This window comes from Durio zibethinus, chromosome 2 (assembly GCF_047325235.1).
Source record: "Durio zibethinus cultivar Kanyao isolate XHJ-2024 chromosome 2, ASM4732523v1, whole genome shotgun sequence".
Taxonomy (NCBI): Eukaryota; Viridiplantae; Streptophyta; class Magnoliopsida; order Malvales; family Malvaceae; genus Durio; species Durio zibethinus.
Window position 1 is genome coordinate 30,281,563 of NC_143163.1, and position 72,089 is coordinate 30,353,651.

At 28.4% G+C, this 72,089-nt stretch overlaps 2 protein-coding genes, 1 long non-coding RNA gene and 3 pseudogenes across 4 annotated transcripts; 2 read left to right on the top strand and 4 right to left on the bottom strand.

Annotated features, from left to right (window-relative positions):
• Positions 1-7,150: 7,150 nt before the first annotated feature.
• LOC149520120 (uncharacterized) lies at positions 7,151-11,094 on the bottom strand. The gene is made up of 4 exons (XR_016331763.1): positions 10,678-11,094; positions 8,054-10,574; positions 7,632-7,722; positions 7,151-7,434 (listed from the first exon to the last, which is right to left on the bottom strand). It is a non-coding gene; the product is annotated as an uncharacterized LOC149520120 (long non-coding RNA).
• A 4-nt stretch (positions 11,095-11,098) lies between these two features.
• Positions 11,099-11,983, bottom strand: LOC149520121 (uncharacterized; annotated as a pseudogene).
• A 3,185-nt stretch (positions 11,984-15,168) lies between these two features.
• On the top strand, positions 15,169-17,539 carry LOC111317393 (pentatricopeptide repeat-containing protein At1g59720, chloroplastic/mitochondrial pseudogene; annotated as a pseudogene).
• A 1,477-nt stretch (positions 17,540-19,016) lies between these two features.
• On the bottom strand, positions 19,017-21,892 carry LOC111317394 (uncharacterized; annotated as a pseudogene). Its single transcript, XR_016327235.1, has 3 exons — positions 21,038-21,892; positions 20,490-20,780; positions 19,017-19,504 (listed from the first exon to the last, which is right to left on the bottom strand). The product of XR_016327235.1 is annotated as an uncharacterized LOC111317394 (transcript).
• A 29,618-nt stretch (positions 21,893-51,510) lies between these two features.
• LOC111317396 (LEAF RUST 10 DISEASE-RESISTANCE LOCUS RECEPTOR-LIKE PROTEIN KINASE-like 1.5) lies at positions 51,511-54,633 on the top strand. The gene has a single exon (XM_022919820.2). It carries the CDS (start codon positions 52,463-52,465, stop codon positions 54,362-54,364), a length of 1,902 nt encoding a protein of 633 aa, XP_022775555.1. The 5' UTR covers positions 51,511-52,462; the 3' UTR covers positions 54,365-54,633.
• Positions 54,634-59,827: 5,194 nt separating this feature from the next.
• On the bottom strand, positions 59,828-64,851 carry LOC111317810 (uncharacterized). Its single transcript, XM_022920254.2, has 14 exons — positions 64,572-64,851; positions 64,308-64,460; positions 64,095-64,193; positions 63,529-63,630; positions 63,135-63,278; positions 62,668-62,762; positions 62,453-62,582; positions 62,269-62,373; positions 61,171-61,277; positions 61,044-61,095; positions 60,498-60,587; positions 60,326-60,410; positions 60,182-60,246; positions 59,828-60,088 (listed from the first exon to the last, which is right to left on the bottom strand). Exons 1-14 carry the CDS (start codon positions 64,659-64,661, stop codon positions 60,002-60,004), a joined length of 1,404 nt encoding a protein of 467 aa, XP_022775989.2. The 5' UTR covers positions 64,662-64,851; the 3' UTR covers positions 59,828-60,001.
• Between the last annotated feature and the right edge of the window lie 7,238 nt (positions 64,852-72,089).

The window sequence follows — 72,089 nt, forward strand, 5'->3', positions numbered from 1 at the left end:
AAAATAAATAATTAACATTTACTTGTTAATCATTTCACATATATGTTTTAAAATTTTTAAAAAAAAAAAAACAACTCTACCGTTAGAGTAAGATTCTTCTCATTTCTCATTTAGAAGATTCAAATATGAATTGAAATCAAATTGTAAGATTTATGTACAAGGTGTAATGATGGTTCATTGAAGATTTATATATAATGTGAGAGGTGCGATGATGTGAGTGGTGGATTTAAAAACTATTTGAGATTGTTCATTTAAGAACTATTGATAAATTTATTAATTTTATCTATGGAAAAGATGATTAGGAAAAAATTTTAAGTCAAATTTCTTTATTTTATTTTCGTTTTTGAAGATGTTCATAAACTTCTACATAATACACTAAGCCGTGGACATGTCAATATATTCATGTGTACATAATAATAACCACTCATATTTTATATATAAATGCTGCATATGTATGGAATTATTTTGGTGCCACGTTTTATGTTGCTGTTTTTTTTTTTTTTAATTTTTTCCAAAATAAATGCTACATGAACGAATACTACTAGCGCCACGTGATGTGTTTTTTTTTCTTTGAATTTTTTCTCTAAAAATTCTAAAACATAACTTACAACACAAAAAAATTTGTCAAAAACCCCTTTATCTACTATTATTACCACCCCTACTGCCCTAATCATACAACTCAAAATACTAACACTACTACCATTGTGAACTTCTTGTAGCCAGCACAAAAAAACTTCACTAAAATAAAAAGAAAAATCCAAAACCCATTCCTGCCTTTAGCCTCCACCTCCAAACAACCATCACCTAATACACAAAACAAGCAAACAACCATACTATTGATGTCGAGCTTCAAGTTAATGGGCCAAATTGTAAAACCATAAGAAAAGAACTATGATGTCATCATCATGTGGAAATTAGATTCCTTCCATGTCTTTCGATGTAAAAGAGATCGATTTATCTTTTCAATTTTTTTTTTCTTAGCTAATGACCCTATGGTCATAACCATTCTCTGGTCAAACTTCTTTTTAACTGACATACAGCTTCCCCCAATAATCATGTTAATTATGCCTGTAATGGGCTTGTTATTTACTGCTCAACCTTTTTTTTCTTCTTACTCATTCCTCTAGTTCTAACCACCCCCGTTGCCTTGCTCTAGATTCTTTTCTATCCCTTTTCTCTAATCCTCTATTTTATACTCCATTCTACCCTGGCTTTGTCTTGCTCAGTGCATAAATATGCTCACCTGACCTCTCTTGGTAAGACATTTTATTTTATTCTTTAAGTTGACACTGTCTTTTGTATTATAATTGATATTTTTATAGAAGTCACATCTCTTGGTTAGGTCTCTTCTTGTATTCTACCGCAATGGCTCAACCATCTAAGCTCTTAGTCTTTTTTTATTTGCATCAGAATTCTTTCATGATAGATATTCAATGTAATGTAGTTCCTTTCTCTGCTCAAGTTTCTAGCCATGTGTCATCTCCATTTTAAAAAATGATTGTATAATTTTTTACCTTTTTTTTTTTGTCGATAAGGGGGCCTCTCTCACATCGACTATCGATGAGAGAGGATAAGCCTTTCTCACCTTGGTTGTTTTTCATAGTAGCTTCAATATTTGTATATTTTTTAACCATAAACAGGACATTTATTAGTGTTTTTGGTGCCTCTAGCAACAAGGTAAACTTTAGCTTGTACTCTCTATCATTAAACCCACTGGTTAGGATAGCTACAATAGTCATTTGCTCTAGATCTTTCACTTGTAAAGTTTTTACGTTAAAATGTGTAACATAGTCTTTTAAAGACTCATTTTCTGAATTAATAGATTGACATCAGAATTAGAGTAGTTTTCTTAGTTCCTCTACTACTGACAAATAGGAGAGGAAAAAGTAGCAAGCTCTTTGAATGTGGTGATCGACTTTGGTTTGAAGCTATAGTACTAAGACTAAGCTACCCCTTTAAAGGTTATGGCTAGTCTTTTACACATCAAGGCTTCATCTGCACCCTACATCATCATATTAGTTATATAGAGTTTCAAATGATCAAATGGATTAAAGGTACCATCATATGTCTTAAAGGTCAACATTTTAAATTTTTTTAAAGTTATGGTCTTGTCATTCTTTTTGGTGAAAGGCGAGGTCTCTAAAAACTTCACCTTGTCTTCAAAAGTGATAGCTTTTCCTTTCAGTTCTTTTTTCATGGCTTGCATTTTGGCCTTTAGGTCTCCATTCAATTGAAGTTCTAGGTCAGTTTGTTTCGATTTTTGTGTGGTTGCATAGGTAGAGTTGTGGCTAGGATAGTTATGATGGATGGCTAGGGTAACATGTTCTTCTTACCTTGAGGGTGAAAAGGCCTCCATTTTTTCATAGCTGGGCTATCTTTCTACTAGCTATTTGTTAAGGGTGATCAAGTCTGGTACCTTTGAAGCTTAGGGTGGCATTATGGTTTGTAACTTCTACTTTAAGATTTAGATCTATTATGCCAAGGCTTGGAATTGTCTCATGGTTGGTCCCACTTGTACGAACACAGATTAGTCCCTATGTTGGCTACTATAAGTTTCAATCCCAGTCGAGATGGCTATTTCTCATTCCTCATTAGCTCTTTTTCTAGGTGGTATGGTGTCTAGCTCGACTAGAGAATAAATACCCCTACCTGGCACACTAAATGTTAATGCCAAACTTTGGGCTGGGGGTCAAAATCTTGAAATCACAAGAAAGTAAAGAGGGCCATTAGTGAATGCTCCATACACTTGCATTCCAATGCTCAAATTAGAGGTCAAGACTAAAAAGATTGGAAGGAGATGAAAATAAAGATGTAAGAAAAGAATAAAGGATTGGATTTATAGTACTTAGATGGCTCTATTTATAGGTAGAATGTGAAAGATTTGTGAGACAAAATGGTAACATAATCGATCTGATGTGGAACTATACATTCAAGTCAGCCTGACATGTCAAGTTGGCTCAAAAGTTAAAAATACCCCTAGTTGTCTGCTGACAATCTCTAATGAAAGAGATAACCAATATGTCCTTTAAACCTAAAAATACCCCTAACACATAAAATAAACAAGCAACACAATACCAATAAAAAAAACTTTAAGAAAACCACCAAAAAAATAAGAAAAAGAAAATAAGATTTCGTGTTAGGGGTGTTTTAAAAGGTTTTGGAATTGGGTTTTTAAAGGAAAAAGAAACTTAGGAAAAAGAAAGAACATATTAGAAGATGTGGTTTTGGAATGGTGGAGAATGAGTATTTTGGGTTTTGAATTCGCGACTTAGGGTCTAGATCTAAGAAAATCTAAGGATTTTTTAGGGAAATAAACTTGATAGAAGGAAATAGGAGTTTTGGGATGAAATAGTCATTGATAAGTAGTGGCCAGTGACGGTGGTAAGGGTTTACGACAATGTTGATGGTGGGTGACAATGGAAGCGACCTATTTATGTAATTTGAAATAGAGGATGGAAGAATCAGAGAGGGAATGAGAAATTTAAAGAAAAGGGGAAAGGTGAAAATGAAAGGAAGGGGTTTTTAAGATTTTATTGTGTAACCAAAACTACATAGTTTTGGTAAAGAGAATACATAAATTTGGAGTTTTTTTTTTATTTTTTTAAACTTTTTTTCATTTTTGTTATATATATTCAAGAAATATTTCATAAAAAACAAGAAAACATATTTTTTAAAGATTTTATTTTTTTGATTTACTATACCATTTTTTTTTTGTTTTTTTTTTTACTTTTTTTTTACATTTTCCATTTTTTCTTTTTTAAAAAATATTTAATAAAATATTTATAAATTTTAATTTTTTGGTTTGAGTCACTTGTTATTGAATGTATACCATATATTTTTTAATTTTTATATATATTTAATAAATATTTTTTAAATTTAAATTATTTTTGTAAAATCCACTTGATATTAAGAATGCACAACAAACAAGTCATTTGATTTATTTTTTTACCTTTTTTTTCTTTGTATATTTAATAAATTTTTATGTTATAAAAAAATTTAATACAGGGCCCATTTAATATTTATATATAAATTGTGCATATATGTGACTATTATAATTTTACCACATGTCTCCTTTTTTGGCCCTTTTTTCTTTTTTCATTAGGTCAAATGTGACTTTATCTTTAAAATAAATTTATTTCCTCTTATTTCATAACTATTTTTTTCTATAACACCCATTTTTTATTACTTTTTGGTATGATTCTTTTTTTTTTTTTTTTGCTTAATGTCTATTTACTTTAAAATTATTTTTTTATTTTTTTATTTTTTTATAACTTTTTTTTTTTTGGTTTTTATCAATCGGACTAACATTTTTCATTACTTTTTGTGTGATCATTTTTTTTTAAACTTGAGTGCAGTGTTTCCTTTTTTTAATTTTTTATATTTAATAAAATTGTTTAGCCTTTGGTGGATTTACTTGATACCAAATTTAAGAATTTTCTTTTTTTGCTTTTGCTTTTTTTGTTTTTTGTTTAAAATTTTTTCTTTTTCATTTGATAAATAGTTTGAAAATTTTTTATTTTTTGAAAAATGTTGGGCCATTTGATATTATTACTAAAAATGTATTTTTTTAATTTAATAATTTTCAAAAAATAGATATTAACGGAGATATTGACATCACATCCAAATTTGATTTTTTTTATTTTTAGTCTTTTTTTCCCTAAAAAATCCGTGGTAGAAATTTTTTAAAAAATAAATATCATTAATGATATTATGTGCTAACTCAACTTTCTTTTTGTTTTCAATATTTCTTATTTTCTTATATTTAGATTTTCTTTTCCTTTTTTATATTTAATAAATATTTTTTTATAATTTTTTGTCATAGGTTGGTCAATTTTATATTATTGATTAAAAACATTTTTATACCTTTTTTAATTAAATAATTTTGTTAAAAAATATTAATGGAGATATCAACATGACCTCTAAATTTGATTTTTTTTTTTTAGCTTTTTTTAGTTTATGGTATTAGGAAAAGGATATTAAAATAGGATATTTTAATCAATAATATTAATTGACTCTAAAAAAATTTAAAATGTAAACAAAAAAAATTATTAATTATAGAATGGGAAAAAAGTAAATTAATATAAAAATATAAATCGATGATATAAATTTTGTAGAGAAAGCTAACAATTGCAAATGTTGCATGACGATTAGACTTTTTTTTGTTTTTCTGTCATATTTCTACTTTTTTTTAGTTGTTTTATTTTTTTTAATTGGATAATTTTTTTAAAAAGTAATATAAGTGTGCAAATGGCACTTGTTTGGCCTTTTTAGCCTTCTTTTTTTTTTTCTTTAATTAGATAATTGATAATAAATGTAATTTGTAAATTAATTATTTTATGAAATGATGGTTTGCATATTTAAATAATATGTATTTAATGAATTTTAATTTGTTTAAATTCAATAAGTGTTTTTTTTTTTTATTTTGAATCGAAAGCTAGTTTATAGTATTCTGTTTTACCTTCATTATATATTAAAATTTATTTTTAATAATTTTTCTAATTTTATATTTATATATATGTATTATATTAATAAAATTATTATTTAATATCTTAATTTAATAAAAATATTATATTTTTATAAAATTAAGATGTAATCTATCTATTCATCCATCTATTATAATAAATACGAATCATTTTAATTTTTTATTTTTTATATCAACATAAATTATAATGTATAATTTTTGTCTAAAATATAATATGAATGCATAAATTTTATTATTTTATATGACGTAAACATATAGATTGATAAATTGATCCGTGACAAAACACAGGATATTTTTCTAATATGCATAAACATTTACTTTTAAGGATCAATGAAAAACGCTTGACATCAATTCTTTTCAACTTTGCATGTATTTTTTTTTTCATGTTTGGTAGGCTTTACCTTCGTTCTCAAACATAGAAACACGTATAAAACCACATGGTAGCAACGGCCAAGAGCGACCACTTTTTGGTGTGCAAGAAAGTTAGAGATAATAATGAAAAATTTAAGGGTTAAGGAAAAGGATTCGATGATTCCGCTATGGGGCAAGCTCCATGTGGTAGGACCGACCAATCAGTTAAAAGATTAGATTATTTAATTTTAAGGTTATGTATGTTGTACTGGCTCCCGATCTTGTGGCTCAAATTTGTTAATGAAGCCGCTAAAAGCACAAGTTTCTCAGTCTTTTTATCATCTTTTCCAAACCATTTCAGAACTTTTTTTTTTCCTTTTTTTCTACCATCGGAAGTATTGCTATTAAAGTCATTTTCACACAAACTTAAAGTTGGAAAATAGAGGCATTTGTCCCTTCCGTTGTAAATTCTGAACATGATTTGTGATGCCAGCTAAAAATTAAGATGATTAAAGTTACTTGCTATTGATTTTAATTTAGCAGAAAATATTGTATAAACCAAAATAACTAATTATTTTGTGGATTTATATATGCTCAACTAAAATCATTTTAATGCTTGAACCAATAAACTATTAGGGAGGTACTTATTGATTCTTTAGAACTTCATCAAGCATTTTGTGTTAACTTTATCACATGCAACACAAGCTGGTTGGATGAGAATATGATTAAATATGTTTATGATATTGTTGGTCTACAATTCTTTTAGTATTTGCTTGTTGCTTCTATGTTGGAATACTAAAATAATAATGATTTTTTTTCATATCATATTGTTCTTTTAAATGCATTAACTAAATCACCTTCATACCAAGATAAAGGTAAGACATGAGCCCTTTGATCCCACCACACTTGGCCACTGATCAATCACCTTTCTTACCTTGACTTATGCTGCAAACCACCACGTAGACAAATTATCAGCTACTTGACTCCAAATATAAATGCACTTCATAAAATAGTTAAATAAAACTTTTATAAAAGTCTTTCCATAACCCGATTTTAGGTCCATTTCAGGGGCAATTCCAATAAATGTCGATTCAAGTTTTGATTTTCGAGGGCTCGAAGGGATAAAAGTAGTATACTGACAATCATTGAAAATGGGCTCAGACAGTCATGCTCATAATTTTGCTCAACGTGGAATGGATTCCATATAGCATTTGTAACAAAACAAAAGCTAATACTTCAGAAATTTAAAGAAAATACATTTTTAGCTTCGAAAGCCAAAGCAACAAAAATTTTCCTATACAATGGTAACCAAAAAAAGTTCCCGTAAAGCCAAAATTGAGAGGCAAAGAGGAGAAAAGCAACCTACTTTTAAGATCAGAATGGTGTTTGAATCGGAGACGATCATGGCGAGGTGGATGTCAAGGCTGGTATTAATGAAAATAATATTGTAGACAGTGGAACCACCAAAACCGGAGGTAGAATCTGGCATTTCCATTTCCTTTTAAACTTTGCGGCGACTCAGAACTCAAAAAAAGGTTTCAAAGCTCCCAAGAATGATGTCAGCAAACTAACTGGTTAACAATCCCGTTGTATTGCATTTCCTGCAAAAGACAGTTTCAGTTCTATCAGGAATTGATTACAATTTTGATTGGATATTTCACAAAAATTGGAATTTACACAGTTCAAAGGGATTGGGTGGTGGGTCATTTTCATGCATGAACGAATCCCATATCTCCATAAAAGCATAGATATTTTTTACCTTCCCATCCTACGACTTACAAACTTAAGCATATTTTACCTTGATTAACAGCAACAACCTCCTTATTGCTTAGCGATTCAAATGTCACATTATCCATCGACCTAACATCGCATCCAATCAACAGTGGAGCCTGCAAAATGGCATACACAAAAAGGAAATATGAATGTCAATCATAATACATAGTGTGGGCATAAGTGTATGGAAGTTTGGAATAGTGTACTTTAGCTAATGCCCATATGCTGAAATGGCATCGATATTCTCCTGTTATCATGCCACCATTTCCTACTTCAAGCATGTCGAGATCTAATTCAAAGCATTTAATTTTTTGGCAAAATCAGAAAAATATCATTTCACTGTTTTCAGAATTGATCAGTCCAAGCAGTTAGGTGATATAATTAACTAATATTGTAAACTTGTAATAGTTCATTGTTTATGAAAGTTCTTACAGTCATAGTTCATACCATTCCCAGCTCCAGATGGTGCAAAATCTTAAAAAACCTATAGTAAAATATTGCAATTGTCCGAAGATTAGCATACCTCTCCCATTTACTTTAGAAAACACTTTGTAAAATAATGCGAAACATTATGTAGCATAAAGAAACTATCAAATTAAACATCAACCTCATAAAAATATTTAACTAAGGTGCAAGTATTGAAACATACAAAATAACAAAAGCTGTAATATGAATTGATTTAATAAAAGCCAAGAAGTATAAATCAAAACAGACCAAACAACTTTAGTCTAATAGCTAACCTTAGCACCACTCCACAAAAATAAAATATAACATAGAAGGGTATATAGCCCAGCTATGTTCAATGTAGAAATGTCCTGCATAATTAAAAAGGAGTCCTAAAACAAATTATGTACAGCATATACTTTCTTCACAGTGGCAGGAATCTAGACACAGAACAGTTTATCCAAATTATTGGTTTTTCTTATGAATGAAACTTGTTAAGTAACTATTTAACAACTCATTTGATCCATGCCAACTATTCCACAGAGAAGAACATGGTACAACACAGATACCAGCCTTAAACAATTAATATAAACACTGAAACTAAAATTATAGCTAGCCAATGGACCAAGAGATTCAAACGGCTAGTTCAAATCAGATATAAAACCAAAGACCGAGCATTTATAGCGGACATCATGTATTTGAGTAGCAACTTAAATGTCAGAGGAGCAGACTCCTCAAAGTCACATAGCAAAAGTAATTATACTATCAAAACATATATTAAATTATTCATTCTTGTCCTAGCGAATAACAAACAAAGTTTTTATATTACTAATTAGACTCAAATCCAAACCTTTAAACATGTTTGTATATATGAAACTTTGATGAACAAATTATTACTAAAAAAAAAAAGCATTTCCTTTTAAGTACTCTCTTTTTTTTTTTTTTTTTTTATCAAAATAAAGACTTTGATGGGTCCATTGAAGAAGTGGGGAGGAAGTTGTAAAGCGGATTTATCATAACTATGTTTCAAAGCTGACAGTTTATGCAATGAGTTTGTTTTAATCATCTTAAATCTTTGGTAAATGGAAAGTTTTTGACCCATTTTCTTTGAATTAAAGAGAACATATCATTGTTGATTTTAAAAGCAAGCTCTGACTCTAGCCACTGATAAAGAGTTTTGTGGTCCTTTTATGCTCTCTGCTTCGGCCTGAACTTGTGAGAGAACAAAAAAAAAAACAAAATTTAATGGCAGAGAGAAAGAGAAACTCAGAAACAGAGTAGGCAGGGCATTTATGTTGGTGAAATTCTTGGAAAAATATTAGCTAAATACTGTTTAAACTATAATTGTATTACATAATCTATATTCTGAGAGACATTTACTTACCATAAATCATATTTGTAAAATAAATTATTCTAAATCCACCTTCAAGCTCTTATAATGGTAAATGCTCAGTGAACCTCATGAATGGTAAGAAATTATTGATTTTTTTTTTTAAATCGCAATTGATTGCCACATTGAAATTTAAAATTTAGATTTATTAATATTATTTTTAAAAAATAATTATATAAATAAATTAAATTAAATCTTAAATTCAAAAAATTACTAATTTCACCTATTATTATTACATGCATCGCTTTTTTTCAGAATTACATGTGTAATGTGCATAATTCAACAGCTTTTGTTAAAAAAATGGCAAATTAAGTGATCCCAAGATTCACATCAGTCAACAATCTTTCATTGAACTTATTCATAACATCTTTCATTCCACAAAAGCTAGATAGGGAGGAGGGGAAATAAAAATAATAACTGCTTCTCAAAGGTTCCGCTGTCAGTTATGTCACCTCCTCCTATAGCAGACTTCAATTCCTCGTTCCCACAGGACATGAAAGTAGTGGCTCAAAATTTTTGGTGGATAAAAAATGACATAAGCACAGAAGAAAATCTAAGGTTGCTAACATCAGACCACCTTTCCTGTGTAAAGCTGGTCTGCCAATCTGGAAATGAATTTATATCAGGAGCCATGGCACCAGGAACTCCTCGGTCAATAGATCCAAATTTATGCTCTCCCTATAATAAAATTTGCCAATATTATGTGTAATAGATGTCGCTAAAGAAACAAAAAAAGCCGCTCCCTGAAAAGTAAGGGACTCAGATTAGAATTGTCTTCCATCCACCCTAGAACTCTGAAAGAAGGGCAACATACTGTGCCATAGCCACCTCTGGATTCATGTTTCCCAGTCTTTGCCAAGCATTCTTTGCACAATGCAAGCAGTGCCATCCATCACTCATACATAGCAGCCATTAACCCCGTTATACAACTAAAATTGTGAAAAAAAAAAGAAGAAAGAAGAAGTTCCCAGATTACCTAAGCAAGAACCAAAATTGTGAAGAAGTTCAAATATTATGAGTGCAAAAGGAGCCAATATGTTATCTGTTGCAGATGACTGGCTATGTGGCTACCATCTTCCATAAAAGAAGAATCAAAATCACTCATGATATCCAATTTGCTACCTGGTACGCTAACTGCCAAAGCATTTAAGTTGGAAAATCAAGATCATAAACCAAAACCCATATTAAAACAAAAAAGAATCAGACTATAACGGAATATTTGATGTGGCCTTACAACCTGCTATAGATATGTAGTATGGAGGGAGCTCTCCAAGTGCAGTTCCAATACCCATAAGATGGCTTTAGATTGAAAAGATTAGAACGAAAACCTATACGAATTAGAAAGTAGACCTGGTTCTTATGGGGTATGAGCTCTAGATATGAAGTATGGAGAACCTAGTTCTTCACGAAAATCAAACACAACAACCAGAGATATGAAAATAGGGAAAAGAAAAACACACCAAGCAAGCAATCAGAGAATAAAAGAAAACAAATTTATCTAAAGCATGAAAGCTCAGAATCAAGAAATCAAAAGGTAAAACTAGTAAGTTATAACATAAGACAAAATTAAATGTAAAATGTAAAAGACAACATCGACCCATGTATACAGCATTGACTTTTTAAAGTATTTTCAAGAAAAATTAATAAAAAAACAAATTACCAGGAATTTCCTGTCGCGGTGAAGGAAAGGCCATCGTGTAACAAAGAATAGAACGACCTAACATGGAAACCGTGCAAACAATCCCAGCAACGTAAAGTACCATGAGCAAACCAAGAACCTAAGGCATCAACATGAACCCTATAAAAAAAGTAACTGATCCACACAGCATCAACGAAACCCGTATCCCTAACATTAGCCAAGCGAATCCCCTGCGACATCGTCGTAGTCGTCATCGATGTCGGTGGGGGATGAGGCCTCCTCGTCGGCAATGGAGGTTGTTCGATGAAAGGCATCAGTGTCGGCGACAATTGTAGAAGATTCAGAACCAGCGTTGACAGCTTGTAGAAAACCGTTGATTGCTAAATCTGAAGTTAATGACTTTGTTGTTGTCTTCTTATCATTTTTTTTTATCTGAGACAAAATTCGATTGAAAATTCAAAGATGAAAAATTTCTAAACCCTATAATCCGAAGAAAAAATTAGGACTTTTATTCTCAAGCTCCATCATTTGCTGTTGTTTCAAGCTCTCGATCCTCTTTTTTACCCAAAAACTTTTAGACCTAAATATTGAAATCAAAAGAACAAAAAATTTGAAAGAGTTAGATGAAGATTAAATAAAAAATAAAATAAAATAAGAAATTTAAAATACAATCTATAATAAGTGAAAAAATTAAAAAGAGAACACAAAGAAAGAATTAGAAAGAAAACGCAAAGAGAGAAATAGCCGGGAAAGAAAGACTGCAAAGTTGTTTGCTTGGAAAGTTTCTTCCATTCCTCTGAAGGTTGTTACCATTTTTTGATTCCCCAATTTATCCTTATAGTTTTTCTTATGACATTAAATACGTGTCTGTGAAAATTAAAAGAGGAAACGCAGTCAGGGGACTATTTTTATAATATATGATAGATATTAATTTTTAATTAGTTGGATGTAGACTGTAATTAGATATTGAATAATGATAATGAATAGAGTGATTAATGAATTAAGAAAAATATATTTAAAACTTTTTTTGGAAATGTTTAGAGAAAATTAACCTTCAAATTTTTTTAATTTTTAATTTTAAGTATGTTTACGAGTTCAAATTTCAATTTTACTCATAAATTGAAATTTTATAAACTCGCTTAAATAAAAATCTAAGAGTGCTTGAACGGTGAAGGTTATAAACTAATTTTATTATTAATAAGAAAGTAATGTATTATAAAGATAATTTTGCAATAAAAAATTATAAAACATTTTGTTACAATAAATAAAATTATAATTACAATAAAATTTCTCAATCACAAGTTAAATTTTAATCAAATTTTGACCCAAGCAGTTTGAATTGTTCACAAAGAGCCCCTTCTAGCTAGGGTCGGCAGCTTAATCTAATCCCGATGGATTTTGACTTGACCCGATCTCATAAGTTGTGTTTTTATTTTTTTGAAAAAAGGGTTTCTAGTTGAATAATGTTAAAAAAAATCGAGATCAAATTGGATTCAAATTTTAAGCAAACTCGACCTGATTCGATATTATATAAAAATTATTTATTTAATTATATATTTATATATTTATATTTTAAAAAATAATATTTTATGAATTTCGAATCGAATTGAATCAATTATGATTTATACAATATTGAATTGAATTAAGTTTGAATATGAAAAAAAAAAAAAAAAGCTTCAGGTTGAGTCAGGTTTGGAGCAAGCAAAAACCCTACCCTGCCTTGACTAGTTGCCATTCCTGCCTCTAGCGAAAAAAAAAAAAAAAAAAACAAAAGTATAGTTCAATAAGAAGGTCTCTTTACAATATCTTTTTGTTGAATCAAATGGGCACTTAATCCATGAAGAGATATCCAGTATTTTCTGACAATGACACAAATATAAAAGCCAATATAAACATGTCCAAATTGAAGATTGAACTGTCAAAATCAAAACCCACCACTCAAATTATAAAATGAGGAAAACATGCGTTATAGTATAATAAAGATGTAAATAAATGTAGTAGAATATCCTTGGACACAAAGTTGACATTAGATGTCCTATTTAATTATGAATCATAAACCCATTGGTCATAACCAGGGTTTTAAATTGCAATCGCGGACATGTTTTTAGTTGCGTTATATTTATTAGGGTTGTAAATATAATGAATATCATCGTGGTCAGTTATCGTAGTCATGAATTTTTTTTTTTTTTTAAATTGCACAACTTGTTATAAAACATTGTAATTATAATTATAATTATAAAAATTTTTTCATGATTTTTAAAGTAATTAATGACACTTTATCTTATTTTATTTATATAAAAAATTATTTATAATTTTGTTGATATTATAGTAAAATATTCACATTTAGAAATTTAACAACATACAAATATTAAAACAATAAAATCATTAATAAAATCCCAATAAAAATAGAAATAAAAAATTAAATTAATATATTAATCATTTAATATTTTATTTTTTATCTAAATTATAATATAATATACCTCTCAAATTTACATTAAACTCTTTGATATCAAATTTTTCAGTCAAAATTAATTCTAAAAATTTTTTAATTTTAACTAATTATTTTTCCCAAAATTTTACCCATAAATTTATTATTAAAAAAATAATTTTTGTTTGGTCAAGAATTGACCGAACTTAATGCCCACCAAACTCTCACTACATTCAAATATTTAGGTATCCTGATAAGTGCTAATCCCAGAAAGATTGCAATTTTGATCCTAATCATAAACAAGGTGCAATCTAAGCTTACGATGTGAAAATGAAAATATTTGTCTTTTGGAGGAAGAGTGACTTTAATCCACTTGATTTTGTCGAGCCTGCTAATTTATTACATATTAGTGTTTAAAGCCTCAACAAAAGTACTCAAAAAAATCGACCGAATATCTTTCAAATCTTTCCACTCAAACTTCTTTTATTTTTTTCTCAAACCCTTGTTTTCTACCATTTTCACAAATCATCCACCAGCCATGGCAACCAATCAGCATCTAAGTTTCCATCCTTATCCAACTTTCTATCTAATGACTCATCTAATTTCTTCTTCAAGCTTCCACCCTCATCCAACTTTTCACTCAATGACTCATTTGATATCTTCTTTGATCCAACCAACACAGTCCCAAACCCATGCCCACAGAGTGCTCATAGATGGGTTTTTAAAATTTTAAAGTTTCAAACAAAATTTCTTTAAAATCTAAATTTTTCTAAGTCTTACACAACACAAATTTGCAGACATTTAAACAGAGAAGAAAAGGTAAATTTAAGCGATTTGTTATTACTTGATTTCAATAAAATTTTCTTGATTTTTGATTGAACCTTTTTTTTACTAAGTCATTATAAATCTAGAATTTCTTTTTTGTGTTTAAGGCTTTTATTTTGTTAAAATTTAAAAATTTAATGCTTGATGATTAAAAAATATTCTTTATGGAAAAAAAAATGAAAATAACGTCAATTGCATCTCGCTATTGTCACTATTAGCCGCAATGGCCTTTTTTGGGGTCGTAATAAACTGCTAAAATGTGAATTTTCTTCACATCTAATATCGATTGAATAACAATAGCGGTGAGTACCGATTCCGCTAAATAGCGGCTGCTATACCACTATTATAGTGGCCATTATTTGAATCTATAGTCATAACCACATAATGTTCATATGAGTTCTTTTTAGTCATAAATTTTGAAAATTGGTCACGTAACAATATATTACTATTTGGCAATGACATTTCGACATTTTAAATATTAAGTTTAGAAAGAACATTTTAAAAATAGTAATAGATTAAGTTAAATCGAGTTAAATTCGATTGATTCTTTAAAGTTTTATTTAATAAATTATTCAAAATGATATTGAAATATTAAACATTATTTTTATATTAACACTTTAAAACTTTTAAGTATATTTTATAATTAATTTAAATAAAAATTTATATTCATTAATAAATTAATATTCGGACTATATTTGGACTTATATATATATATGTATATATATAAAACTTGTGAACTTCATTTTCTTCGACATTCAATATTATCAGTCAATCAAGCCTTGCACATGGGGCAGCCCATAGGGCCAACGAATTGATTGGGTTATCACCATGGCTGACATGGATCAACTCCAGCTTAGCAAGCCCAACATATGAAATATAACCATTCGACCATTCACCAATCTTTGTGCCGGTCTTCGTTTAAAACAACCATTCAAATGTTAGTATCCAACCGAACTCACCTGTTCTAACACCAAACCATGGCGCTAGCAATCGCGCCAGGCCCACTCCTCAACTTCTTCCTTCTAAATCCATCGACATCCAAAACGGCCCTTCATCCGACCACCACTGCCACTTCCTCTTCTCTTCGAAACAATGTCCGGACATGTCTCAGCTCAAACAAATACACGCCCAAACCCTCCGTTCCACCTTACCTCACCACCCGAAAACCTTACTTTATACTCTCAAATCCCCCATCTCTCTTCCTTGACTTCAGCTACGCTCTTCAACTTTTCTATCGAATTGAAAATCCCAATTCCTTTATGTGGAACACTAAGAGCTTGTGCCCGTAACGTTAACAACAAAGAACAAGCCGTAAGACTTTATTTGGAGATGCTAAAGCAAGCTCTGGTTTTTCCTGACAAGCATACTTTTCCATTTGTTTTGAAAGGTTACGCTTACTTTTTTGCTTTGTCTGAAGGGAAACAAGTTCATGCCCATGCTTTGAAACATAGGTTTGATACCAATGTATAAGTAAATAACAGTTGGGTTAATCTCTATGCACGTTGCGGGTGTTTGGACTTAACTGAAAAATTGTTTGTTAAAATGTCTGCAAGAAGCTTGGTTTCTTGGAGTGTTTTGTTTGAAGGTTTTTATCTTCAGTTTGGTAAGTTTAATAATCCTTTAAACATGTTCCGTGAAATGCGGAACACGTTTGATCCTGATGGGTATACACTACAAAGTTTTATAAGTAATTGTGCTGGTTTTGGGGCTTTGTCTTTGGGCACGTGGGCTCACGCTTATATGTTTTAAAAGTGTGATTTTGATTTCTCAAGTGATGTTTTTTTTATCAACACTTCTTTGGTGGATATGTATTGCAAAAGTGGGTCTTCAAAATTAGCTGCTCAGGGTTTTGAGGGGATGCCAAAGCGGGATTTAACTTCATGGAATTATATGATCCTAGGATTTGCAATGCACGGCCAACCTGAGGCAGCAATTGGATGTTTCAATAAAATGATTAGGACGGAGAGGGTCAGACTGAAATCTATTACATTTGTTGGTGTTTTGAGTGCTTGTAATCATAAAGGAATGGTTTCTGAGGGTCGTCGGTCTTTTTGTATGATGATTAATGATTACAAGATTAAACCTGTGTTAGAGCATTATGGGTGTTTGGTTAATCTTCTGGCCCGTGCAGGGTTTATTCATGAGGCTCTTGACCTTTTATCAATGACGCCTATGAGACCTGATGCTGTTATCTGGAGACGTCTTCTTGATGCTTGTTCTAAGAAGAATGGAAGTGTTTAGCTAAGTGAAGATTTGGCCAGGCAAGTAGTTGAATCAGAAGGAGACATTGGCAGTGGTGATTATGTGATGTTATCAAGAGTTCACGCATCAGCTAGTAGGTGGGGTGATGTTGGATTGGTAAGGAATTAATGACTGATAATGGCGTAACAAAAGATCCTGGTTGTAGGTCAATTGAGATAGATGGTGTTACAAATGAACTATTCGCTGCTGACACATCTCATCCTCAAACTAAAGAAATATACCAGATGCTAAATGTGATTGATGAAAAACTAGTGTCAGTAGGGTATTCACCTGGCTATTCACAAGCACCTACGATTGACGACCTAGATGAGACTAGACAACATTCTATTATGCTGCACAATAAAAGACTTGCCATTGCTTTGGGCCTTTTGAAGTTGCAACCTGGCATGCCAATACGAATTTTTAAAAATCTTCGGGTATGCAATGACTTTCATGAGGTGACGAAATTGATCTCCAGAATTTTCGATGTTGAGATTATTGTAAGAGACCATGCCAGATTTCATCACTTTAAAGATGGCTCCTTCTCATGCTCGGATTATTGGTGATGATTGTTTGAAGTTTTATAGCAAGAAATATGTAAATTCCAGAAATGTTCATGACATCAATGTTAGTATATCTATTGAAGCTAGGATACAGTTAAGACGGTTGTGTTGTGCTGTTGTAACATGTAACCGAAGTCATGGGCAATTAGCATAATAGGATGCAGTTCTGAGACAGCCACAAGGATAGCAGAGTAATTTTCAGCTAAGAAAATGCATCATACACGCTTTCTCATGTGCCTCCCCCACGTCTAGTTGTAAGTTGTAATGTAACCTCACATATAATAGATCTCATTCCATTTGAATGGCCAGGTTGGTAGCGGGAACGAGGAGATGGTTTATCTGGTTGTAATTTGGCAGTGCCTCAAGGTCAATCTAATGAGTCTAATCTTTATCATTAAGTAAATAGATAGTGGCTTACGACAACCACTTGCATTGATCAATTCTAGCTCTATTGTTTGAACCACTTGGTCCTGATGGTATTGGCGAATCTAGACTTTCCAGTTCCCACTCTAGCCTGACTTGCGTCCAAAGCCGTATATTCAAGTAAAAATCATTTGCAGTTGCACTGCTCTCCTTTAAGTCTCCATTTGGTTTCAACTGCACCTCTGCAGTTGTCAAAAAAGTTTGCGTCCACCGGTGGTAAAGCAGTATTTGGATGTCAAAGCAGTATTACGTTTGGTTGCTTTTTTTTCACTGATGATTTTAGTTCCAGTGAGCAGATGTAGGTTTTCATCTTTTTTTTTTTTTTTTTTATCCTTCATTTTATATTACAAAGACAAAAATATCCTCATTGTTTAACATTTTCATTTTTTATTTAAAAATTATAAAATAAAATTTTAAATTTATTATAATAAATAATTTTATTTATTTTATAATAAATTTATAAATAAATAAAATTTTAATTAATTTTATAAATATTAAATAATTTAAAATTTTTATTAATATAATTTTTAACCCAATGTCTTTAATGGTTTTTTTTTTTTTTCGTTATAGTTCATCTCATTATTACAGTTGTTTTTGCATCAAAATATATATCTCATCATTAATTTTAATCTCATTATTACAATATTATTGTTATTGTAATCAATCTTACTTTCATCATTATTTTTAATCTCATTAAAATTAATCTAACAGTATGTCCAAACAAACTATAAGTCTCCAAAGTTTGCTGACCAGCAGCCTTTTTTTTCTTTTTAAATGAAAATTTACCGTTCTTCGTACTGCTAAACATTCTTCCGGAAGTGTTACATCATTTTACAGCAAGTATTCTTCCAAGATTTTTCTCTCTTTTTTTTTCCCCTGAATCCCAAGATTGTGTTCTTGACAATAGTACATTTTTCTTCTTTGAACAATTAATGAACCATAATCTGTCTTTATCGTTGGTGTAACATTATATTTTCGATTTATTTTCCATAGTAAAATAAATTATAATCTTTATTCTCAAATAGGAGTAATATTTTTTTTTCTCTAAATTAGATATTTCAAACCATATCAATTATGTACATGATTATTTGGCAAAAACTGTCACACTCACATGGCTATTAGATTTTTTTTTTTTTTCAGAACAAATAGATCAGTCTGTCGAGTATAACCGTAACCAAAATAGACAGAACACAATGAGACAGGCCATGCACATACATTTCTCAGTGTAAGCACAATTTCAAATGGAAGAAGAAGGTATTACGGGTCTCTGTTAAACAAAATCAACCTGCATTTTAGATCACGAATCCAATGTGCAATGTAGTTCGTTACCGGTTCAGTCCATTTCTGATCAGCAATTTGATCGGTGATGGTATAGAGAACTCCTTTGAATGACCAGGCCAATCTGCTGCATACGTTTTATGTGCCAATGATAACATAAAAATGTCACATGTTGATATAAAAAAAAGCTCAAAACAACAGCAATAATTTCATTCACTAAGCATACAGCAATTTGCAACAAAATAAGCTCCATAAGAACTTATGGGTGAAAAATAAAAACTGCAAGAAATTGGAGAGAACAAACAACCAGATCCATCTATATCTTGATTATGAAATTAGTTCGGCAGAAACTTTAACAGCAAAAATCAATCAATGAAGTACATAAGGAAGCAAGCATCAAAATTAACATTTTACACATGATAAATTTGTCGGCAGCTTCACAGAATTAACCTCTGGCTTAGCTGGAGCACTACCCTCTACTGGACTTAACCCAACTTTATTGCTGAAAAAATGCAATTGGATGCAGGTGACTCACTGAACACTTTTAGCTAGTATAGGAAGACATGAGTAGAATGTACAAAGAATGTAATTTTCAATCTGTGCTGTCGATGACATTCCTTCGATGTAGCTCACAAATTAATTCCTTGTTTTGCAAAATCTCTTGCCACTGAAACACCCAAAAGAATAAAGTAAAATATAAGCCACATAGATAAGGAGAAACATGTCATAAGAAGCATAAAGGAAAAATAATTTCATAAATTTCCTAATGATGCACCTTACCATCTAGAAATCAGGTAAAATTTCTTAGCTTGGCAGAATCAACACTTAATAGCAATGACAAATATTTTTGTGAAAGTTTCCATTAGTTAATATTTTGTAAACCAAGCCCCTTAAAACATACTCCAAACATCTTCAGCATATCATGATTCTTTGTTTGAGCATTATTTTCCTTAGAAAGAATCTTCTAGCCTCAAGAAACATTCAGTTAAATCAAAGACCCTTGCAGCAAAGGATATATCCAATTGAGGGCAATTCAAACTGAAAGCTAGGTTTAAAATGTCTAGTTTATATAATTGGCTTTCTTAAAATAATTTTCAATACTCAAACATGTACCAAATGTTGAAACCACTCAATTTAGTTTTTGCAGTACGTTAACTTTCTATTTACCAGCCTAATACACCATCATATGGGCAATGATCCCTCTAAATGTTCATTGTCAACAACTCATCGTATAGTCATTTAAACACCCACTGTTAGCTTCATTTAGCAAGGTTAAGTGTATATGAGCAATAAAATCAACCATTTAGTTAACGATGTAGTTCAAATGTTATGGATGTATTTGGACCTACACTGCTAGAATTGCATTTGCAAATGCAAGACATAAGCAACTGTTGTTCATTGCAAGTTGCAATCACCAAACAGAACATGACTAATAGATGATCCAAGAGAGCTAGTTAAGAATTGGAAGCAAAATGGAAATATACATCGATATTATTTGAAGCATAGACTTTATTAAGCTCCCAACTACATGATCAGAAAATTCGACCTCTATAACCAGTGGAAGAGGGGATTTACTATGCATATGCATTAAGCATAAGATTCATTGCAAAGAGTGAATAGAAAAATTAGAGCAACTCAAAGAGAAGTCTCACCTTTTGACGCTAATGGAACTACAACAACATGCATATCTGCACTCTTGGGAGGAGTTGCAAGCGAAGAGAAGGAAGCTTCCCATTCAAAGGACTGCGAGTACAAACCAAAACATCCTCAAGGCCAGTCTCTTCCTTTAATTTGTGAGTCAGTTCATCTACACCATTACCCTTAAAACTAAAAGAGTATCCCACCAATGCCTCATCATCAACCTCCCCACTGTCATCTGCTACATGGTAGTATATTGTCCGACCTTCCGATTTTGGTGGTGAACCCACATAAGAATCAGTTGACTACAAACAAAATAAATTAAATTAAAAAACCCACATTGGAATCACTGGCTATAAATCAAATAATTAAAAACAACCCAATCAATCCACAAGTTAAATTATTCAAAAAAGTATTCAAGAAATATATTTTGCCCTGCTCTAACTCTGACACTAATCGCTATATTACGAGCTAAACTATCATCAATGAGTATCAGATAACGTAATTAAAGATTAAAAAAAAAAAAAGAAAAGAAGTTAAAGACAAATTTAGATCTTCAAACCTCTTCTTTTAAAAAGTGTCCAGATTTGCCTGCAACTGAAGAAGGTGAAGTAGATTCAAATTCCAATGAATCTGCGTGAGGAATAGCGGGGGGAAACGAGGGCTAATGACCATTCCCAGGAGACTCCACTTGAATCTCCACGATATCCACATCCCATAACACCCAATCTTGAGTAGCAGTCCTATTAGGAATATCGTGCGTTATCGAGTTCCTCCAAGGCGGTAACCCTCAATTTGCTCTCAAAAAGTTACCGTACCGAGTCTTGAGCTTAACCTTAGACCCTTCTCTAATGGGTTCCCACTCGACCAATGAGTCAAGCCTTCTAGGCATTGTCTGAGTCACCCTTCGACCAGCCATCCCAAGTAAAAAGGATTGGTTCGAGGCAGTAGGATACCTGTTGTAAGAGCAGATGATATTTTTGTGATCCGGACACGAACTCGATGGTCCATTGGGCGTTTTTGGAGGATCCGTTTCAGTCTTGAGTAACAGATTCTTCGTCATGGTTGCTGCGGAGACGCACCGCTTTGGCGTTGATGAAGAATTCCATTACCGTCAGATATTTATTAGAGTTTACCGGTTGGAAAATGAAGAAGGAAGAGGAATAAGTGAACAAACAAAGCCCTGACTTTTTTTCTTTTTTTCTTATCCAACTTTGTTTTCTCTCCCTCCCTCATAGGAAGGGTAAGTCTTTAAAAATGGGGAATGGGGATATTTTCCTTTTTAATAATGTAGTATGAGGTTTGTGACTGAGTGGTGCGAGGCTGGATCCATGGCAATTGGCAAACGAGGGAGGGGTGCCAGTTAGCGCCAGCCGCTATAGTAAGAAACATGCAAAGACGGCAATTACGTGGCAAATTTCTTTCAATCTTATGTGAGCTGTGGATTGCGCACGTGGGTTTATTTTGGCCATTTCGGATCAAAAGAGAGCTCACTGTTCCTTGTTTTGATCTCTTCTTCTTCTTCTTCTTCTTTTTACAGAAAGCACTAAGTTACTACGTTGAAGCAGTCAATCTTTCAGTGTCTGACGATGATCTGACAGCGGAATATTTCTTGCTAAAATAATAAAAAATCTTTCATTTTATTATTTTATTTAAATAAAATTTTTTTATTTTTTTATTGACGTAAAATTTTAATTTTTATATAAATAAATTTTTTATTTTTAATTTATAATTGAATAAACTTTTAACTAGTTTCTCGCGACCATAAATACTTAAAGTAAAACATTTATTCAAATAAAGAATCACTTTTTACATTATTAAAGAACACTGAAAAAAATTATAGTAGTTAGTTTAAAATAAGAATTTATTTATATATAAATTAAAATGTAAAAATTTATTTGAATATAATAAAAGTATAATGATTTATCTAAATAAAATGATATAATTTAAGAATTTTTTTAATATTTTAATCAATATTTATTCTATAAAGATAAAATAGTTGTGAATAAAGATCGTAAAATAATTAATACTCGATAAATTTTGATCCATCTTAATTCAATAACATCAAATTCTTTTTAAGTTGGAGATTAGGTAGAGTTTTTTTTTTTTATGGTTAGGTTTGGGTCGAAAGCATATTTTAGGTGGCACGATGCCAATCTTACCCATATATAAATAAATATATTTTTTTACTATTTATTTAATTATATATATGTATTATATTAATAAAATTATTATTTAATATTTTAATTTAAGAATTAATTTAATAAAAATATAATATTTATGTATAATTATATAAGATATAATTCATATTAAAAGTAATATTTTATGGATGTTATCATAAATTTAAGCATGATATAGATGAGCATAATATAGATATTTTATATATCTCTTTAATGATAATTTTAAGTATGATATATGTGAGCTTAACATAACTTTTAATAATATAAAATCATGTGTTTAAACATAATGTTTAAAGGTATAAGGTCAAAGAAGCTTTGAGAATGATGAAAATAAAAAAAGTTATAGGATCATATAGAATTTCGATTGAAGTTTGGAAATGCTTGGATGAAATAAGTATAGGATGGCTGATGGATTTTTTCAACAAACTTTTAGCATACTCAAAATATGCCAAAAGAACAAAGGAAGAGTACTCTAATGCTTTTGTTAGCCTTGAATTGATCTTTATTTTAAAATGACAAAACATGAAGTTAAATAAACTTAATTAAGATTTTGAAAAAAATTTATTTAGTATATGTATTAAAATTATATTATTTTTAGTACTAAATAAATACTAGTGATATTTGAAATGAAAAACATTTTGAAAAATGATTTTGGACTTTGAAAAGATTTATTTAGTACATGGTTCTTATGATATATTATTTTTGGTATTAAATAAAAAAATACGTTTTTCAAAGTGATATTTGATTTGAAAAATATCTTGAAATTTTGATTTTAAGATTGGTCTCAATGTTTATATAAAAAAATACAAATTTTCAAAATTAACAATTTTTTGTAAAATGTTTTTCAAAGTTTAAACAAATATTTCTTTATTGTTTTGTATTTCTCAAACCAAAATTATCTTTAATGATTATTTATTTGAGTTTAAATGAAAATTCAATTATTGTTTTTACAGTGAATTGATTCATTTTTACTTAATATAATTTTGATAATATTGGTTTCGAGAAATGGTTTAACTAGAGAAAGATGTGTTGTAAGAACAAGGTTTTACAACATTGAATTTGTTTTATTTTTTCATATTAATTTACAAAATTTTAATATTTAAATTTTATATGGACAAAAAGCTCTTTAAGTCTACTTTATAATGGATCAAACAAAATCATAATCCAATTTTTTTAAGAAAGTATTTTGAATGTTTTCTAAAGACTATGTAGTTATCTAATAACTGCACAAGAGGTAGATTTTGAAATTCATTATAGTTTTTATATGTTGAATTAGATGATGAATTTTATATGGATAAAAAACCCTTTAAGTCTAGTTTTTAAATCTTTAAATGGATCTTAATTTGAAGTTATATAATTCAAGATATGATCAAATTAGCAAGTAGAGTGCACTGTAGGATTTAGTTTAAAGTTTTCAAGTGCACTGTTTTCCCAAGCATGAGGATTGATCCCCTCAAGTTAGAATGCACCTCTCTTGTTTTTCAAGCCAAAGGATCAATCCCAAGATTGATCCCTTAAAGTTAGAAAGCTCATCCACTATTTTTCCAGTTAGATGATCAATCTTGGCAGTTCTAACGGCTATATTTTTTAATCTGAAAGTATGATGATCAATCCTTTTAGGAAAAAAATTAGAATAAAGACAAAATTTGAAGGAAATAATAACTCTTTCTCAATTTTAATGACTCACAAAGGTTAGAGATGATATCCTACTATAAAAAGAAAGCCTCCAATACATTCTATACAATAAGATGATGAACCAAGAGTTTTAAATAAAAAAAAATAAGAGCTTTAGAGTCAATAATGCTTTAATTCCATATTCTTCTTGTAATCCCTATGTCCAATCTTCATTTGTCTCTTCATCTTTGTACTTAACTTTAGTAAACACTTACTTATTAGAGGTTTTTAATAGTTTGCAAATTCATTTAACATCTAAAAAAAACAGAGAACAAAATATGTAATATCTTTTTGAGAGTTTTATAGTGAGATTAGGTAGAATTCTACAAATGGAAAAGGTTGCTATCTGAAACCTTGAAAAGATGGAGATTGTATCTTGTAAGAACATTTTTCACTAGTGAATTTGAAGCTTGGCTAGGAAAGCTAAGGGGAAAGATGTAGATACTTTTGAAAAAAGACCAAATCTCTATAAATATTTGTATTTGATCTCTCTACTCCTACTCTTTTATTTTTATTGTTATTTATTTGTACTTTATTTTCTTTATTTTTGTTAATATCACTAAATTTTCATCAAAGATTTTATTGTTTTTAATTTTTTATTCAAATTTATTGAAAATCAATTTTGGAAAAAAATTTAGAGATAATCCAATTCACCCCATCTTGAATTGTTATATACACTTGAGCTAACAATTAGTATCAAAGTTAACAATTGGCTCAAGTCTTTGATACAACCTAGTGAAAGACAATCCATTATGGTGCCTTCTATGTTCAATAGTTTACACTATACTCCATGGAGGATGAAAATAAAAGCTTTCATTATGGCACATGATATAGAAGCATGAAAGATTATCATCAAGGGGTTTAATGCTACAACAAATGATGAAAAATATGAGAATCACATAAAGGTCATATAAGCAAATAAAATTGTCATGAATATGTTTTACAATACATTTGACACAAGCAACTTCAAGTTAATTGCAAAATGCTTAAATGCCAAAAATATATGGGAGAAACTTGAAGAGATGTATGGGGAAACAATAAAAGAAAAGGAACGAAGTGCAAGCTAATCATTAAACTAAAATGTTTCACGCTTCATAGCAATTGAAAAGCCTAAGGTAAATTCCTCACTTTATGATTTAAGCTCTTATAATTTTGATAAATTGTAAGATGTATTTGATGATCTAGCTATGGAATTTGAGTCAATTAGTTTGAAATATAAGAAAATGATTTCAAGATAAAATATAGAAAATGAATTTTTTGTAAAAAAAAAAAGAAAAGATAATTAAGAAAAACAAAATGAAAAATTGGAAATGAATTTTGAAGCTTACCAAAAGAAAAATGAAATGCTAGAAAAAGAAAATTTAGATTTGAAAAAGAAGTTTGAAGAATTAATAAATGAAAAACAAGAGCTTATCAAGAATTATTTAAGTGCTAAAATGACCAAATACAATTATTATAAATTTCATGGTCATTCCATATCCACTTATCCTATTAAAAGAAAATCTCCATTTAAAATTAGACAAGTGCGGGTTTTTTAAAGAAACTAGAGACTTGGTTACTAACTTTTAAGTACCCAAAGAATTTGGGTACCAAAATCTAAATGAGTAATGTCTCTTGTAGATGTACGAAAGTAAGGAGTTATAATGTGCTTTTAAAGATTTAAATACTCCAGACACACAATAAAGATGGATTAACTTTTAAACTTTTATTTAAAGTGAATTTGAAATGGGTTACTTATTCTTGAAATTGCTTTTTAAGTATTTAATTACTTATTTTTTTTATACCTTTATTGATATATATTGATTATGCAAAATTGATTTGATAGCATAATAAAGTATATATTTCTTTGATGACATTGACATAAATATATTTCCATACTTGTTGAAATTGATTTTCTTGGTTAATTGCTTGAGATATATTTATGCCTAATATCAAGGAGTTTATGTCTGTAAGCATTGCTATTGTTCTTAAAAGATTGATATTTACATGTTAATATGTTCGGTGAATTTGATTTTACATTGAATGTATATTATTGAACATTAGCATAAGCATAAGGTTATACTTGAATATTTGATATATGGTTTATATGCTTGATGTGATTAAGTTTTATGTTTGATTGTGTTTATAGTTATGCACAAACTTAAGAAAGTGCATAAAGCTTAATATTTTTGAAATTTCATGTTTTGCTTTGAAAATAATTTTTGCAAAAATCAAGTTTTAAAATGTGAAAATTTGTTTTAGCAAGTTTTTAAGTGTAAAATGAATTTGAATTTCTTAAGTTCAATTATTTAAATTACTCAAACAAACGAACTTGATTAACTTGTAATGGTTTTAATTTTTCATAGTGTTACATGTAATTTATAAAAGATTTTGGAGCTTAAAAGATTAAATCTTTTTTTTTAAGCATATACGAGGATAAAAATCATTTGGATAATTTTCAATTGTAATATAAAACTTTTTAAAATAGTTTAAAGAACTTAATATATTTTTAAACGTATTTGCTCATCTTAGTAGCATTTTTCAAGAAATATAGGGTTTAAGAGCTAGACTTTTTAATTTTCTTGTTTCTAAGGTCAAATGACCATTTGAACAACTTTGTTTTATCATTTGAAATTTGTTGAAATAATTCAAGATGATTAAAAATAAGCTTGACTAGTTTTGAGATTTATTAATGGCTTTTTCAAGAAAAAATGAGCTTTAAAGTATTGAAAATCAAAACTTTTGATATGTCAAGTTTTGAATGGTTTATCCTACTATGTTTTGCATAAATAAATTTGATTGATTGAGTTTAGCTTGATGAGTATGATTTTGGTGGCTTTAGTACATTTTGTATGATATAAATTAATGCTTGAATAGTATAATGTTTTAAAAAGTTGGCTTAGGAAATTTATTCATGTTCCACAGGTTTTTTTTTTTTAATTTCAACAAGCGTTTTTATATGAGAAATGTTTACAAAGTTATTTTTAATGCTATTTGAATGAAAGTCACAAAAGTTTAATGTTTTAATGGTGTTTTTGGAACTATTTATTGCATAAATGTGGTTTAGACCATTAGAAAATTGAAATATATACATTTGTTGAGTATTTTGTGCTTAATTGTTATTTCAAAAAAAAAAACATTTACCTAGGATTATGAATTTGAATTGTGATAAAATATTTTTGAAATATCCTTCATCTTTGTATTCAAATAATGATCATAATGCTTGGATTTTATGAAATAATTTTTATACATGCTTGTTTTGTGCTTGATTTATCTTTTGATTTGTGATTTTGAATTAATAAATGATGACCTTCTTGATTTTAAATGAAATATATTATTGGTTTATTTATTGTTCTTGTCAAGTATATACTTATATGATAAATATAATATAGCTTGACTTGACATGATTGCAATGTGACTTAAGTGAGTAATTTTTTGCTAATGCTCATTTTTACCTTAAGTCATTGTTTATTATGGCTTATAACTTATGTTGACATATTTATTTCTTTGTGCTAAAAATTTCTTAAATACATTTGGATGATAAATATGTTTTTCGTGATTTTTTAAAAAAATTTTACATGGCTTAACATTTTTTTGGACTATTCTCTTGTGCTAAAATTTCCTTGAACATGTTTGAATATTGTTGCTTGTACTTATTGTCTATATGATCTAAAAGGTTTGATGTTTTACACATTATTTGAGAACTTTTGCTTTATTGCCAACATTGTACTATTTGATAACAAATTTGATATATGGTCTATAGCTTAAGTTAATATTGAATGATTTGCTTTAGTTGAATGTATCTCCTTTGCAATTGGCAACTTGTGCTTTAATGGATAAAATTTTTTTTTGGCCTATGATTTGGCGTATGAAATTTATTTTCTAAAAATTGGTATAATCTTTATCAATTGATATTTTTGATGATGTTAATAAATATTTTTTGTTAAGAATTTTTTTACATTTATGCAAGAAAAACTTGAAATAAGCATGAATGGATTAACATTCTTTTTAAAGTTTCAATTATAGTAAGCAAAGTATCTTCATCAATCAAGTCCAAGTATCTTAAAGACTTGCTAAAAAATAAGTGGAATGGAGAATCAAAGATAAATGAGCACAAGAATAAAACTTGACAAGGATGGAGGTAAAATATTACTAATTTAAACACTTTGAATGTTTTACATGAGAAATTTTATGCAAACATGTGATATTGTGCTTGAATTAACACTTTATTCAAATTAGTCACCAAGTTACTTGATAGGAATTGTCTTAACATTCTTAAAAGTTTGGATTGATTAATGCACCTTGATTGATGTTCATGCCTAGTTCTTAGTTGCTTTGATAAGATTAATGAGTTTTAATGCACGAATATTTGTTTAAGATAAAATCTGTGAACATTATTATGAGTTGAATACATTGATTTTTTAAACTTTAATTGCTTGACTCATAGATTATAAAGTTATGATTTGAAATTTGATAAGATTGGATTGATTAATGCACCTTGATTGATGTTCATGCCTAGTTCTTAGTTGCTTTGATAAGATTAATGAGTTTTAATGCACGAATATTTGTTTAAGATAAAATCTGTGAACATTATTATGAGTTGAATACATTGATTTTTTAAACTTTAATTGCTTGACTCATAGATTATAAAGTTATGATTTGAAATTTGATAAGATTGGATTGATTAATGCACCTTGATTGATGTTCATGCCTAGTTCTTAGTTGCTTTGATAAGATTAATGAGTTTTAATGCACGAATATTTGTTTAAGATAAAATCTGTGAACATTATTATGAGTTGAATACATTGATTTTTTAAACTTTAATTGCTTGACTCATAGATTATAAAGTTATGATTTGAAATTTATACAAGTTCTCAAGTTTATTGATTAAAATCATTGAGATAGTATGTACCACATTATGTCTAAATGTTTGTATCTCTTTTTGGTATATTGTTATATATGATTTGAAACATTTTTACATATGCTTGTATGATTTTGATTAAAATATATGTTTGAATACTTGCATATGTTTAAATTGAGTACATTACTTTGCATTGAAATAATTTGAAATATATTTGAATAATTATGCTTTCATTATTTTTCTGTTATAGTATGTGTTCATCATGTTTAAAAAATCATACTCATATAATTTTTGGTTATGACATGATAATTAACCTCATTACTCATTAGTACTTATACTTTATTACATATGTATGAGATTATGGTTTTTGTTTGAATAGGATGTACTTTTGAAAAATTACTTTTATCATATTAAAATTATTAAATGAATCTTTTATATGCTTAAAATATATATGATTTTTGAAAGTAGGGTAAAACTGTTAATGAATTTTTAAACTTTCATAGATGTTTATGCTTTTCATGTCTATACTTGATATAAAGTATACTTATACTTGATATAACTTATACCTTTTATGCAAAAATTGTGTGTGCCTTAAATTAATATTTATTCTTTTATTAAAAATGGAGTAATCTTATCATGCAATTTTGCTTGAATTAAAAAGTTTATATGATAACATATCTTTAACATTTAGTATGAGCTTGAATATATGTGCTTAAATAGTTTGTTACATGATATTAATATTTTACATTGTAAGCATATTTTACAATGATTTGATTTATAAATAGCATACATGTCATTCTTTTATCCTTTTGCTTGTAAGTTTCATATAGTAATTTTGAGACTTTTATGCTAAAATTGGATACAATGAAAAACTTTTATACTATTGTGCTTGAATACATGTATTTGAATTTTATTGTGCATATTACACTTGAATATATGATTCCTTATGTATGATATAAATTGCTCTTGAAAATTGTCTTATGTCTTGGACTGATATCTTTTTTGCTATGACAAAAAAGACAAAAAATATTTTGTAGACAAATTTGCTTTCATATACATTATATATGTGTGTGCTTAATAGATATATATGCTTTAGCATATATGTATGTTGAATTATGAATGTAGGATGACACTGACTATGAATGTTGGATTAAGATGAAGAGTGCATTAGTTAATGGTGAGTTTTGCTAGGAAACATGCATTGCTTAAGGAAGAACTTTTCAAAATGACTTTAAAAATTCTAATATGTTTCAAAACTAGTTTTTCAACAAATTTATCTTTAAGTTTTGTCTTATAAAAAATAGAGAGATTATTAATTTTGAATTGATCTTTATTTTGAAATGACAAAATAGTAGACTAAATGAATTTGATTAAGATTTTGAAAAATATGTATTTAATACATGTTTTTAAATTATATTATTTTAGTACTAAAGAAATACTAGTGATATTTTAAATGAAAATATTTTGAAAAATGATTTTGGACTTTGAAAAGATTTATTTAGTAAATGATTTTTATAATATATTATTTTTTGTACTAAATAAAAAATATGTTTTTTAAACTGATATTTGATTTAAAAAATATCTTGAAAAATTGATTTTAAGATTGGTCTTAATTTTTATATAAAAAATACAAATTTCCAAGGTTAACAATTCTTTGTAAAATTTTCTTTTATATTTCACTACCAAAAATATCACTTTTACCGACAGAATTTTCCATCTATAAATTTTTCTTCGATAATACTTTTATTGATGAAATTTTCAACGAAAACATTTCGTGGTAGTAAACAAGTAGATAATATCTTTCCGTTAGTAAAATTGAATTTCCATTAGTAATTTTGTCAGGTAAAATTCATTGGTAAAATTTGTTGGTAATCTATTGGTAGTCCATTATTTCATTTATAATTATTTAAGAAATCTGTAAATTAAAATTAAAACATATGTAATTATTCAAAAAGGTTATCATTTTTATTATTATTAAAAAATAAAAAATTCACATATCATACCTACATAATAATTATTAAATAAATCCAAATTATAAAGTTAACATTCTTAACATCTCTAACAACCACAAAATATAATACTAAAAAATATTTATAACATACATAAAACTATCCATAACATCAATAAGAGTCTTAAATAAATGCTCACTTTGCTGTTGCATCTCTTGATCCAGAATTAGTGTTGTCATTATCAAGTTTAAAAAATTATGTTGACGAAAATTGTCTAGACTCTATGAATTGCATCATCTGATCCATGAAAGACCTAAGCTCAGTCTTTAGCTCAGTCATCAACTCATTAATTTGTTCTTGTATCGAGGTTGAAAAGGCACTGATGATGTACCACAAATAAAGTGAGATATTACTGCTACTATAGTAGTGGACTAACTTAAATAAAATAAGTCTTTAGATCTATCCACAGATCTAAAGTCATTTACATGAATGCATGTAGCTTTAACCCCTCCAATATCTTTGGTCCATATCTTTGATGGAAATCTGGATGATTGGCAAAGTCTTCACCATATTTGTGAGATAATGCAACAACATAGTTTTCCTACAAAAAGTTTAAAACAATTATCATTCCAGCACAAGTAAACTATCATTCCAACAATATAGTTCAATACCATTCATCCTACAATATTTAGGCTTTCAATTACTACACTATCTATTTCATCAATAGTCATAATACACAACCAAAATCGCAAAAGTAAAATATACTATAGTTTTCACCTTTACAAAATCATTGCATCTCAATAAGCATAAAACACTATATTGTTCAATACCATTCATCCTGCAATGTTTAGTTTTTCAATTACTTCATTATCTAGTTCATAAACAATCATAATACACAACTAGAATCACAAAGGAAAATGCACAATAGTTTTCAACTTTTACAACATTGATCTCATTTTAATACGTATAAAACACTATCTAATTCAACACTGAATTTCCTACAAAGTTTAGTCTTTCAATTACTACTATCTACTTCATCAACAATTACAATACACCACTAAAATCACAAAGCAAAAAATGCAATAGTATCACTTTTCATAACATTAATCTCATCTTAATAAGCATAAAGCACGATATAATTTAATACTGAATTTTCTATAATAATTAGGCTTTTAGTTGTACACAATTTACTTCATCAATAATCACAATACCCAATCAAAATTATACCACAAAATAAGCAATATTTTTACCTTTCACAAATGTGCTCTTATCGTAATATACTATAAAGATAGCTTATCAATAATCACAATACACAACAAAAATCACAAAGCAAGTTACGCAACAATTTTTACTTTTCAAAAAGTTTTTGAATCTAAAAAAAAATGACATATTATCTATTTCAATAAAGCATTATAGCAATTTGAAGGTATTCTCACAATCATTGGAAAGTCACATATACTAACAACTTTGGTCTTGTTGTCAACAAAATCATCACATCTTTCTAAACGTCTATAAATGGATTCTCATTGCAACTCAAATGATTGCATTCATTTAGTTACATTCAATGAAATATGCAACAATGCAATTTACATAAAATTGATATTTGATGAAAATAATAACTCGTGAAAAAAATCACACCACTATCTTTCTTTATGAACAGAAAATGCAATTGAGCTGCCAGTGTGCTTCGTAATACTTTTTTCTTTTTATGTTCAATGATTTTATTTGGCTTTAACAGAGATATTTTGCTATTTTGAAGTGCTCCATATATTCTTAATAAGAGCATCCCAAATCAGAGCTATGATCCACATCTACTTCATCCCTCTGCAATGTATAATATTATCAATTCCATGCTCTTTCATTACTAATTCCCTCTTATCAAACAACAAGTCTTTTAACCAATTCTTAAAAATACTATTCCATGCCAATTGAACTCGAGTATCATTTGACTTAACCCACTGACATTTTTCTTAACATAAGTAATAGTGAAATATAATAAGTGTTTGATACGAATTTAATCTTTTCATTCAAATCAAATAAAAATATATGCAAAAAATAAATATCCAATCACTATCTTAAATTTATCAAACATCATAGACTTCACTAGTATAGGAACTTTACCTCATGTCAACCAAAGACCAATAAAATTCACTTAAATTATTCTTGAAATTGTTGAGCTAACCGTCGATTGCTAAAAAAGACTACCAAAATCCATTAGTTAGTAAAATTAGTTAAATGTACAAATTCTTTAAAAAATAAATAACAATAAGGAAAAATTAATTGTAAAAAGTATCTCATACCTTTTTTTCTAATAAAGTAATCTATAACTACTTGTCTAGATCTAATTAAGTCAGTAATATTTTGTTTGCTCCCCTAGTCCTCTATCCTGTTGTCATACCTTTTTCTCTAAGTGATGGTTCGTTAGTGAATGATGGATTTATGTCAGCTCCATCAATGGATTATCCACCATCAATGTAGAATATATATAATATTACTTTAGTATTAGAATATTAGATGAAATGAGCAAAATATATACAAATAAGCATTTCAAAACATTATAATGGAAATAAACCAAATTAACTATTATATTTAACATTACATATATTGACCATATTGAATAAATATTATACATAGCATTAAAAGTCATACTTAATACATCAATCTCTATTAGAGTAAGCAAACTCATGTGTTTTATCATTATCATTATTTTTTTATTTTTCTGCTCGAATCAGTTGTTCATAATCTATTTTTTCATAATCGCCAGCAATAAGAATTGTAGGATTAACAAGTTCGTCTGAGATAGTAATATTTTGTGAAATAAAAACTTCAACATCTTGGTACACGTCTTCATTTAAATCAATTATTTATTTTTCATCTCCATCATTATTACTTACCTAATATGTTCTCCTAACTTTTGTTTTAAAGACTGCCTACCAATTATTTCACTCTCTTCTTCTAAAAGGATAGCTTGTATTGGAGATTTAATGTACTTACAAAGCTAAGATAAATGGTTTATACGTTTACCCCTTTCTCCATGTCAACTCAATAATATTTAAAAAGTACAATTTTATTCTCTACTCCAAAATACTTTAACTCAATGATATCTTCTAAGATACCCTAAAAGTCACGCTCATAATCATTGTAACAACTTCTTTTCACACATGCCTTATAATTCATTGCCTTTAGCCTTTGATCGTAGTTAATCACATAAAATTTAAAACCATTCACAATGTAACCTTTGAAACACCTAACAATGCGTCTGAGGTCATAAGTTATCTTAACTAGACGATGATCAATTTCGCCATTTTACTTTTTAACCTATCAAATCGTAAAACACTCAAATTGTTAATTGTTTTTAATTATATGAAAATATTATTTCTATTCATATATACTATTATGCTTTTAACTTACAAATTCTCTTAACCATTCTTGCATCATGTGCTTTCTCCAATTTTGCATCACTTATATTCATAAATTTTCTTCTCATTAAGTCATGAAATATCCTATCATTGTAAATTATGAATTAGAAATATTTAAAAAATTAACTAGAAATAATACATTATCATGTTGACATAGTACTTTCTCAATATAAGGATTTATCTCTTCACAATTCAAGAAAACAAATAAAGTATGCCTTGGTATACTCAGCTATTGATAGCCATTGAAACTTATCTTGTGGACCCAATGCTCGGCCAAAGTAAGTAAAAACTGAAAAACATCCTCTAGATTCCACGATCCCTTATTATCATTACGTGAAACTCAATTCAATCTTGTTTACACATTTGAATCATAATAGAATGAGTAAAAAATGGATATCTCATCGATAACTTGTGCCTTACGTATAGATGTTTCGATAAATGCTCGATTGGTGCATTTTTTCTTGTGATGATGAAAAAACCTAATCATCATCATAGCATAACATAACATAAATGTTATTGACTAGAAATTAAATTAATAAACATTAATGTCTAACAATTGAAATATATTACTTCTCAAATGAATACATCCATCGATAATGAATAGGTCTAATTTTTGTCTCGTTAGGTAAGTGAATTGGCAAAGGCTTTTAGAATAAAAAAAACCTAGAGAAAAAATCTTTTCTAATCCACATATTGTCTTTATAATATTTTTTTTCAGCACTTCCATATAATCTGCATGTAGTACAATAGAATATAAATCTCTGAAAAAAATGAGATAACTCAGAATTATATCTCAAATAAAATTAGGCATCAAAACACGAAAGACAATTAGGAGCAATCGTTGCATGAAAACATGACAATCATGATTTTTCATCCCATAAAACTTGCAATCAGCCATGTTTACGTATCGGGCTATGTTTGACGCAAAACTATTAGAAAGTCTTAATTGTTTAACTTATGCACAAACATCTTTTTTTTGCTTTTTGCTTAAAGTGTAAGAAACTTTAGGCATCAAAACTTTCACATTTCTTTCAACTAGTTCCAACTTAGGTTGCTTGCAATTCACCTTAAGATCTAGTTTAGCTTTTATGTTGTCATTGATTTTATCTTTAACGTCCATCATTGTATTAAAAACATTGTTAAAGATATTACACTTAATATGCATCACATCAAGATTGTGTTAAATAAGATTGGTATGTCAATAAGGCAACTCTTAAAATATACTTTTCTTCACCTAATTACAACTTTCACCAAAACTGACTAACTTTTAATCATTATATTTTGTGCCAAATGTGATATCAGGAAAGTTATTCAACCAAACAAAAATTTTTTCATCTGATAATGGAACAATAGAAGAGTCACGCTCAACCTTTTTTTGAAATTTATCTCTTTACTTTCTTAAAGGATAATCAAGAGGCAAAAACTAATGATGACAATAAAAAAAGCAAGGCTTCTTGATATAAGCCAATCGAAAAGACTTTTCTTGTCCTATACAATAAGGACACGATAAGATTCTATGAGTGCTTTATCCATACAACAGACAACATGTAGGAAAATCATTTATTGTCCATAAAAAAAGTTGTCCTTAAATGACAATTTTGTTTTCTATAAGCATCATAAGTCGTAACATCATTCGATCATAGTTTTTTTAACTTATCTATTAAAGATCTTAAGAAAATATCAATATTTTGACTCAGACTACTTTTTCTTGGAATAGCCATATTCAACAAGATATATTCTCATTTCATACACAACTGTGGTGGCAAATTGTATACTATTATCATTACTGGTCAACAAGAGTATATGGTTTTGCATTTAAACTAAATGGATAAAAACCATCAACACATAATCCTAATCTAACATTTTGAACTTCAACTACAAATGACTCACAAATGACTCACAGCTATGATTAAAATGTTCCTAAGTTTTACCATTAATAAGATGTCGAGTCATGCCATCATGACTTAGGTTATAGGCATGTCATGTTATATATTCAACAGTTTTACTTGGCACATAAAATCTTTGAATTTATAGTATCAGTGGCATATAATGTAAGGTTTTATGAGGAATATGTTTTTTCTTCTCACCACCAAATTTATTCTTTAAATATCGAGGATGACCACATACCAAACAATATATCAAATTTGCTACTTCCTTATTACTTATAAGATGATCACTCATGTTAAATTATAATTTACAATTCAAAAATTACGCCATAGTAGATAGAATTGTATGCTTCGTATATCTTGATCACAATGATTTATCTGCATCATTCAACAAAAAATAAAAGCTTATCACGTCTGCAATCATACAGTCTTCTTTAATTCTTGCGTCATTAACATGACAATCATTCACCCTAAAATCAGGATAGACAATATCCATAACCATTCTAGTATATGATATTTCTAATCTTACTTCACTAATCAGTTTAGAGGTATCCCTACTTATTGATGGTTGTCCTATTTCTAACTCTTTTTGTGAAACCTAACTCGTATAACCAAGAGAAAACCTTTTATAATAAAGGAATTCACACACAACATCCATATTTAAAAACCATTTGTTCTTACATTGAGTACAAGAACACCTAATCTTCCCATTACTTACAAAGTATGATTGAAAATAAACATATCCAATAGATTCCTCTACACCACCGTAAAAATTTTGACTAATGTATCTATTTATATCTAAATGAGAATATATCCAAGAGTGATTTTTGTCTATTTTTTCAACCTTAATTATATCATCATTAAGGTCTAAAAAATATTACTCTTAGTATAATAAATTGAAAATAAGGAATTAAAGTCCTAAAAAGCAATTATAGAATTTTAACATATGTATGCATGTATGTTTTGGAGATGTGTACACAAACAAAGGCTTAAAAGTCACATAGTTTGAATTAATAGTTTTTTTTATAAGAAACAAGAACAAATTATTTTGATACAAATTTTCTAACACAAGTACATATGCAATAACATGTTATTTATAGTTAGAGATTAAAATTTTACTTTTCAACACAAGTACACAAATTCATCTTTAGATTATATTTCATCCATGGTCCATTGAAAACTTCATCTTTAGATTATATTTCATCTTAATAAGAACTTTAGATTATATGATAATAAGTTCCAATTAAAACCATGTTTGAGCTTAGCTTTATTACTATAATGGTATGGTAAGAACTTTTGCAAAATACTATCAAATAATAAGTAAGTTTTTTATTAATTTTTTACAAATCATATGTGATAAATGCATGCTATTCATGTATCTCTAAAAAATTCACTATGAAAGTTTTTTCCTATAATGGTTTATAATTCAGATAAGCTTTTCTTACCAGTAACTTTTAAACTTTATTTGAAACATCATAAAAAAAATGAAATCTCTTTCTCAATATTGCAAAAATAGCAAGTAATTTTTTTTTGTTAAATGCCCTAAGTATACCTTGTTTATATCAAAATCAACAAGCCAAGTAATGAAACTATACTTTAGCAAAGAAAATGAATTCCAAACTAGGGAAAGGTCGGTGATCATAGGCAGTTGTAGGCTCAAGGGCTTAAAGACTTAAGGGTCAGCAACACGAGCCTAAGGTCATGGGTTCATGAGCTCAAAGGCCAATGATGATGATGAAAGGGTGGCACAGGCACAGGCACAGGCCGACGACTAGAAGCAAATAGGAGAAATAAGAGAGAAGAAGAGAAGAGAGAGGGGAGAAGCAAGAAACAAAACTTAGGGATTTCAATTAGGAAAGAAAGAAAAAAAAAAGAAGGGGATTTTTAGATTTAATTGACTTTTACTGATAGATTTTCTGTCAATAATTCAAAAAATTTTAACCTTTAGTGATACATTACCAATGAAATCTGTTGATATTTCTAACTTTTAGTGATGGATTATAAAAAAAATTCGTTGCTAATTAAAAAAATTTCCCTCTCAATTTAATTCCAAAAAAAATATTTTTATTTTTTTAAACCAAAAGCTTTTTACCGATGGAAATAATCCATTGATAAAACGTTTAGCAATGGATTATCGATGAGTTTTTTCAATGGTAATAGATAAGCCAAATTTTCAATTTTCTTACATCAACTTTACTTACCAAATACCAATGATTTTTTTTTTTTGGTTGGTAAGCTATCGATAAAAAATTTATAAATTTTCTTTAAAATTTCTTTAAAATATTTTTTGATAAACTATCAAAAATTTGTTGACAATTACCAACAAAAAAATTCCATTGATAAAAATCCTTCAGTATTAAAGAGATTTTTGGTTGTGGTTTTCTATTTCTCAAACCAAAACTATCTTTAAATATGATTTATTTAAGCCTAAATGAAAGTCTAATTGTTGTTTTTAAAGTGAACTTATTCATCTTGGACTTAATATAATTTTGATAATATTGGTTTAGAGAAATGTATTAACTAGAGAAAGATGCGTTGTAAGAACAAGGTTTTCCAACATTGAATTTGTGTTATTTTTCTATATTAATTTATAGAGTTTTAATATTTAAATTTTATATTGATAAAAAACTCTTTGATTTTACTTTCTAGTGGATCAAACAAAATCAAAATGCAAATTTTCTATGAAAAAATTTTGAATTTTTACTAAAAACTATGCAATTGTCTAACAACTGCATAAAAGGTAGTTTTGAAAATTTTCTACAATTTTTATATATTGAATTAGATGATGGATTTTATATGGATAGAAAGCCCCTTAAGTTCAGTTTCTAAATATTCAAATGGATCTTCATTTAGAGTTGTATAATTCAAGTTATGATCAAATTAGTAAGTAGAGTGCAAAATAAGATTTAGTTTAAAGTTTCCAAGTGTACTATTTTTCTAAGCATAAGGATTGATCTCTTCAAGTCAAAATATGCCTCTCTTGTTTTTCAAGCTAGAGGATCAATCCCTTCAAGTCATAATGCCCATCCCCTATTTTTCAAGCTAGAGTATTAATCTGGGATCGATCCTCTCAGTTCTAACGACTATATTTTTTAATCTGAAAGCATGAGGATCGATCCCCTTCGTACATAAAGTTTGTACAAGGATAAAATTTGAAGGAAATAACGGCTTTTTTTTAATTTCAATGACTCACAACAACTAGAAATGATATCCTACTATAAAAATGAAGCCTACAACACATTCTAAATAAGATGATGATGAATCAAGAGCTTTAAATAAAAAAAATCAAGAGCTTTATAGTCAATAGTGCTTCAATTCTATATTCTTCTTGTAATCCTTGTATCCAATCTTCATTTGTCTCTTCATTTTTGTACTCAACCTTAGCAAGCATTTACCTATTGGAGGTTTTTAATAATTTGCAAATTCCATTGACATCCAAAAAGGAATAGAGAACAAAATGTGTGGTATCCTCTTGTGAGCTTTATAATGAGATTAGGTAAAATCCTATAAAAGGTGTTGCTATCTTAAACGTTGAAAAGATAAAGACTGTATCTTGTAAGAATATTTTTCACTAGTGAATTTAAAGCTTGGCTAGGAAAGCTAAGGAAGAAGATATAGGTGCTTTTGAAAAAGGACATAACCTTTATAAATCCTTGTGTTTGATCTCTCTACTCTTACTTCTTTATTTTCATTGTTGTTTATTTTACTTTAATTTCCTTTATTATTGCTAATATCATCAAATTTCCATCAAAGATTTTATTGTTTTAAATTTTTTATTCAAATTCATTGAAAGTCAGTTTTGAGAAAGAATTTTAAAATAATCTAATTTATCCCTTCTTTTAGATTGTTATTTACACTTAAGCTAATAACCTTTATATAAAAATAAAGGTTATATTCAAAATTGTTCGAACTATCAAAGAATAAATCTTATGAGTCATGCTATGAAACTTTAGGAGAGAGTAATTGAATGTAAGTTATGATATGAGGTCAGTATATTCAAAAACCAATTTGAATTTATGCTAAGACGCTTCACAACAAAGGTAATTCTCTTATTAAGGCTTTTGTTAGAGAGTTTTCTAGTAAAAAAGAAAAATCTACATATGATATTTATCAACTTGGAAAAAAAATAGATAGAGTTTCTTGAAAGGTGTTTTGGTTAGCTTTAACAGAGAAAGAAGTTCCATTAAAATACATTTACATAGTTAAAGATATGTATGAAAGAGTTGTAACGAATGTAACTATATTCGTGTGCTTCACTGAAAGCTTTTCTATTATCTCAAGATTGCATTGCAACTTAGCACCAAATTCATTTATTTTTGCATTAGTTATAGATGAGCTTACATGATATATCCAAAATAATTTTTATCGTACATGTTATTTGCTGATGATATATCTTTAGTTGCTTAAACTAATGATAATCTTAATGCAAAATTAAAATTATGGAGACATACACTAGAGACTTGATGCTTTAAATTGAGTAGATCTAAAACTAAATATATGGAATGTAAGTTTAATAGTCATAGGAAAGCGAGTGTTAATTTGATTAAGGTATTAGATTTTCTTTTATTATGCAAACTAAATCTTAGTTTTGCATAATCTTAATGTCCAAGGTCTTAGAACAAGATAATTTTCACAATTTCTTGATTGAAGAAAAATCATACCGTGATCCATTATAAATTCTATATAAGTGTTTTATGACGTTTTGGTTTCTCTCTCTTGACCTATTTTATCTTCACACACTTTTTTGATAGACAAAAAGGCATCATTATATAGGCAGAGAAAGCAGTAATTTTTTATTTATCCTCTAATAGCATTTTTTCATACGCTCTATCAACTATGAGTTATTAGCATAATAACACTTTTCAATTTGATCAATGGGATTTTTAACTTTCATTAATTATCAAACAATAAATATCATTTAATTAAAACAAAATATATTACTTCAAGTTAGATAACGGCACCATAGTATCTAACATTCTCCCACTTAGCTTGTGTGGAGTTATTCAACTTTATTGTTTAATAATAAAACATAAAGCGCATAATATGAGCTAAGTTATTTTTTCAATTGATCAAATCATAAATAATCATTGAGAGAAAACTAATAAGGAACATAGCAGTTGTATGTTATTAGCTTAATATAATCCCTTCTATGAATCATATTATTAGTTCTATACTGAATAACGCTTTCTATGAGAGTTATCATAATGTTCCAATAATGTCATCATTAGAAACAAATCTAATTCATATTCATATAAGTCAATTATGTATATATATAAACATAATGGAAGATGTTGCATTAACGTGTAAGAAATAATACTTAAAAGAGTTTAGAGTATTAAATACTTATGAACATAAAAAATTTACTATAATTTCAATAATGGTTTTCAATAATATCCATTCGTTTGACATGTTCATTAAATATCTTTAGTGGTAAAACTTTTGTTAACGGATCCACAATCATAAGATTGGTGCTAATGTGTTCAATTGATATTTTTTTGTTTTTGAACTTCTTCTTTAACAACAAAGAATTTGAATTCCATGTGTTTAGCACCTTTCAAATAGTTGTCATTTAAAAAAAATACTATTGTGATATTATCATAATAAATTTTCAACAGCTTGGCATTACTATCGACAACTTCAAGTCCTGAAATAAAGTTTTACAACCATAAACCATGAATAGTGGCATCAAAATATGCCATAAACTTAGCTTTCATAATGGATGCAGTAATTGCTCCACCGACTAAAAGAAACAAATAGCCAAATGTGGATTATCTAGTTTTCACATACCTAGTAAAATCTGAATTTGAATATCCTATCACGTCAAGATGATCAAACCTCTTATAAGTGAGTATATGATTTTTGTTCTTTGCAAGTATCTTAATACTTTTTTTGTAGCCCTCAAATATCTAATCCTAGATTACTTTGATACCTACCTAACATTTCGATACTAAAACTAATGTCTAGTTGGTACAAGTTTGGGCATGCATATGCATCAAGCTTCCAACAATAGATGCCTAAAGAGTTTGTTCCATTTGTTTGCTTCCAATTCATTCTTTAGGCATTGCATAAGGCTCAATTTATCTCTTTTTGGAATTGGAACAACACTTGCATAGTACTTTTCCATTTTAAATCCCTTTAGAATTCTATTAATATATATTTTCTAAGACAATCCTCACAATTATTGTAATTTATCATGGAATATATCAATTCCAATTACATAGGATGCCTTACCCATATCTTTCCTTTCAAAATCCTTAGAGAGAAATTTATTAGCCTTATGTAATAAGCCAAGATCATTAGTAACGAGTAAAATATCATCAACATACAGAATCAAAACTATAAACCTTCTCCTACTAACCTTCTAATATATGTATTAATCAACATTGTTTTCTTTAAATTGAAAGGAAATGATAATGTCATTGAACTTAAGATAACATTGTCAGGAAGCTTATTTGAGTCCATATATTGACTTTTTAAGTTTACACACGATGTGTTCTTTTTCTTTAATTGAAAAACCCTTGAGTTGGTCCATGTAAACTTCTTTCTCTAAATTCCCATTCAGAAAAATTGTTTTCACATCCATTTGATGTAGTTCTAAGTCATAATATGACATTATTGCCATAATAATTCTAAATAAATCCTTTTTAGAAATCAAAGAAAATGTGTCTTTATAGTCAATGCCATCTTTTTAACTAAACTTTTAGCTACAAGCCTAGCCTTGTATTGTTCATTATTGCCATTTGAGTCGCGCTTGGTCTTGAGAACCCATTTGTACCAAACTTTTTTACAACTTTAAGTAATTCAACAAGATCTCGGACATCATTATGATCCATTGATTTCAACTTTTTTTTTCATGGCATCTAACCATTTGGTAGAATTAACACTTTTGTACACACCTCATTTTGTTCGAGGTTTTGAAATTTTTTAAGTTTTCTAGTCTTAAAGTTTTATTTATCCATTAATTAAGACTTTGGGCGTGTCTTATTGAACTTGGTTTTAGGTTTGGATCTTAGACCCAAATAAATGTTACCCAAATAAATGTTTTTTAATTTATCTAGTTTATTAGTTTGTTTTATTTATTTACTAAAAACAAAAAAAAAAAAACCAAAAAATAAAAAAAAAAGTTTGGGAAGGTCGAATTTGTGTAGGACTAGTTCTTTCAGATTAAAAGGTTTTTAATTAGAATTAAAGTCTGAGCTTGAATTAAAATGAAATTGTAATTCCTTTAAATCTAAAGTTCTATTGAATTTGAAATAGAATCTCTATTTAAAGAACCCACACAAACACCATAAAAAGGGAGGAAGGGGGACGAATAGAGGAGTAACAACTGAAGTCACCTTTGCCTAAATCTTATTAGTGATACTCTACTTAGACCCCAGACTACCCTTGTCCACTAACAACTCATAATTTGGCCACAATTCCACTAGGAAAAAGCACCAGCAAGCAATTATCCATACCCAGAATAAACAACAATTACCCTCATACAGTCTCATATCATAAACCCATACCTAAGAACCTAGAGGAATTGAAAGACAAAAAAAATAGGGGAAATAATTCAGAGTTGAAGAACCTAACAGAAGCAATTTTTGAAACATCAATCAAAACCAAAAAGCTATAACACACAGCAAGTTAGCAAAATGCACAACCATCATACACAATTTGATAACACTAATAGAAACAAAGCAAAAAAAAAAAAAAATCAAGATCGTTTCTGGCAGTATTTTTTTGTTTTGTTTTGTTTTTATTGAGTTCTCAAAATCTCTTTTTGGTATTGAGTTGAAATTTTTTGTAGAATTCAAAGAGGGTTTAAGGTATAATTAATAATAAGAGGTGGAGTAGTAAGTAGCAAGCTGTTGGATTTTGGATAAATAAAGAGGGCTGCCAATTGGAAGCATAAAAAAGGGAAAAATGCTAGAGGCTTCTAAAAGAGTGAAGAAGCCAAAAATTAGGGGTCCATTTGTTTGATTCAAAAGCTTTGGGTTTTAACCCAAGTTTTGGTAATTGCTTGTTATTTTTTTTCTTTTCTTTTTTTTTTTCACTTGCGTATATATTTATTTATTTGTTTATTTATATGTCACATGTTAGAATTTCTAGATTAGGAATATATTTATAGATTATTTGAAAGTAAGTAAAAAATGATTTTTAATTTTTGAAAATAAATGAAAATTCATCAAATGATGAAATTCTAAGAAAGTTACAGGCGTCTAATTCTCTTTAAAATTTTTAAATGAGAGAACTTTTTCTAAATTTGATCAAGGCATTGAAGGATTTAGAAATTGGTTTCAAAATAAGAATTTTTATTTATTTCTAATTTGAGAAAAATAAAATTGAAACAAATTGTGATTTTCTTTCTTGATTAATTAAATTGTGATTACATTAATTAAATTTTTTATTTTGATTATTGTATTTTATGAATTGAATTATGTATTTTATTATCTATTTTTTCCATAAAATATTTAAAAAATCTGATGATGGAGCTTCTTTAAGGAAAAAAGTGTGTTACTTGAATACTCTTAAGGTGAGAAATATTTTTAAGAGGTCGACCAAAGTATTGGATAAAACCTAAAAATATCATCAATATTTAAATATTAAAATTAACAAAAATAATAAACAGTGAAATTAATTAGGAGAAAGAGACCATTTTAATAAAAGCTTAGATAAGATAACTTAAGATTAATTGTTACCATTTTAGAATGGGCATTATAGGGGTTCTATAACCTTCCCTACATGTAACTGAACTTTTTAACCTAGTTCTATTTAGAAGACCATAACATATTCTTTTAAGGATCCTTAATCAAGCTTAGAATAACCTTAGAATGGTATATTCACTTAGGTGACCAATCATAGCTAGTTTGGTAGTGACTTCATGTTATGTCTAATGGGTTAGTTCTAAGACATACATGTTATGACAGATTGGTGACTCTATTAGAGATTTAGAAAGTCAAGCCAATTCTTAGTCTTAAATTGTTTTAAGCCTTATTTAAGTGGTTTTAATTTATTTATGTTTGTTATTTCTTCATGTTTATTAATTTGTTTGCTCTTTATTTTTTATCTATTTGTTTGAACAAGAAAGTTTGTTAAAATATTTTTATGTTACTTGACACACAATGTACATGCATTTCATATATAAGTTCTCTATTCGAGCTTTGTCCTTTTTAGGAAAGAGTAAGTGCATACATTATTGTAAGGTGATAATCTCTGTGTGCGCTAGCGATAAAACTCACTCAAATTGAACTGTTTTCATTTGAAGCTTATTATGGGTGAGTATTGTGGTGCTTTATTAGTCTGAAATGGACAGTGATATAAGAAAAAAATTAGGAACCTTTAGATTATCAAAATATTCTAACCCTACATATAAAATAACCTAAAAAGCCAACTTTAGGTTAGAGCCATATCCATTCATTATTAGTATATAACCCAAGATTAAGACACATGAAGGAACTTTTGTAGTTTCATTTGTATGAATTTTGTGATGAAGTTGAAAGAGTTTGGTTTATTTAGTCTTTCATGCATTATTATATGGCAAATATTAACATATTTATACATTTATACATTTATACATCCATGCATTATTGAATTTTTATGTATCTAGTATCTAATGCATGCATTTATCCATTCATACATCATAAAATAGTCATGTTAATCTAGGTAGTCATTTGTTCATTCATACATCATTATGAGGTAAACATTAATTTATGCATCCATTCATACGGTCATTTGTCAATCCATGGATCATTAAGTTATTATGTGCATACATTTATTTATTCGTTCATGCATCATTGAATTGTTATGTATCACATCTAATACATGCATTCATCTATTCATTCATGCATGTAAAATTTTTTTTTTAACAAATTAGAATGATTATGGCATCTAGTAACATATCATCCTAATTATGGTAAATAGGTTTGAAGTACCTTAGTCATCAAAGAATTTCAAGCAGCATACTCATCACCATTATAACAATCGCACTTAAGCATAGCTTATGGAGCAGGAATAGGCTAGCCAAATTGAAAGGTTAAGAAGGCCCAAATAGAAATCAAAAGAAAGTTAGAAAAGATTATGAAGATGCTCAATAGAATGAATAAAGGAAAGGCTGCTGAAGAAACTCCAGTTTTGCCTAATCACCTATCCAAAAAGGAAAATAAAGCTCACACTGTGATCTATAAGGGTTAAGAATTCGATAGTTCGTCTCATATTACCATCACCTAATGCATCAAGCCCGTGTAGCTACAGTCTATTATTATCCAATGCCAATATCAGTTTTTCAACCAGTTTTTCAATCACCTACACATGTGCATAACCCTGGGACTACACTAATTGCAAGACTAAACAAATAAGCAAGTGGTTCAAGGAGACCTCGAAATAATCAAGAAAAAGCTCATATTGATCCTATCCCTATGTCATATAAACTTGTTAAAAACCACCTAGTAGCGCTTGTTTAGCTAGAACTGTTAAAGCCATCCTATTCTAATTGGTATGATGCTAATGCCATTTGTGATTATCATAATGGGAATGTGGGGCATTCAATAAAAAGTTGTCTAACTTTCAAGTATAAAGTCTAAAGTTTGATTAAAGCAAGCTTGATGAGTTTTGATAAGTTAGATGGGTCAAACATTGGTAAAACCCCTTTGCCTAACCATACAGGAGCATAATTTTGAGAATGATAAGAAAAGTTGGAGCTATTTAAAGCTACTTGTCATTTTAAGATTTTTTTTAGAAGTAATGCTAAGATTTCTTTTATGTATTAAGATTTCATTTTATTTTTTATCTTTTAATAAAAGTGGCAAATATGATGCATTTTTATAACATTTCCTCTTTCATGTGAATCACCATTATATACTTTTATCTTTTCATGTCTTTTTCTATACTCATTTTTAGATTTCAAATAATGAATGTTCAGACAATAATGATAATAGTAAGGGACTCAATTTTGAAAACTTATTTATATTGATAAACGTGGTCTCTGAAGATTATTTGACTAAAAGGAGTTCAAATTACTATAAAGTTTCTATTTATTGAAAAGTAAAATAAAGATGTCTTATAAGCATGTGGTTTTTTATGATGATTTATCCGTAAGACAAGTTTATGTTTAATAAATGAACTTTAAAGAAAGTATTCATATTTGAAATGAGAAATGACCATATTTTTTTACCTTTCGTGAAAATGAAATTTGTCTATTTATTATCCATTTTGAGCCTATTATGATTTTTTTTCTAAAATCCTTAACCAAGGATCACCTTTCACATTATAGGGTAAATTTTGAAAAAGATGGCTTGCAAAAAAAAAAAAAAGATCACAAAAGATTTTAAAGATGAAGATTGAAAAAATTCTTTTATTAAAAGAAAGGTGAATGTCACAAATGATATGAAGTTTAAAGTAAAAAGATCTTTTTGTGAAGAAATTCTTCTTGAAGAGAAAAAAATGAAGAAATGATGTGAAAAATAAAAAGATGGAAAAGAAAAATGAAAAGGAAAAGGAAATGTGAAAAAATGATAAAGAATAGGGTAAAATGCCAAGGTGCTTCAAATGATAAAATGGCCTTTTGGTTTATAACCCTTTCAAACATATGTTTTGAGATTATTTTATCCTTTTTTTTTCATAACCCTTTACCTTAGCCTATGTTACGTGTCTTAAAAGTTCATTTTGATCAAATATGAATATTTGAATTGAAGAGTTGGATATTGAACTAAGGAATGCTTGTCATAAGACAATGAGACCATGATTTGTTCCAGCATTTTGGGATTCGTTTGAAATTAGATAAGGATATCAATAATGAAAAAATGAGAAAAAGAAATGAAAGGAAGAAAAATGAGAAAGATGTGAAACATGAAAAAAAAAGAAAAGAAAAGGAAGAACCAAATAAAAAACCTAAAAGGTTGATTTGGTTAGAAAATATTTGAGTTGAAAAAATCAATGTCATCTAATAATTCTATTGAATTGAGGCAAGGTTTGATAAACTTAATGGTTTAGGAATTCAATAGATTGAGTTTTTTTAAAAAGAATTATGAATTAGAATTCAAAATTGTCTAAATATTCATTATTTAAATGTTAATATCTCATTCAAACAGTAACAGTAATTTTCTTTTATTCATTTGTTCTTGACTAGATTTCTTTTATTCCTTTCAATAATGAATACCCATTTCTTCTCATTTTCTTGTTCTTTACCAAATTTGCATCCTAGAATGAATTAAGAAAATGTATGACTGCATTACATTTACCTTGAGTTGAAATGATGATAAATAAATGAATGATAATGTTTATAAAAAATTCTTGCATTCCTTTGAAAATAAATCCAAAGATGACAAGGGTAAGAAGAGAATGAAATGAGACAGGTGAAAGAGCTTGAGAAAATATTTTACTGATATGGTGACCAAGTGATGAAAACAATGATGGATCGATTAACGGAGTTTGTAAGTTTTGACCAAATGATGAAAATGATAATGGATCAGTTGATGGAATTTATGAGTTAATTATGAAATTATTGTACGAAAAAGTTAAAAAGGAAAATTATGAATGATGAGAGTAAAAAGAGATCATACACAGTTATGATTGCCTAAGAGATGAAAAAAAGTAAAGGATCGAAAGTTGAAGAATGAAGGCATTGAAAGGATCTTAAAAACCTTTTTGCCATGATTAGAGTTTCATTCATGACATTGCATTCATGAAATTTGTTTCATAAAAAGTTATGATCTTAGATCTTGAAATGATGATTAATGAGAGTGTGAAATGTTTTCCTTGATTTTTATCCTTGGTAAAGGATATTTTTGGAGAATATGATTTGATTCCCGATAAAAATTTTTTTTGAAAGAACGAGTATGGTAATGATCCTCGATTGAGGAAATATTTTTGCAAAAATAAGAGTTTGATAACATTTTGATCCTTATATGAGGAAAATATGATGAATATAAAGTTTGAAACCTTTAAATGAAAAAATTATTTCAAGAAGAGTTGGTAAACCTTGGTTAAGGAGATCTTTCATTTTTAAAGTTTCATAACCTCTGCTTAAAAGAGTTTTTTCATTATAAGATAAGAATTTTTTATACGAAGTTTTAAGATTTCAAGTGAGAATCTTTGAATCTTATATTTGAATCTTTTAGATTTTTAAATATAAGTTTTTGAATCCTTGATGCGAATCTTAAAGACTTAGCAAATTTGAAGAATCTTTTGATGAGAATCTTAAATCTTCGATTTGAATATTTGAATGAATCCTTAATCTTTTTTAGATAAAAATCCCTTTTATACTTTAAAGTTGTTGAGTCTCTGATGAGATGAGCTTTTTATATATTTTAAAGTTGTTGAGCATTTGATGAAAGGAGCCTTTTATATTTTTCGAAGTTATTAAATCTATGATGAGAGGAGTTTTTTAAATTTTTTAAAGTTGTTAATCTTTTGATGAGAGGAGCTTTTTATATTATTCTAAGTTATTGAGCTTCTGTTGAAAGAAACTTTTTAAAACTTTTAAAGTTGTTGACCCTTTGATAAGACGAGCTTTTAAATTTTTTTAAAATTGTTGAACCTCTGATGAGAGTAGCTTTTTAAATATTTTAAAGTTCTTGAGCCTCTGATGAAATAAGTTTTTTATATTTTTCAAAAGTTATTGAACCTCTGATGAGAAATGTCTTTTATATTTTACAAAGTTGCTAAGCTTTTGTCGATGGGGTTTTATTAAGATGAGATTTTAAAACTATTAAAAAAATCTTTTTAAATATCAATCTTTGATGAGAATTTCTAAATTTTTTGAATGTGAATTTTTGAATTTTATATGTAAATCTCTAAAATTTTTCAAATGCGTATCTTCGAATTTTTTGCAAATCTTAAATTTTTTTTGAATCTTGAACTTTTGTGAATCTTTGAATTCAATTGCAAATCTTTGAAATCTTACAAATCTTTAAATTCTTACGAACCTTTGATTTTCTTACAAAAATTTGAATTTATTTTTGAATCTTTAAGCTTTTGGGAGAACCTTGAATGTTTTGTAAGTATTTAAATTCAAATTGAGAATATTTGAATTCAATTACGAACTTCTAAACTTCAAGTTAAGAATACTTGAATTTCAAATTGCGAGTGTTTGAATTTTCACTTGCGAACTTTCGAATTTTAGTTGCAAATTGCGAATCTTTATTTTAAGTAAGAATTTCTAGATTTTTTTCTTTCGTGTCGAATTTGGATGTGATAAATATCTATATTTTTGCACAATTCATATTACACCAAAAATGCATAAATTTAGATAGCTATAGACAACCCATTTTGTTTAGGGTTTGAAATTTTTTCGATTTTCAAATCCCAAAGTTTTCTTTATCCATTAATTAAAACTTTGGGCTTGTCTAATTGCACTCGGTTTTAGATTTGGGTCTTAAACCCAAATAAATGTTTTTTTTTTAATTTATCTAGTTTATTAATTTATTTTATTCATTTTTTTAAAAAATCATAAAATTAAAAAAAAAAGTTTGGGAAGGCTAAATTTGTTTAGGACTTGTTCTTTTGGATTAAAAGGTTTTCGATTGAAATTAAAATCTGAACTTGAAGTAACATGTGTTATCATTTTAACTTCGCTTCTGATGTTAAAAAATTTTACTACCAATGTATTAAATAATTTTTCTATATGAGAAATTAGCAATCCACTAATATTTAATAACTTTCAATCATTCTTTAAATTTTTTATTTTTTATATTTTTATAAAATTTTGAAAATTATCTTCCTAATTACACAATTATCCTTGTCGTTATAGGTAAAAATATTTCAAACAAAATTTTTTATTACTATAACTGAATTTAATTTTTAAAATTATACATTATAAATACAAATTTGTTTTTTAATTTTTTATAACTATACATCATAAATGAAAATTTTACAATACCAAAAGTCAAAATTGAAAAATTTTATGAGTTAATGGAAATATAACGTTAAATAATTTAATTATCATTGATAAAATTTTGAGTAAAAGATTACAAATGATAAAATCTAACATTATTCAAGTTCCAATTTAATTTAACATTAAAAGTTAATAACTTAAAATCAGAGATATCTAAATTTGAACTATCTGAATTCAAATATCTAAATGTAAAAGCATGAATGACCTGTATCTGAAATTAGGTAAGCATAAGATAATGCAAATTCAAAATAATTTAAATACAAAATTATTCCAATTCAAAATTATCTGAAATAATTTAAATTTTCTTCGATACAAATTGAGTCAACTAAAAGTGATGGACTCAAATCACGCCTACGTCCCCATTAGGCATTAGCTATTTAGCTACCTCCAAGCGGCAGCAATAAGATGAGTTGTGATTCTGGGCAGCAGTGGGGAATGGGGCCATGCGCATTTGCCGATGCAACAGTAAAACCTCAGCTACAATTAGGGGGCGTGGTGCTCTAGTTCGTGTATTTGTTTAATGCTTCGGCTTACGCCTGTACCTATACATGTAAACCAAACAAATATTCAGTACTAAAAGTTGTTAGTACAACAGTAATTTTTCTATTAGCTTCTCAGAAAATGAAAGCTTTTCTTTGCTTATTAAAAAAATTAAATAAAATAAAAAAGAGTGTCCCGTGAACGGCGTAAAACTTCAGTCTTCACACTACTAGGACATGAAATGTCCAAATGGGGGGTTTCTCAAGATCCTTCAAAGTTTTACGCTTTGTTTAAATGACTTTCGCGTAAATGACAATTTCAAAATTACCATTACATTCCTCCCCAATTCAAAGTGTTTGAAAGAGTGATAAATAAATTCGAAAAGCAAACCGCTTTGATAAAGTTAAAAAGGAAGAGGGAAAGAAAGCAAGGAAAATAGGGCCCTGACCCTCGGCCTTGTAGTGTTGCATTGGGCCAGCCAGCGCCCATTCCTAATGAGTTTCCTCATTTGTTTGTCTTCACTCCACCTTCAGTTCACGTGACAACTTCTTCTCCTACCCAGACTCCCAACTCTAAGTCTCTAAGAACCTAGGCAGATAGAACCCTCAAAAGCACTCAACAAAATCAGATTCAGATCGACCCTTTGATGACCTCTATCACTTGCAAAGTCTTCTATCTTCCTTCATGCCTCCACCACCATCAATCTCCACTCTCTTAGCCACCTTTTTCTTCATCTTTCTCCACCAGCTGCTCACTATAGCTACTTTAACTAATCAATCATGTTCCTCCCATCCAGAAACCTTCTCTAGATCTCCATGCCCACCCTTCACTTCAACACCTCCTTTTCCTTTCTCTCTATCTGTAGGGTGCGGCCACCCCTCTTTCCACATCAAATGCTCCACTCCTTACTCTACCATCTCCATCAACAACCTCTCTTTTTCTTTACTCAAGTACGAACCCAACTCCACTTCCCTCACTCTCTCTCTCCTACCCCTAGCAAAACCCCGTTCCAATTGTTCTTCTTTTCATTTCCTTTCCATTTCCAATCACTTCATCGATCTCTCAGGTACCCCATTTCGAATCTCAGATGGTTCTTGCTCTAGACTATCCGTCCTCCATTCTTGTTCCCCTCCAAATCTCCCCAAATGTAGCCAATGCCCTTGGGAATGTAGGCTCATCAAAAACCCAGTCAAACTCCTCCATGGCTGCGGATCCACCCGCTTTCTTCCAGAACAAGGCTGCCAAGCTGACGTCTTGGGTTACCTCGAAAATTTCTTCTTCAAAATGGGTTTTCAAGTGGAATGGGACGAAGCTCAAGACTCCTACTTCTCAAGCTGCAAAGACTGTAAATCGAAGAACGGTTTTTGCGGCTTCAACTCCTCAGACCCCAATAAACAATTCCTTTGTTTCCAATCCAAAACCACCATTTCCCCACCTTGGATTAAGGTAGATCACCCTCACAGAATCGCAATCTTATCCTCTGTCTTCACATTAACATGCATTTTCCTTGTTATGTCAGTAACCATTGCTATTTTTCGATCCAAAAAACTCAAATCCCAATCCATAGAAGAAGACCCAACAACTTTATTCCTCCACCGTCACCGTTCCGCTAGTCTCCTCCCTCCCGTTTTCACCTACGAAGAGCTAGAATCTTCCACCAACAATTTCGACCCAAAACGCAAAATCGGCGATGGCGGCTTCGGGTCCGTTTATTTAGGCCATCTTCACGACAATCGAATCGTAGCCGTTAAATACCTCCACAAAAACAACCAGTCGGGCAAAGCTTTATCAACCAAATTTTTCTGTAACGAAATCTTAATCCTTTCTTCAATTAACCACCCAAATCTCGTTAAACTTCACGGGTATTGCAGCGACCCCAGAGGGTTACTTTTGGTTTACGATTATGTCCCCAATGGAACCCTCGCTCACCACCTTCACGGTCGTCCGAAAACCTCGCTTTCGTGGCAAGTGAGGGTCGATATCGCTTTGCAAACGGCTTTAGCTATCGAGTATTTGCATTTCTCCGTTGTGCCGCCGATTGTTCATCGAGATATAACGTCATCAAATATTTTCGTTGAAAAAGATATGAGGATTAAAGTAGGGGATTTTGGGCTTTCCAGGCTTTTGGCTTTCCCTGAAAACTCGTCCTTAAAGTCGGATTTCGTTTGGACTGGGCCTCAGGGAACGCCCGGGTATTTGGATCCGGATTATCACCGGTCATTCCGGTTAACGGAAAAAAGCGACGTTTACAGCTTCGGCGTCGTTTTATTGGAGTTGATTTCCGGGTTAAAAGCGGTGGATCAAAGGAGGGAAAAAAGGGAAATGACATTGGCTGATTTGGTTGTTTCGAAGATCCAGATGGGATTGTTGCATCAGGTGGTGGACCCTGATTTGGTCCTTGCTGGGGAAGCCATGGACGGTGTTGAAGCGGTGGCGGAACTGGCGTTCCGGTGCGTCGCGTCTGATAAGGATGATAGACCGGATGCCAGGGAGATCGTGGGGGAACTCAAACGGATCAATAGCCGTACACGTGTGCTTAGAGTGTCTTGTTCGAATGGAAGTAAAGCCGACGTGGCAAAGGGTTGATTTCGATTTTACGTGACGTGGGGTCTTGTGGGGATTTTGACCTGACATGTATCAGAATGTTTATTTAGTTTTTACTGTGGTTGTTTTGCATCATTTAGTTTGGGTAAATTTTGGGAACGTACGTTGTACAGTGGAGTAATCAGAAAAAAAATGAATTTTAGACCCACGAGTTTGCAATTAATGTTCCAATATGTATGCTACAAGTTGTGGTGATAGTATATTGGTTTTGTCGGTTTGAATATTGTTGAATAGATGTTTGATTTTTTTGGTAGGGTAATGCTTTTTTTCCCCCCAAAAAAGGGGCCAATGCTTTCCTAAAATGCAACAATTATGAGCAATGTTATTATACCATACACCCCTGTGTCTCTTATTTATTTTTAATGTGGTAACATTTTATTAAACAATTTAGGGATGAAATCCATCCATTTATAGTAGGTCAAATCATTTATAAATATAATGTATAAATTTAAATTATTTGAGGTTTATAGAATATAAAAATAGAAGTAAGGATCAACAAGCATTTTCAAATCCTTGCACATTTTCATTTGACATTGGAACTACCATTTAACTCAGTCCCCAAAGTAGCGGAAAAGAAATTTAACATTTATAGGCCATTTCCTGTGCCAATATCACATCACAGTTGCCTGTTCTGCTCAGATGTAGCTCAAGAGTCCAGAAGGTATGGCATGGCTTTTTTTGTAAACAGGGTCGGTGGGTGCCTATGCAATTGGTCAAATGCGCTAAAAAGGCTTTGCATCCCCCTTACCAAACCCACATTTTTGTCTAAAATATGGACAATTCAGAGAGCAGATCCAACAGGATGGCGGATGCTTAAAATTTTCAGGATCCGTGAATTTTAAAAATCGTCACATTTACATCGAGCGGTACGCATTTATAGTATACACATGTTAGTTGTTCCTGTCATTGTTCAAAAACCATACGTTTTGTTTGTCATTTTGTTAAGGCTAAGTTTAGCAATGTCAAATGAGTCAAGGTCGGTATAATTCATTTAAATAGTAACTTATCTGTTAAAAAGTTATGTTAGTTCAGTATTATTTTTTAACCTATTATACTGATATTGTCTATGAAAGTTAAATGTACGGTGTAACATAGTACATAACCTGATATTTTTATGGTTTGTGTAAGGTAGGTATGTCGTTTTTCGTGCTGAAAATTTATTAAATAAAAATATTAAAATTATAATCTTAATATTTAAAAGAACATGCACACTCATACATATAAAAGATATTATAAAACACAAAAATATTATTCTATTTTTATTATCCTCATATGATAATTCATTTATATAATGTGTTTTATCTTATGCATTTATTTTATACCTTATCTTATAATAATTTATTTTGTTAATTAAAATTTTTTTAATTTGATTTTTATCATTTTATTTTTACTAATCACTAATTAAATATAATTTATTTGTCAATAATTTAAATATTTTATAAGTATATTATTCAATATAATTTTATTTTATAAATTATCAACAAAATATTAAAAGTAAATATAATTTTATTACAATATAAAAATAACATGAATACACTTAAAAGTTACGAGCCCATTTATAAAAATTATGAATCCACATGACACGACTAGGCCTGCGTGCTATGTTGTGCTGTGCTGTAACTCATATGTTACTAGTTGGTTTTGGCTCTTGACGGGTGGTATTATGTCAACTCATGAGTTTAAAATTTTTTAATCCAACACAACATATATTTTATATAAAAATATAATTTTTATATTTGATTTATAGATATTTAACTTTTAAGATAATTTTAGATTTTTAATAGTATCAAAAAATTTTCGAAATCAAAAACTCATTTATCTTTATATTTTTTAAGATTTTGAGAAAAAAATTATTTTTATTTCTCATTTAACTTGAATAACAAGTGTTTTCCTTTTATTTTATCCTTTTGAAAATTAACTTATTACAAACATAGTATTAAAAACCAATAACACAAATACTGCATTTGTTGAAAGTTTTAACGTAATATTTAACTACTTCTTTTTCAATGTGAATTATTTTTTGGATTTTTTTAATAAAACGACGGTATTTTTTGTGAATACAATATAATATTTGAATACCTTTTTTATATATATTTTTATTCAAATATTGTGTTTGAAAGTTTTGAAATGTAATAATTGTGATTATTTATTACTATTCTTTAAATAAAAATGTAGTATTTAATAATAGGTAAATTTTTTATATTTAAAACAAGTCTTGATTTAAACTATAAAACGGACATGAAAGACGACTTGTGCATTGGAAGTTGGTGTCTACACGGAGTATATTTCTAAAAAAATAATTACATAAATAAATAAAAATAAGCAACAATAAAGTAGGCTCACACATTAATAGAATTTGACGGCAGGTAAATTTATTTTTTTAATATTTTTTGACTTGATTATTGTGTTTACAGGCTTTGAAACGTAATAATTATAATTGTTTATTGCCTTCGAAGCTAAACGCAATATTTGAGTAAGTGTCAATTATTTAATGTGTTTTAAGTTTTTGAAATATAGTAATTATGAATTATTTATTATGTATTTTGGAAGTTAAATATAATATTTTATTTTATCGATTTTTATTAAATTTTCACTCGAATAGTGCATTTCAAATATTTGAAACGCATTAATTATGAATTATTTATTATGTATCTTGAAAGTGAAGTGCATTATTTTATTTTATTTTATTTTTTAATTTTTCATTCGAATGCTACGTTTTTAAGTTTTAAAACGTAATGATTGTGAATTATTTTTCATGTTTCTTAGATGAATAAAAATATAATAATTGATTACTAATTTTTTGTTTATAGTTAATCACTTGAATACTGCATCTTTAAGATTTAAAACGTATTAATTATCTTTTTTTTTTTTATAAATTGTTATGTTTATTATATAATGAAAGACATTATAATAAAAATATTTAATTAAGTAATTTGCTTTTCTCTTCAATCAAACATAATAATTTAACAATTTCATATTATAAATTATTCCTTGTTAGGAATTCACATTTTTTAAAAAATGACATTTTTTCTCATAATTTAAAATTTTATAAACCAAATACTCCCTAAAAAATAAATTACATAATCGATCCAAAGTTTTAAGATTTTTTATTTTAATGTTCAACCAGAAAATATACTAATGTTTTAATTGTTAATTTTTTTTTATAAATTTTTTACTTTGATGATACATCTTTAATAATGGAATAATAATGGCTGAGAATTTTGAAATGCCACGCACCTTAAAAGACACGACTTTAATATATATATATATATATATATATATATATATATATATATTTTAAAAAGTACTCCTTGTGTCCCAATATTTTTGGTTTATTTTTTATTTGGGATGTCTAAACATTATATATATATATATATATGAACATCTAAAATTTTTTTATATTTTAAAATGATTTTTTATGATTTTTTTTTTTACTTTTTGACATTAAAAGTTATAAAACTTTAATTTTATAAAAAAAATTAATTTTAACATTAAACACATTAAAATCAAAGTTTTTTTTTTTTTAAAATTCTGTGAAAGTCAATATATTCCAACATTTTGGGATGGAAAGAATAATTAACTTTTCATAGTTTTTTTTTTTTTATATTATCATCTATCATTTATAAAAAAATTTCAAAGATAAAATTTTCAATTTCTTTTTTAATTTGTCGAAGTCATGTCATTTAGACCATGTAATTTTTTAAACTTATAATCATATCATGAATTGCTATCATCATGTAGATTTGATAATTCGTATTTCTGTATCGTATTTGATATATATAATAATATAAATTATTAAAACATAAATATGACATAAATTTTAAAATGTATTTAAATCTTAAATATGAATACAATATATTTATTATACGTGTTACATATGATATGATATAACTGATACAAATAATACTAATAACATTGATATATACGGATAAACACGAATAACACTAATATACATAAATAATATTGATACACACAAATAATATTGATATATATGAATAGATAGTAGATATATGCCATTAAACATGGTACTTTATTTAAGGCATATCGACCTTTTAGCTTTAGAGTATTTAAAAAACAACAATAATTTATAAGTTACGTTTTAATAATATTATATTATGTAATATAAAATAAATTATATAATTTTTTATTATTATACATACTATTTAGAATATGTATTGTTTTTAATTTCAAATGTATAATTTTTTATTTTAACTCTTATAATTTAAAATAATAGCATATTATGATTCATGTTATTAAGATGATTATATAATTTTTTATCATTAGAAATGTTATTTATTATCATTATAATATATTATTACATATTTATATGATTTGAATTTGCTTTACTTTATCAATTATCATATTGTTGGATGTTATTTATTAAGTGATATTTATCCTTCTAAATTCTCTTTTTAATTAAAAAATTATTGTTTAATCTTTTATAAAAAGTTACAAAGAACAACATATATTTAATATGTTAAAATTTATATATTATATATACATTACTAGTATAAAAAATACTTGCATATTTGAAAAATATAAAAAAATTTATACCCATTTAATATGCATTTAACATATATTGTATATATTTAAATTTTAATATATACATTACTAATATAACAATTATAAATGTATACATAATTATATTAGTTTTTAGCATCAAATCCAAAATGATGAATTACTAAAGATTAAAGAATAAAATAATGATATATTGTATTAATATTATTATTTATATTGTATTTATATTATTAATATAAAAAAATAATTTTATAATAATTATTAAATTAGTATCATAATTAAATGTTTTAAATAATCTTTATATGATATATTGAATAACTAATTAAGTATCATAATTAAAAGATTAAAAATAAAAAATTAAAATAATCTTTATATATTTATATTAAATTAAAATAAATATAAAACATATGTTAAACATGTTTTCATGTCGTGTTATGTATTAAATATATTTCCGTGTAACATGTTTTATTTAAACATATTTTTCATATGTTATACGTGTTTAATCATATTAATACATATAAAATATAAATTGTATGGTGTTATGTATTAAATGTATTTTTGTGTAACATTTTATTTAAGCATATTTTTCATATCTCATACGTGTTTAAACATATCAATACATATAAAATATAAATTGTATCGTATCAAAATTCAAATGAACACAAATAAATATAAAACACATTTTTTAAATTACATACTATTTTTTTCGTGCTATTTTCATATCATATCATTATATCATATCTAAAATTATCAAATCTACATACATAAAAGCCTAGTAACTATTTTGTTACTAAAATTAAATAATCAAAATAAAAAAAAAATTTAAATCGTTGATGACTAAAATGCTGCGTTTCATGGTTGAGTAAACAAAATAAAAAGCCGATCAAAATTGGGTTACCAAACCTGCAATTTATCCTCACGAAAATGTTTATTCAACATGCACTAATTTAAGGTGCATCCATTTATATCAGATGATGGAAATAAGTAATCTACAGGAGAGGTTACATTCTAGTTTCTTTGTATCAGAAAATTCAACCTCTTAATTAAAACTACAGCACAGGAATTATTATTTTATATATAGAGCTAGTGCACTCAGACAGGCTAGTTGAAATATGCAGCTTCTAGTACTCTGGCCTTCTCACCAATAGTTGCAGCTTCCTGCCTGCCACTCAGCTTATAACCTTTCTCCTGAACATTAAACATAGAAAAAAAAAAATTGTCATATTTAAAAATGCAACCCAAGCTGCTAATATATGTGAAGGAAGAGTTATATATGTATACCAGCAGACGCCAAAGGAAAGGAGCTCCTTCCCTCTTCTGGATCTGTTTCTCAATTGATTCAATTGCTACAATTCAGATTACTGAGTCAGAAACCAATCAACATAAACAACTTAAGATAACTTTCAATAAGATTAGGTGTCCTACCTTTGGTAACTTGTCCAGTATTCAGCAACATACTGTACCAGACTTCATTAAATACATCAAGCTGTTCATCAGATGCCCCGATTATCTGATAAACAGAAATCAATAATATTGACCAAATATTTGACAATGCAACCGAATTACCAACAAGCAAATTAATGGTTAATAACAGTACCTTGCATTTATAAGCATCGAAATCTGGATCAAGTATTTCTAGTGCTTGTTTTTCATTACCTCGTCCATACTCATACATGGCTTCCGCAAGCTAAGAACAAAATTTATTGAGAGACAGAAAGAGGGAGAGATAAGGAGAAATACTTGCAAAAAGAAAAGGTGGAAGCATGATAAAGAAACTAGGTCTTGATAAAACAGCCAAGTCTTGAAGCAAAAACCATGACACTAGTCACAACTGAGGCTGCATTAAGATAATAGTTGCAAATCTTAAACCCATCATCATTTTCTAATCCACCTAAAAACCTTGAGAAAAAGGAGAAAATAAAGAGACATGGTAATAACAAAAATCTTAACCGTTTCAAAGTTCAAACACATTTTAAGACCTCTGGTCCTATACAAAGTTCAACAAAAGCTATATGGTAGGAGGGAGACATGCTGCTTATAAAGTAAAAGCATAAAAGTTTAAATACAGTGATTGGAAATATTTATTGTATCAATAAAAGAAAATTGATTATAAATGCCAAAGGAAGCAACAATCAAAACATACCAGCATTGCTCTTTGCATTACTTGTTGCTTCTTCTTGCTCATCATGGATAGCCTACACAGAGAAATATAACAGCAATGAAGTGACCACATTTAAAAATGTCAAAAAGGAAAGAAAAATCTTTCTAACCTGAATTTCAAGCCCTTTAGTAGATCTTCTGCTTTAGAAAGTTCGCCGGTAAAAGATAAGGCCCATAATATCAACAAATCAAGGTGCCACTCTATAAACCAGTTAGCCTGAGCAACACAGCAAACACAGACATCAGAAAACAACAAGGTAAGTATTGGGTCAAAAGAAAAGGCCATATACTTATGGTCCTTCATTAAAACATGGAACAAACATGACCTAAGGAAGTTTACACCTGAAGTACCATTTTAGTTTTACTGTTAGTAATGTCTCTTGTTCTATAACTGTGATACAGTACTTTAAATCCTCATTTTTTGGTCTGTATGAAAAATTGACTCTGCTTAACAAATTAAATAACAGGAACAAAAGCCAGAGTAGCTTGAACAACATCTAAGATGTTTTAGTGTCTGCCTAGAAGATACAAACCGCTTAATATCTGTAAGTGAAACACAGCTATCAAACTTGTATTATGTGAAGAGAGGATAAAGAGCTAAGGATTAAGAAAAAAGGTAATTATAATTGTATGTATTGTTTATCCTTCCTCCAAACTCCTTGTAAATGTTTTTTGAAATTTTTTCCTGCATAAATCCTTGATAAAGAAATAGAAGTTGATTTAATCCAGGGCTGATACACAATCAAAACACAGTCACAGAGAAAACAAGTTGTATGAATAAACAGATGTCCAGGAACATGTCCAAGGTTCCACTTTACACAGAAGATAGCCACTCAGCTACAGCATCATCTATTGAAGTCCTATGATGCTAATATGTGTACTAAAATTCATAAATTAAAATGAACTCAAATGTCATTTCAGGTTAGGTCAATAAGCAGTCTAGAAACCATGTAATGGAAATTTAGCAACCCATATCAATTATTCCATATTCCAGACATGCATATAAATGTGTAGTTCAATAGAAGAGCCAACTATTCTTTTATGATGCCATACCAGGCATACATAAAACTAGAGGTACTTATCAGAAAATGTGATAGCGTTTCCAAGAATATCACTGGACATTGCAACCTTATAATTTCAATTCTAAACAGATATAAGTCATTGAAAATAAATTATATGAATAAACTTGTACATGAGCACCAACTCACTTCATCTGTTAGACATGCTGCCAAAATTTTCAAGCGGTCCTCAAAGGCATCTAGTTCTCCCCGTACATACACCCGCAACAACAGACCCAAAGCATTTAAGTACACCTATATGTGCAGGAGAAGTTAAAACTTGTAACTTCAAATTGTGGATGATGTTGAAAACATGGTAAAAAGAAGAAAGTACCTCTACACACACTGCATCAGTTTTTTCTAACTCCTTCCATATACAATGGTCGTAAACTTCTCTGACCTTTATAATTGGAGAATGACCTTCCAAATAACAAAGAGCCACATGCCACCAATTGTGGGTTAACCTAGATATTTTTCAAGCATTAATACTAGAAGAAAATAAGAAATAAAAGTATAATTAAAACTCATTTAATGGCCTAAAAGGCATACATGAAAGATGAACAAGAACTCCATGAAGATGAGCATTCTTCCATGAACTGCACTGCTTCTTTGTAGTGAGATTGGTACTGAAGAACATGGCACAACTGCATAAGAAAACAAACACAATGAGAACTGCTCAAAGAATTACATATCTCTGGCAATTGTATATGCATACATAACAATCATTACAACCATTTGTTTTGTTATAAACAGGAATTGAATGTTTTGATGATCAATCTTTCCCTGGTTTGTTGTATAAATTAAGTGAAAACAGCTTTCCAACAGATTACAAAAGGGTGCTCTTATTGTATATTCAACAAAAAATCAGTTGAAAATCCAATTTCAAATGCATATGGTAAAAGAAAAGTTCATTCAGCATATATATTATATAATTGGAAACAATAACCTAATACACAAATTAAGGAAAGAAATTTAATGTCTAGTCTTCAAAGCATACCGCAAGAATTAGAACTCACAGCATGTTGTGCCCAAAAGTCTTGCCTGTTGATCACATATCCCTTTTTTGCAGCATTCTCCGCATCAGCCATTCGTCCAAGCTCTAATAGTGGGAATGCAAGCATGCCATAAATATAATTTTCTTGTTGATTTTGAGGTAGAACCTATTAAATATACAAATCATTACAGGAAGCCACGATAAGGCAAATTTAAAGTTCTCATAGAAAAAGTCAAACTTGCTTGAATAAAAAGTCAATACAACATAATATGGCAAACAGCAATGCCGCTAAACATTATGCACATTAATCCAGAGTGCAACAGACAATTGCATGAAAAATGGTTAGAGAAAGCTACCTATTTCCTCAATCCTTTTAGAAATGAGGAAAGATAATTCTTTATGGGATAGAAAGTCACCTGTTGGACAAGATCTAAAGACAGATCAGGTCGACCCATATAAAAGCACAGTACTTGTGCTCTCTTCAATGAAAGAAGATCTCTTGGAAAATCTCTCAAGAGCTGCAATCAGTGTATGGGAATCAATTACAATAAACAAATTTAAACAAACACTCCAGCCTAAATTTAAAGGAAGCAACAAATTGAGACTGGAGTTTGTATAGTCATGCTAATCATGAAGTACACCACCCGTATCATTGCAAATAAATGCCAAATTATTCAACATGTAAACCATGGGACATTAATGATCTGGTCCTATTGTATAAACACAAGCTAGAAAGGTTCCAAAATAAAAACTTATGAAACCCACTATCCTTCTTGCCCTTTTCCATAATCTCTTACTATTTAAGCCCTTAAATTTTGTATCATATCATGGATTCCATTGGTGCAAGACAATATGGCAATACCTGCTAAATTATCTAAAAGGCTGGAAACTAATAACTATAATATAGTAGAAACATTAATTTACTTAGAGTTTTATGATTAAAAAAAAAAAAAAAAGAAAAACTGAAAAACGGGTACTCTACCTTAGAGTGTAACTCCACGGCAACATCATCATCTCTATTATCAGAAATCAAATAATTGACAGCATCAAAAATGGCTTTCTCATAAGAGGTGGCTTGCTCCTACTCAAAACAAGAAAAAGCCAAATTACCACTATTTCCAACTTCAAAATTTCCAGTCAGAATTCCTTGTACTTTCTAAGTGAAAACCAGATATATAGAATGAGAGAAAATTACAAGTCTAGACTTGGCAGCTTCTATATATGAAGGAGCCTTAGAAGGGTCAGAGGAACAGAGAAAATGGGCGGCCAAAATGTTGGCTAAAACGCAGTCTTTGTCATGAACAGGCGCTTCTAAGATCACTCTCCTATCTCTCCCATAACAAAGCACCTGCGACAGTTAACACAAACAAACTATACTACAGAAACTTTACCAGCCAACAAAGAATTACCAATTCAAACAGAGAAAACAGTTATTGAAAGAGAGGGAAGAATTGAAGACCTGATGATAGTAAGCGTTGATTACAGATATGCAAGAATCGGAAGAGGTTTTAACTTCATAACCCCATTTATCCAATTTCACTCCTTCCATTTTTTGGGAGAAACAGAAACAGAAGAGAAGACACGAGATGAGAATAGGAATAAGAATGGGGTTGGTAGCGTGAGCGGGGCTCGCAAATGTGTTAGGGAATAGAAAGCTGGAATTGAAAAAGACAGCCGGATTAGCTACAGGTGTTGGAGATTTTTATTGGCTAATATATGTAGTACGCAAAACTCCAACTACATACCAATCCTGTAAGGTGTTTTAAATATATTTCCAAATTTTGTCTATACATTTTAAATTTTTAAAAAAATATATATACCTAACAAATACTAATTTTAACCTTTAATAAATAATAAAAATACCCTCAATCCTCTCTACACAACCTTTTTTCTTCTTCTTCTTCTTATGAAAATAATTATATTATATTTTTAAAAGTAAATTTATGAGAATGCAATATAATTTTTTAAAATCTATCTTCAGAAATACAATATAATTTTTAAAAATTTATTTTTGAGAATTAAATTGCTGTATTAGAAATTTATTTCCTAAATTTATATTATATTTTTAAAAATTAATTTTTAAAAATAAATAAATAAATACATTTAATTTAAAAATAAATAATACATGTAATTTTAATTTAAATAAAATAAATAAATTTAATCTTAAAGTAAATAATACAAATATAGGAATATTGGAGATAAGTTCTTGAGTAAGAGTGGGTAGGAGTGGTCAAGTCATCCATATGCCCATTCTTACTTAATCATATATATGAATGAAAGAGATATGTTAGTTCTCAAATATGTATAGGTACGAAGATGCTCTTGTTTTGAGACTAAAAAATCAAAAACATTTTTTTGCTTAAGCAAAACTAGAAAACTAAAAAAAAGGTATTTTCAATTTTCAATTTTTTGGAAGTAGTTTTCTTAAAAACGGATTTTCAAGAAGATTTAAAGTTTCTCGAAAATGGATATCCAGTTTTGAAAAGCTCGATTGCACCTATTTTCTAAAAATGAAAAGAGAAAAAGAGAGAGAGATGGTAGAAATAGAAAATAAAAAGTGATGGGGTGTATTTAGTAAAAATAAAATATTAATTTTTAAATTTAAAGTGTATTTAAAAGTAAGTGTATAGAATAATAAATGGTATGTAAATAGAAATTTTCCTATAAATAACTTTATATGGGTAGCATGGTTAATTGTGTAGTTGTCAGTTTACTTGTTTAAGGACCTAAGTGATATTAATGCATGCAGGGTCCATTTTCCAAGCAAAGGCTAATGGTAATAGGAGCTCAGAGGTGATTGCCTCTTTTAATTTTTAAAAATTTGATCATATATATTCATATTAAATAAATAAATTGACTCCTTTATTTATAATTTTTTATTCATTTTATGTGATTTTATAATTTAATTTTATTTATTATAACTTAAGAGAGTTAAAACCACATTATTATTTATTTACTGTACCAAACATCATTAACTTTAATTCCTTAAAATCAATAAATTTATTGTAAGAATTAAATTACAATTAAGTTAATTTAATAAAAGCAAAGCTCATTTTCTTACTTTTTCAACAAGATTTCAAACAAAAAATGAAACATATTTTTAATTTTTTGTAGGACTATAATTTTCTTCCTTTTCAAATAATTTTTCATTTTCAATTCTATTTTAAATCTCTCTCTTTGTTGTGAAGCAAATTTTTTAATAAAAAGTAAAATTAAAACTACTTAAAAAATCTTAATTTATAATCTCAAAGTTTTAACATTATTCTTTTGATGATGTGTTTTATTTTCTTGTTTCTATAAAAATATATAATTTAATAATTGATTTATATATATTTTAAAAAATTTGCTCATACTTTTAAGTAAAATTATTTATTTGATATATTTTATTTTTTATACATTTATTTCTTTTTATAAAAAAATTAAGATCATATATAATATTCTCTTTCTTTGATATGATGCAAAAAAATTTTTTTTATAGAAAAGTAAAACTGATCACCACATTATTCATCTAGAATCATTCATAATGCAAGATCAACATGACCCAATTAATCCCCTATGAATGGATTGATCCTTTACTTTGAATGCTCAAATTTTGAAAGAAATTCATAATTCAATCAATCCCTTAATGGACCAGATTGATCTTCTTGCTCTTTACAACTTCCAACAACTAGTTTTTAAAGAGATAAACATATCATTTCTTCTCCAACTTAATCCCAACTACTCCAAATCATTTTTCTCTCTATAAAGAGGTCTTCCAACACCCATGAAGAAAAGAGTAGCATGGGAGAAAGTTCGTAAAGCCAAATCTACAAAATTCTCTAAGAAAATTATGAGCAAAAAAGAGTTTAGAGCTCAAATTTCATATTCCTTGTATTTATTGTATCCAAATTATTTAGTCTCTCATTAGTACTTCAACTAGGCAAACACTCAACCTTGTGAGGTATCTTTAGTTTGCAAAATGTTAGAGTTTAATTATAATTAAAAGTTGAGGTATCCTTTTGAATGATTTTGAAAGTTTTTGTAAAAATTCATTTTGAGTAATTAGCGGTTGTTATCTTAGCCTTAAAAAGGTAGAAAGTTAGAGGTTATTATTTTAGCCTAGAAAGATAGGGAGTGAGAGGTTATACCTTAGCCTTGAAAGGCAGTTTTGTAAGAATTTTAAGAACTAGTGGATTAGGATTCAAAGCTAGGAAAGCTAAGGGAAGGACATAGATGCCTTTGGAGAAGGATCGAATCTTAATAAATTTTTATATTTGATTTTCTCCTCTACTCCTTTATTTTTAATTATTGTTTATTTATTCTTTAATTTCATATGTTTCTTGTATTTTCAATTTTCAATTTTTTATTTTACATTTATTTGAAATTTATTTTTGGGAAGAATTTATAGACAATCAAATTCACCCCATTTTGGATTGTTATCTAAACTTGAGTTAACAATTGGCATCAAAGCTTGGATTCCATTTTTGTAGGTCTAACAACCTTGTCTAAAAGATCTATGGCTTAAGAGGGTTTCCAAGGTGGTGAGAAAATTCTTAAATCTCCTAAAATTGAAAATTGTGAGTAATATCTTTTGTAGTGTACTAGAGTAAGGAGCTACAAAAGTATTGACTTGAAGATTAGATACTCTAGGCACACAATGAAAACTCGATAACCTCTAAGCCAAATTTTTATTTGAAGTAAATATGAAATTTGGTTACCTATTATTAATTGAATTTTGAGTGCTTAATTACTGGTTATTGATATATGCTTTATATTGTTGTACTAAATTGATTCTATGATTGTATAATCTATAAATATGGACCTAAATTAAATATGTGTTTGTTTATGCTCTTGAAGTGCTTCAATAATAACTTTTTGATTTTGCAAAAATTCAATATTTTTGATATGCTTAATCTTGAATATGTTATTACATTTGCTTTTGAGTGCATAATTGTGATATAAATATTGTCTCATACTTGTTAAAATTGATTTTGATACTTAATTACTTGAGATATATTCATATTTTAATTTAAGGAGAGTATTTTCATAAGATTTACCTTTATTAAAACTTCTTAATATTGACGGTTTATTATTAATATACATGATGGAAATGAGTTTTTGTAACTGTTTGGTTGAATTGTATATATGCACAAATTTAGTGGAGCATACAAAGTTTAATGATTTTGAAATTTTATGTTTTGCTTTGAAAAATGATTTTTGCAAAATTCAAGCTTTAAAATGTAAAATTTTTTAGCAAGTTTTTAAGTGCAAAATTAATTTGAATATTTTTAGTTCAAGAATTTAAACTTGTTCAAGCAAATAAACTTGATTAACTTGCAATGCTTTAAAATTTTCATTGTGTTACGTACAAGTTTTAAGAGATTTTAGAGTTTAAAAAATCAAATCTTTTTGAATAAATATGGGCATAAAAATCATTTGGATAATTTAAAATTGTGATCAAACTTTTCCAAATGATTTAATGAATTTAAATATGTGTTTAAACATATTTGCCCATTTTAGTAGTCTTTTTCAAGGAAATATAGTGCTTAAGAGTTTTTTTTTTATTTCATTGTTTCTAAGACTAAATGATCACTTGAACAACTTTGCTTTATCATTTAACTGTTGTTAGAATAGTTGAAGATGGATATGAATAAGCTTGACTAATTTTGAAATTTTTTAAGGTTCTTTTCAAGTAAAAATGAGTTTTAATGCATCAAAAATGAAAATCTTGGATACATTAAGCATTGAATTGTTATCCTATTTGGTTTTGCATAAATAAACTTGATTGACTGAGTTTAGTATGATAAATATAGTTTTTAATGGCCTTAATGCATTTTATAAGTATATGTTTATGTTTGAATAGTTTGAGGTCTAAGGAGCTTACTTGAGAAATTTATTCATATTGCAAATGTTTTAGGACTCAAACAAGTTTGCTTATGTGAGAAAAATGTTTCTAAACTTGTTTTAATATTATTTGAATGAAAGTCACAAAGGTTTAATATTTTAAGGGTGTTTATGGAATTATTCATTACATAAGACAATTGAAAATTTGAAATATATGCATTTGTTGAATATTTATGATCTTAATTCATATCTATATAATCATTTCAAACTTATTTGAAGTGGTTTCAATGCATAAACATTGTCTAAACACATTTGCATACTTGATTTTCAAAAAGGGTGTTTATGAAACTAGTCATTACATAAGATTTGGAGTTGGATTTGGATCTTAATTAACTTGGTAATCATAATTGGATTAGTACTTGCATAACTAGAATAAATTAAGAATCGTAGTTGAATTAATAGTCCTAAATAGTTTAGGATATTAATTGCACAAGGAACTACAAATCCTATTTTGGTTAGAACTAAACCACTAATCTTAGTTTGACTAGGATTTTCCAATATAAATAGTTTGATTTTGGATTTTAATTAATTGATAATCCTAAATGGTTTAGGACATGAATTATCAATTTAAATTAAGTATCCAAATTAAATTATAAATCCTAAATGGTTTAGGAAAAATAATTAGAAACCACTTATCCTAAAACATGTTGTAGACACATTCGGCCATATTGTCCTAATTTGTCTAGGTTCTAAATAATGAATTATTTGAACCAAATAAAGCCTTACATGATAATAGTTGAGTTAATATTTGAAAACATGATATTGATATTAATTCAAAAGATAGGTTTGTAAGATCTTGAACTTGAATCAAATAGGTTATTTATCACATTTTGGATATGATTGTGTAATTGGATGATTATGGACTTAAGACCCTTTTACATATATGTGTAGATGGTTAAATTATACTTCATGGTATTTCTTTTGAAATAAGGCTTGCACTTCTTGCCTTATCTCTTGAATTCTGGAGTTGTAATATTTTTTTCTCATCTTACTCTCTTTAAATGTAACTCAAGGTTTCTCTAAATCATGTAATAGTTACATATGTTAGAATTAAGATAGGATTTAAGTTGTAAGTCCAAGAATGGAGATTTACGCAATAGTGGAGGCACTAACGAGATTCGACAAGATAGCTTTGGAAGTCTTATCATTCAATTCTTAGGTTTTTAACCACCTAGATCTTTATTGGCTCAAAGGAAGCTAGCATAGTGAAAGTCCATAATCATCCAAAGTAAGTATGCATGCTAGATTTATATATATGTTTTATATATGATAAATGCCATGTGTATTTAAATGAGCAAGATAAGACAACATATATATGTGATAAATGATGAATACTTATGCATGCTATATTGGTTTGTCATTATACTTGCTAGAATTTATGTGTGATAAATGCCATGTATAATTGTGAGATGAATAATAAGATTACATGTATTGGATATATGATGAATTCTTTTGCATGCTATATGAGACGTATGATGAATAAAAAATCTCTCATAAAAATATTAAGTCTTGATGCCTTCTATTAACATAAACAACAAAACTTTCTACTAGTAGGGCTTGTTGGGACAATACTCAAGGCATTCATTATTTGAAATAAGGATGTGTTATGGTTAATAGGTCTTACTTAACTAACATTATATTATCCAGATGCGAAAAACTTGACCATATTATTAGAGGTAATGATTTGGCAAATCACATAAAATGTGATTAGACAATAAGTTATCACTCAATTGATCTAGGAGTCATATATAATGTGATTGGTAAGCAAGTTATCTACCTAATTTACTTATCATAGCTTGTTGGGACAATACCGAAGGTTATGGTAAACTAAATGGGATCTTAGTCTACTAGAAAAATATGATTTTTTTGAATTGATAATGAGGGCTATTGATTTGATTAAAATAGTGAGAGAAACCAATTAAAAGATCTAAATTGGTTTAATGTAATATGACTTTTACTTATTTATACTTTATCCTTATATGGTTTTTAGAATATAGAATAATAACTTTTCACTTTAAAGCATATATAATGCCAACTTGGTCAAAACTTTTTGGATTAGTACTAAAACTTGAGAATAGTTATCAAGCAAGAAAGGAACTTATTTGTTCAAATCTATCTATCTCTGTTAAGGATATTAAAAGATTAGAAATTTATCAAAATCATAGAAGTGATATCGATAAAACCACATATATGATTTGGCTATCATGAGTTCTAAGTTTCTAAAGCAACACCAAAAGGGTACTTTTGTTTTTGTTTCATATTCTAAGATTAAGAATGGTTTTTTAAGAAGAAAAAAGCAAAGAAAACAAAGTATCATAAGTTGCTCAGCTAAAAGGTAGAATAAAAAAAGACAAAGACAAGGGCATTTGTCATATGATGACAAGATAGACTGTCGGAAAATAAAATTAATAGTTTTACTTGGTAAAGCTTAAATGAGAAGAAACTTAGCGAAGTTTCTACTTCAAGCATAATTTATGATTGAGAAAATTTTTTATTTATTAGTATTATACTAAATAAAGTTCTCATTTGTATGAAAAATTTTAGGAATTAAAGAAAACTATAAAATTAAAATTCTCAATATAAATGCCAATAAAATCTAAGCTAGATAAACTAAATCAATCTTATATGTGGCATAGTAGATTTAGTTATATTAAAGAAATAAGAATCACAAAGTTACATAAACAAGGATATCTTGATCCTTATAATTATGAATATTATGAAATTTATGAATCATATTTGCTTTGAAAATAATAAAATCACCTTTTACTTGAAAAGGATATAGAGCAAATATGCTCCATAGACTTGTATATTCGGATGTATTTTTATCTAGTGAATCAAAATGACAAAAGGAAAATGTTCCTATTTCACTAACATTCACTAAGAACCATTCAAGGTATGGTTATATGAATCTAGTGAAGCATAAGTCTAAATCTTTTGAAAGGTTCAAAAAATTTAGAAGTGAGATTAAAAATTGAATTGTCAAAGTATCTTAACACCAAAAATCAGTCAAGGTGAAGAGCTTAAGCCAAGAACTTCAGATTATCAAAAAAAGAATTGGATTGTAGACATCTAACTTTGTCTAGGTATAATCCGA

Bases quoted from the DNA above. Each gene is read 5' to 3' on its own strand.
- LOC111317396 (XM_022919820.2), top strand. From the start codon at position 52,463: ATGCCTCCACCACCATCAATCTCCACTCTCTTAGCCACCTTTTTCTTC.
- LOC111317810 (XM_022920254.2), bottom strand. From the start codon at position 64,661: ATGGAAGGAGTGAAATTGGATAAATGGGGTTATGAAGTTAAAACCTCT. The intron at 60,588-61,043 runs GTATGTTTTGAT...TTTTGTTCTTAG, and splicing joins TAATGCAAAGAGCAATGCTG to CTTGCGGAAGCCATGTATGA. The intron at 60,089-60,181 runs GTATACATATAT...TTTAATGTTCAG, and splicing joins CTTTCCTTTGGCGTCTGCTG to GAGAAAGGTTATAAGCTGAG.